General features: G+C 42.3%; 1 protein-coding gene across 3 annotated transcripts; it reads right to left on the bottom strand.

Moving 5' to 3' along the window:
* Positions 1–25,250: 25,250 nt before the first annotated feature.
* Positions 25,251–58,151, bottom strand: LOC102149219 (cytochrome P450 3A12). Of its 3 annotated transcripts, XM_070231645.1 has the most exons (14): positions 57,947–58,151; positions 57,526–57,853; positions 53,339–53,432; positions 51,179–51,231; positions 50,504–50,603; positions 45,103–45,216; positions 44,751–44,839; positions 43,270–43,418; positions 39,850–39,977; positions 38,699–38,765; positions 35,127–35,287; positions 34,290–34,516; positions 27,963–28,125; positions 25,251–25,805 (listed from the first exon to the last, which is right to left on the bottom strand). In XM_070231645.1, the coding sequence occupies exons 1-14, from the start codon at positions 57,960–57,962 to the stop codon at positions 25,710–25,712; spliced, it is 1,785 nt and encodes a 594-aa protein (XP_070087746.1). In that variant the 5' UTR covers positions 57,963–58,151; the 3' UTR covers positions 25,251–25,709. The 3 variants fall into 3 exon arrangements, with proteins under 3 accessions (XP_070087746.1, XP_070087747.1, XP_070087749.1); XM_070231646.1 differs by lacking the exons at positions 51,179–51,231; positions 57,947–58,151; XM_070231648.1 differs by lacking the exons at positions 51,179–51,231; positions 57,526–57,853; positions 57,947–58,151 and adding an exon at positions 54,752–54,959.
* Between the last annotated feature and the right edge of the window lie 13,938 nt (positions 58,152–72,089).

The following is a 72,089-nucleotide window of genomic DNA, read 5'->3' as shown; positions in this document are numbered from 1 at the left end:
AGGCTCAATATCAGTACAGATGGACAGGTTGTCAGGGACTCAGTGATGCAGAGATCACCATCAGTCTGACAATCCCATCCTTTCATATCGTTAGGCCATATGGCTCCTCTTTGGGAAGCCAGTCCTGACTTCCACCGGCCAAGCAAATTGCTCCTGGTATGGGGAGGCATAATTTGGGCGTTTGATTCAAGTTTCACAGGTCACAGTCTGGAGTGTACAAAGAAATGAAAACAAGATTATGTGTCTGTAACTCAGCTCTTGAGCCCCCATTCTTCTCAGTAGGGCTAACCTTGATCTTGCCAACTTGGGGTAACCAGGTGTTAGCTAAGTTTAGGTGGCTAGGCTTCATTGTAGGTGGGAGAATGGTGAGGAACGTGGTAGGTGCTTGGACATTCTCTCTCAGCCCTGGAGGTGGGGGCACCTCTCCCCAGTGACATGGTATGTTGGTTGGGCTCCATGCCTGCTGTGTTCAGACCAGCGACCAAGACTGAATATAAAAGAATCAGGATCCCTGCCCTCAGGAAGGCATGGAGGATAGAGATGCTAAACAAATAACCACACAAAGAAATATTGAGTTATAAATCAGGACACATGCTACAAAGCAGCAGTGTTGGATGCAGTTGACCCTTCTTTCTTTCCTTAAACTCTCCCCTCCTTTTAAAGATAGGAAGACAGTAGAATCAACAGGACTTGACACATCGGAAGTGTGTGAACTTGAGCATGCCTTGGCTTCTGTCCTCATCTGTCTTTGAAGGAAATTGACAAGAATCAACCTAAGAGACATCATCCCAACCACAAGTCCCCTTCACTGTCTGCCTCTCTCAGCCTCTGTATCTCTTGCGGATTTTCTAAACCCTCCTTCCTCCTCCTTTATTATCCTTCCTGTCATTTAGGGTCCCCCAGGGCCTCTCAGACCAGTCCTAGGGGACAAGTAGGAGAGCGAAGATGTAGTAGGATGGACCCAGGAGAAGGCAACCACCCATTTAGGCCCTCAATTATAAATTCTAGAGTGATCTCTCAACTGGTACTGCAGAAAAAGAAGCACACCACACACTGCACACATACACACTCACACAGAACAAGACCTAACCTCAGTCAGTGAGAGATAATATATATTGTTCTGAGTACTTGGTCTGCGTGAACTGGTTCAATCCACCCAACGATCCTATGCGATAGGTCTCATTGTGATCCCTATTTGATAGACAAGCAAACCCTGGCACAGAAAGGTTAAGTGACCATCCAAGGTCTCATCACTAATTGCCAGCATAGCTGGCACTGAAATTTAGATCCTGTAGCTTCAGAGCAAAACGTGTTAACTTTATCCAAGCTCAGCCTTGCCCAAGGCCACGCAGAATTAGAGAGCACTAGCACTAGAGCCCAGGCCTTCTGAGGAGGTAGTGACCAGTGCTCTGCCCCAACAGAGAGACAAGGTGAGGCCCCCTAGAAGCCCCTCAATGAAGGCTGGGGTGAGGTGGGGGGAATGTCCCTTCTGACGGACACACACATTGCACCATGCGGAAAGTCCCCTTGCCCTGCAGAAGAAGCACATCCATAGACTTTACACATAGAGAAGAGGAGGAGGAGACTTCCTCATGGATGCTCACTTTCTACTCCATCCCAGAGTGTCTCTTCCCCATAAACTAACCACTGAGATCTCTACAGTGGTGAAGAATTTCTAAAGTCCTTTCACGTCCCTCTTAATTGATCCTCCAGACAACCCAATCAGATAAACAGTGTTGGGATTATTTTAATTCCCACTTTACAGATGTGGAAACAGAAGCTCAGGGTGGGGAAGAATCTCGCCCAAGCAATTAAATCATGAACCCAGAGCATGGAGCAGATCTGGTGATTCCAAATTACACCAGTAGCATGCTTGCTTGGATCCCAAGGGGCCTCCTGAAATAACTTGGCATGTTGTGTCAGCCTCACAAAGGATAAATATTTCCTTCCATGCCTCCCAACACACTTCCACTGTAGTAGCAAAAATGCTACAGAGATGATTGTAACCACAAAAAAGACAGGCACATCTTTCTACCCATTACTAAATTATGTATTCACTAAGCTCGAGGTGATGGCAGATACAGGATGTTGCAAATAGTTCCCATATGTCACAACAGGAATCATTTGTGTTTCCAGGAAGCAGATAGTAAAAGGAAATGAAACCAATGACTGAAAGAGGAATCAGAGAATGGAAGGTAAACTTCAGAAGACCATGTGTGGGAGAATTAATGCAACAAAAAGTGTCAGATGAAGGCAAAGAAGAGTGTCATGGGGTATGTTCAGAAGAGGGGCAAACCCTTGGAGGTTTCTCCTAATTCTTGCAATAAACTTCTAAAGTGTTTGATCATATCGTTGGCTGGCCTCATCCAGGGAATCTCCTACTCAGTCACAAAGCAAAGCCTGGTAAACGTGGACCTTGTAACGTTCTTCCATTGCTAAACTCCCTCCAACCACTCACTCATCCCCAGGATAAAACCAAAACAACTCAGGATAGGAATGCAGGACCTTTGTTCATCTGGCCACGGCTGGCTTCTTCAGTCCTATCTCAGTCCACTTCCCCGTGTGTACACAGAGTTTTAAGCAAAGGGTAAAATGTCTTACTCCCAAAACTCTCCAAATGAGACATCTCTGTGTTATCTATGTCTGCACAGTCTCTTCTTGCGCCTGGAGTGGGTTTAACTCCTTTTCCATCTGGTGAATTCCTAACCATCCTCCCAGAGTCAGCTAGGGCATCATCGCCACTGCCTCGGTAGTTAGGGGGTGGGATATGCCCCGTTTCTGCACACCCACAGATGCTACAGAGGAACACATTGTGACTCTCAGCCCAGGATGCTCATTACAATCCACGTACATCGGAGATTTAAAAGTACAGATGCTGGGCCCACCAGAATATCTGAAAGTAGGAGGAAAGAATCAGCATTAAAAAATGAAACAGAACAACAAAATTTAAAAATTTCTCCGCTAAGCCTCTCTAACATGCAGATGATAATCGCTGATGGAGATGAGGTACATATCACGTGGATCTTCTCCTTGAGAGCAGGAAGTTTGTCTTACCGATTCTGAATCCCTGGCCCAGCACACTGCCTGGCATATCACAGACACTAGTAAATGTTTGTTTATGAATGAATTAAAGACTGTGAATGAGTAAAATACATGAAGTTTAATGAGAGCCAAGAGAATAGCAAGGAGTAGCCTGGAAATCCCAAATAAGAAACAGTAGCAAGCCAGACACTGAACATCTCCTAAGCTGGTAACTAGCTAGTAACCTAGTAACCAGGGAGATAAATTTGGGAAACAGTCAAGTAATGAGAATAATGACCAAGGATAATCTGACTGACCGTGTGAGGCAGCCAACCATGTTATGGCAAAATACATGCAAATACCACTTGGGGAAGTCTGCTTATTTAAGGCGGTTGTTTGCCTCAGGTGTGGGGAAAACAAAACAGTTTCACACGTAATATAAACTCACCATCACTGTGATTTAAGAGTCTCTGGGGACTGTTGTCACTGCTCCCTGTGGACCAGACTCAAAGCAGGGACTTGTAGAGAAGTTGGAGGGCATGGCTAGGTCCAATCCTGGCCACACACCAGAGAGAAGCCAGCCTTGTTGAAGCCTCTTTAAGAGGTAACTGCTTCTAGAAAACACGAGTCTAGTTTCAAAAAATATTGGTTTTTATTCCATCATTCCAACTGGGAGATATAATACTAAGCAAACAATATACTGTGACATATGACTTGGAATATAAAGTTACGTCTACAAGTACACATCTGAGAGGGAAAAGGCGTAATCTGCCATTTCTCAGCTGATCAATCAATATTCGCTTGCTGCTTCTGCATTTCCTTTGTCAAAAGCAAGCACTTACTACCAGTTAGCTAGCAGCACACACTGGTAGTTTCCTTCAAACTTGTGGGGTAAATACCTAAACTCAAGAAATTCATACCTGTTAATTTAATTGCTGCTAAGAATACTGAAAATTATTAGCTGAAATATTAGAAGCAATAGGCTAGTTCCTAGGAAAATATAATGGACTTAAACCAACCCTAAAAGAAATAGTAAGAGAAATAGTCCAAAAGCTCCTTAAAAAAATTAAGCAGAAATCAACATCGTCCCACAAGGATAACACCACATCCAGAGTGTTTTACACTAACCTTCAAGGAATAAATAGGTCTCAGTCTGGTTTCCCAGAAAAGGAGAGGGGATTGTACAGGGGCATAACTACTAGGAGGCAGCGACCATTGACAGCCATCTTAGAGCCAGGACCCCAGAGGTGAAGCCAAGAGAATCTGAAGTGTCACATAAAATCAAATGCAGCCGTGATGACATACCATGGCCAACTTGGATTCGAGCCTAGAAGTCAAGAGTGGTTAACAGAGAAAAAGTATAAATATCATTTAACATGTTAATTGATTAAAAAGAAAAGTCACATCATAGGAATAATTTCAGGAAAAGCGTTTGATGATATTCAACTCCCATTAGGATATAAACAGAATCTTAAGCTGCTAATAGCTGGGAATTTCCTTAGCTGATCAAAGTTTATACGAACAAACATAAGAAAACAGCAATCTTCATAGTATGAAAGCATTATCCTTTGATATCACTTTAACGTTTTACCACATGCACATATAGCCTTTTCAAAATTACTAAGATTTTCAAAATCAAAGAAAATCCCGTCAATTAACTAAACTGTTTGCTGTAAATGGGGAAAACAGCATTATTTGTTTTTGTCAGGAATCCAGTTTGTCTATATGAGGGTAAACAATTCTAAAATCACTGAAAAAAAAAATCTTTCTCCTTTGTGAGGCTTCTGCAACTGACCAGCAAGAGGCAGTGGCGAAAGGACAGGACCAGTGGTTCATTCAGCCTAGGTACACAGGCTGGCGTTCTTGACCGTTAGTTAGAAAACCAACACCTTTGATAATCAGATGGAACTATTATTGAACCATCTCCCCAGGAAATAGACAAACACTCATCATTTTTGCACCCCATTCCAAGGAGTTCCCAAGGAGACATGTCACCATGGTGCCAACAGGCCCAGTGACTTTTCAAGGGGCCCAGCCCAGCCAAGTCACTCTACTCCTGAACTCCAGCACAAGATGCCCTATTCTGACTGATCACACAGTGATCCCAGGGCCATGGGTCCCTCTCTATAAGTCTGAGTTGGGTCTTCACTGTCCTGGTGCTATGATGCACCATGGGTTGAAAGTGTGAAAAGACCATCACAAAGGCATCTATGCAGAGGACCCAGGTGGGGTGCTCCCCTGTGAGCAGACACCTCGAAAGGCAACAGGAGCTTTGGGAAGGCAGAGATAAGTGGGATCTGGAGCCACGTGGGGGGATGAGCTTCCCAGAGAAGGTGACACTGTGCTTGCACACCATGCACACAGGAGTGTTGGCCAAAAGAAGACAAGGAGAGAGGGCATTTCAGGCTGTGAGAATTGTCCAGCGAACCGTCATTCTCACTGCTGAGTATGTTTGTCACTTCTTGGTTGCAAACACAGTGTCTAAATCAAGTCAACTTTATCACTGCTAAGAGGAAGTAATCAGAACACAGGCCGAGCTAGGGATCCTCTGCTTCTAGGGCCAAGGCTTGGCCCTGTATTGGTCGGCAGGGGTTGGAGACTGGGCAGGGCCTCTGGACGAAGCCACTGGGCTTGGCAGTCACCAAAGTGACCTGTCTTGTACTTGTTAGGGTACATTTCTGGGATTTTAAACAATTTATTGAGGGAAAATTCATGTAATATAAAATTAACCAATTTAAAGTGAACAATCCAGTGTCATTTGATACGTTCACAATGTTGTGCAGCCTCCACCTCTATCTAGTTCCACAGCATTTCCATTCCACCAAAGAAAATCCCTTGCCCATTAGCAGTTTCTCCCCTCCCTCTCCTCTCCCCAGCCTGGTAACCTCCAGTCTACATTCCGTCTTCTTGGATTTACTCACTCTAGATGTTTCATATAAATGGAACCATGTAATATGTGGCCTTTGTACCTGGATTCTTTCTCTTAGGATAATGTTCCCAACATTCATCCCTGTTGGAGCAGAGAGCATGTGTCAGTACTTCATTCCTTTCATGGCTGAATAATGTTCTACTGTATGGCCGTGCCACAATTTCTTTATCCATTCAACCACTCATTTGCATTGTCTCCAACTTTTGGCTATTGCGACTGGTGCTGCTATGAACATGAAGATACATGTATTTGTTTGAGAAACTGTTTTCAGTTCTCTCAGGTGTATACTCAGGAGTGGAATTGCTGGGTCATACAGCAATTCTATGCTTAACCTTTTGAGGAACTGTCAAACTATTCTCCACAGTTTCTGCACCATTTTACATTCCCACCAGCAATGTCGGAGGGTTCCGATTTCTCCATCGTCTCACCAACACTTCTTATTTTCCTTTTATTTTAAAGCCATTCTAGTGGTTGTGAAGTAGTAAAATTTTTGAGATTTTGACTTTGTGCAACCACAATGGGGAAGAATCTGTGAGAACATGCCAGAGCTAGAGGGGGACAAAGAAAGAGTGTGGCTGAGAACCTAGCCCAGGTGGCCTCTGAGCTCTCTATGGACTCCAGGGACATGTGTGCTCTCTGTTGTGTAGACAGCAGGCAGGTAAGGATGCACAGAATGTGACTGATATGCAGGCCCTCTGTGAGTTACATAAACACTCTCAGCCTCAGTTGCCTAATCTATAAATGAGCATTAATAATTATGTTGTTCCTTCCAAAGGAAACCAGACCAGACCACCTCTGGCCCATGACCTGCAGGAATTTGGGGCCTAGATCTGCAAGTCTGGCTCCTGGTGGCTTAGACTGAAGAAAACACGAGATGTTGTACAGCCAGACAACTGACACTCGAAAGGGCCTCAGGAAAAGTTCGCCCGGTATGAACTCATGGACAGTTCAAGCAGCGGCTGAGAGAGGACCAGAGTTATAGAGTAACCACAAATTATGTAATATATTTTCTTTTAGCAAGAAGAGAAGATGTGAGTTCAAGTTTTAGTTGAAAAAATAATTACAAGGTTGGGGGTTTTCTGAGTGTGGATTGCTTAAAATTTCCTTCTTTTCAGTTGTGTTTAAGGAATACTTTTACCACCTTCTGTGTAGCAGGCAATGAGGTCACAAATGTTCAGAAACTTAAATCCAGGATTCTAATAGGGGCTGGCAGTGTCTGTCCAACAATGTGAGCACAGGGCCCAGAGCTGGAGCACGAAGTCCCACCTTTCCCCACCCACGTAGGATCTTAAAGCCCTGCTTGGTTGAAGTTTTTTCCACATTCATCCTCCTAGACTGGACCTAATCTGTGTCTAAACAATTCACAAATGTGAGTGCATTGTAGGCAGAGAAAAGGCTAACCTCAAAGCAACCATGAAAATGGGTAGGGAGAACTCATTCCCTCCCTATAGGCAAAGCATGTTTCTAAAATTCAGTCAGGACTTCCAGGCAAGGCTGGAAATGGGGGAGCGAGAGTGAGGCATTCCACGTGAGAACAAAACTGCCAAAATTTACAGTAATCATGGTGAATTATGCACTAATTAATATTTTTAAAAGTCAATATTAATGCAAAAGAATCTATGAGAGGCAAAATATCAAAATTTTAAAGAAAGATGGGATCAATAGGTTAATTTTACTTCTATATTAGGATTCATCTAGTTAATAACACATGTACTGCAGTGTTGAGAGGCAGAGTGTTATTTTTCAGCATCTCACACCTAAATGAGACAAAAAGTAAAATGGATCAATGGATGGATAGAGGAGTAAAGATAAGTGATAAAGCAAATAAAGCAAAATGCTAATTGTTCAGTCTAGGTGGTGGCTACATGGTTGTTACTAAGACATTATTTTCATCACATTCTTCAAATTTTCTGCATTCAAAAATTGTCATTATAAATTTTGGGAGGTGATAACTATCAATGTTTTTTAAGAGCTTAAATGTCTTTCAAACATTCTCCTCTCCTCACTCCCCAATCATCCTGCCGTGGTCAGACCCTCATCATCTCCCACGTAGACAACAACCACAGCCTCCTGCTGACCTCACTACAGAGGGCCACCTTCGCACATTTAATCAGGGCACTCTCAAATTTGACCCCTCCCTCAGTCCAGCACTGCCTATGCCTCCTACAGGGGAGAGTTGGCCACGCCCAGCTAGGTTCCCAGTGCCCCTTCTCAGACCCCATGCTATGTCACACCGGAGTCTTTGCAGGTCCCTGTACACCCTGCTCTGCACCTTTGCTCAGGCTGCTGTGCCTGCCTTATTCTCTCCCAAATGCCTCTTCATCTATAAGGCTCCTTCGCAAACTTAAACATGGTGGTTTGACACTTACATTTACCTCTGAAGCCATCTGAAGTCCCAGTAAAGTACACTAAAGGGTTTCTTAAAAGGCATAAATCCACAGAGACAGACAACCAGAGAGGAGACAAGAGTTTGAACCTACAAGTAGATGTAGCCAAGAGTCATCATAAGCTCTTCATGCCAGACACCTTTCTAAGCATTCTCCTTAGTCCTCACAATAACCGTACATAGGAGGCACTCATTATCATCCCCTTTTTACAGGCACAGAAAGGCTAAGTTTCCTGGGCAAGGTCACACAGACACAGAGTCAGGTTATAAACCCAGGTGGTCTGGCCCAAGAGTCTATGCCTACGACCACTGTATGTCTGCCATGAAAGGGCACTCACTGGGCAGAGCAGAGAAAGTTGAAGCTGAAGCCTGCAGTGCTGCAGACACCAGAAGCAAACAGAACCAGGCTGCTGGAGCCCAGGAAGATTCAAGAACTGAATGCACCAGGGACCTCTGAAATCAGGAGGTGTAAGTGAGGCTGAAAACAGAATATTGTTTAAAGTCTGTATAAGAAAGAGTTAAACTTCCAGATGCTTGCCTGTACTGGATTGAACAGCATTCCCCCCTAAAAAAGATTCCAGTCCACCAGCAACCCCAGAATGTGACCCTATTTGCAAATAGGGTCTTTGTAGATGTAATTACTTGACATGTGGTCATACTGGAGTGTGTGGGCCCTAATTCAATGACTGGTGTCCTTATATGAAGACACATAGAGACACACACAGAGGGAAGTCAGCTGTGTGAAGATGGAGGCAGAGACTGGAGTGATGCTGCCATAAGCGAAGGGGCACCAAGGAATCCTGGTAACCAACAGAAGCTTAGAAGAGGCATGAAGCAGATTCGCCCTCACAGCCTCCAGTAGGAATCCACCCTGCCAACACTTTGATCTTGAAATTCTGGCCTCCAAACTGAGAGAGAATGAATTCCTGTTATTTTAAGCCACCCAATTAGTGGTACTTATTACGGCTACCTCATGTACCCTACAGAAGACTGGAGGAGACTTCTCTGAACATGTAGAACTGGACAGACTCTGGACCCTGGGACCCCTGGCAGAGAGAAGGACAAGATGCAAATTGCAAGTGGGGAAAATGATGAGATTTCCACCACCCTCTGCCACCTGGCCAGCAGACCAGTCAACCATCTCCTGGGCAGAAAACCACAGAATTCCTCTTTGAGAATCTACACAGCTCAAAGGATCCACAGATCCTGATATTGAGGGGGTGTCCAGCAAGAAGGCTCTATACTGAAGCCCACCATTGACAAATTCCACATACTTTCAAATACAAGCAGAGAGGCAAGGACCACCCAACATTCAAGGAAATGACCAAACAAACAAACAAACAAAGGGACTCAAAGGGACTGAAGCAATGTGAGAGGAGGAAGAAAACTTTGGAAAGTACTTACAGTAGCCTGGAAACTGTGCTCATGTGAAATCAGAACAGGAAGCAAAAATGGAACTCTTGGAAATAAAAAATATAACAGAAAATGTATCATTCTATAGAGGTAGGAAGACGAAATTAAGTCAGTCACCCCCAAAAAAATAAAGAGATGGAAAATGGGAGAGAAAAAATAAGAGAAGTAGAGAATCACTCAGGGAGTTCCATCATATGACCAATATGGGTTTCAGAAAACAGAACAGAAAAAACAAAGAAATGATCCAAGAAAACATTCCAGAAACAAAAGTCAATACTCTGTGTTGTCCAAAAGAGTAGCTCATACATACACGCAATTAGTGAAATTTAAATGTAGATTTATTAAAATTAGATAATGCAGTTCATTGGTCACACTAACCATGATTCTAGTGTTCAATAGCCTCATGTGGTGAAGGCTGCCATATTGGACAACACAGGTACAGAACATTTGCATCATCAAGAAGTTTGATCGGACAACTCTGGTGTTAGTGCAATGGATGTAAGAAGAGCCACCAAAGCACATGGTCATGGAATTTCACAACACCAAGAACAAAACAAAGATCTCAAAAGCTTCCAGAAAGGGTAGGGGGAACAAGAAACAGGTCACATAAAAAGACTCAGAAATCAGAAAGGGATTACGCTTCTCAAAAGCAATACTAGAAGCAAGACGCCATGTCTTCAAATTCAGAGAGAAAATACTAGCCTGCCTAGAATTCTTTACCCAAACTATCAATCAAGTGTGAGGGTAGAACATAGAATTATTCAGACAAGCAATTCTATAAAAACAAACTTGCTCCTCTGCGTCATTCATCAGAAAGCAACAAGAAGATGCTCTCCACAAAATGAGAGCAAAAACCAAGAAAGAGACAGCCGTGGGATCTGGGAACAGGCACTCCAGTGCAGCAAAGAAGCAAGAGGAATGTCCAAGACAGTGACACTGTGGAAGCCACCGGAGCAAGCAGGCTGGACTAAAGCAAGAAGAGAGCATTAGGAGGGCTTCAACATGCAGAGAGCAGGGTTACGCTTCTGGTGAAAAACAGATTATGGGGCATACAAAACTCTTCAAATTACAAAACGTAATTCTTGATTCCAAGGAAAATGAAAAGTTGTCAAGAACAAAAATGAAAGCATAGAAGTGTGTGTGGCTCAATTTTGAATAAGAAGTACCTAAATCATACTGATGCAGACACCAAAGAGGTATCTAATTCCCATCCCTGTCTGGGGAAGGCGGGAAGTGGGTATAGGGCAAGGAGGATGTCAGAAAACTAAACTGTCATCTTCCAGAGCAATCAAGAAACAGTAATATAAGCATGTCATTTAATGGCATGGCAATAATCACAAGATGAAACCATTAGACTGGTCAAAACCCGATTCTGGAGGGAAAAATCAGTAGGGATCAGGTAGGGCAAGGCACTCCCCGTGTTGTTATAAACTGGTAGGACTGTGTGATATTATAAAACGTGTACGTCTATAAATTTCATTTTTTAAATAAATTTTTTAAAGCCTCAGATCAGTTGTCAGCTTCTCTCAATCCTCTTTGGGGACAAGTGCTCCTCCTGCTGCACCCAAAGTGCCAAGGATGACCTCCCACCACATTGAATTGGTGCATCCATGGGTCTGACTTTTCCCCACCAAACTTGGGCATCTCATGCTTGACCAGAGTGGGTCAGGAAATGTCTGTGGGTCCAAACAGAAATGCTGAGAAGAGCCTTCCGGCTGACCTCCCAGGGGTGACTGAGGTTCAGATGACCTCCTCATATCAGGTGTTGGAAATTCCCCAAATACCATACAGACGACTGGTGACAGTGGGAGTCCATGTGGTGTTTCTAATCTGTCTTTCACAAACAACCATGAGATGTTTTTACTGAGGGACTACTATGTGCTCAGCAGCAGCTCCTTTGGACATGAACCACCAAGCACTTCCTGCTTGTCCCTCAGGGAGCCGAGTACATACTAGAGGGCACAGAGCATCCTCAGTCCCTCAAGCCAAGGAGCTCTCAGCATAGACTGTGTGCACGAATGTGTGAGGGCACCAAAGTACCTACTCTGATACACACAAAGCTGACTGTTAGTTTTACTTCCCTTTTTCTCCTTTCTACCTAAAGCAAAAGTTCTCAGGAGAAGAAAAGTAAAACATCACTGGTTGAATATCTTGATAGAAGTAAAATTCCTTTTATTTCTCCACCAGCAAGCACCATGCCTGGCAAGAGAGCTTAGGAAGATTTGCTTATCCAAGGATGACGGTGAGGGTCGTTCTATGCTCAGCCTTCCCTCCTGGCCTGCCAACGGCTGGTGCTGCCCTCGTGTCCTGTCACAGAGCCTTCAAAAAGCTGCTCCCAAAGGCCTGCAGCAATCTCCATGGGTCCAGCATAGTCCTGGAAGACAACGTCCTTGCAGAGAGACAACACACAGAATTCCTGGGTTGAAACAGGGGATAGGTCTAGAGGATGAAAGATGGAGAAGGGAAAAAACAGGGCAGCAGCTTAAGTGAGCACTCCAAGATGAGCCAAAGTGTCCTGTCTGACCTTCTAAATCAGCTCTGTTCAAGCCAAGGCACCACCACAGGTGGAAAACAGATGTCAGCAGATGACAATGCCCAAGTGGACAAGCCCATTGGCTTCACCCAGAAGAGCCTTGTAAATTGAGACTTAGCATACCTTCTAAGACTGTGGCCAAGGGTCACAGTCAGTCTCTGAGTCACAGAGTGACTTATGGAAAGGGGCACTGGAGAAGGCAAGGAGTAGAAAGCAGGAAACAGCCAGATCAGACCAGACATGACATTATGGACGAAATGAAGGGACAAATGGAAGCTTCTTGTTAAGGGATGTCATAATGGGACTCTAGACCCCAGCGTCCCACTCCAATCTGTCATTCACTCACTTGACCCTTCCATCCTCAACTCCCCATCTGTCACATAGGGAGGTTGTACTCCAACTTATCAGTTCCCAGGTACTAGGAGTCCATGATTAAAGTTCAAAGCTTCCAAGACTGCAGAGATAGAGAGAGGATAAGGCAGGGGTGGTGGCTGAGATCAGTAGCCAGATGGAATATGTTGCAACTCAAATCAAATCACCAATGATGACACTTATCTGATGTTTTCCTACAACACTGCCTCCTGGCATAATCCTTATTGAATATTAAACAATTACCGCAACTTGGCACATGAACCTTAGCAACTTCACTTATAATCAGAAAAGTTCAGTCAAGTTGAGAATATGAATTCAACTCACCCCAGGAACACGCTATTATGGGACAACTCTAGTGCCTGCCACTAAACATCAAGATTTCTTTGACAGTTTCACTTCTCCCAGAATGTAGCCAATGAAGTAGAACCTAAAAGGCAGTTTCTTGATGTCCAGACATTATAATCACCAAAGCAAAGGCCCTATGGAAGTTGACTGAAACATAATAGGTTCATACCCACTTAATTATCTGGGGGACTTTCATCAATAAAACCCAAAACTGGGGAACTTATTTTAGCAACGACAGAAGCCAATATTTTTAAAATACCTCTCAGAAAGGAAGAAGGGACTGTGTACCATTCCCTTAGGACTCAGGTAGGCTTGTAGAAATGGATTCTCATTTCTTTTCTTGTTGCTACACAATAAATCATACCATACAAAAATATATAGTGCTCTAGTAAAGGTAAACGTATGGACAAATATAAAAACCTGTGTGATTGTAATTTTGGTTTGTGATTCCACTTTTTATTCTACTATAGGATTTAAAAGACAAAACCACAGGGGCTGGCCACATGGCCTAGTGGTAAAGTTCGGCATGTTCTGCTTCAGCAGCCTGGGTTCAGTTCCCCTGTGCAAATCTGCACCACTCAGCAGCAGCCCTACTGTGGCGGGAAACCACATCCAAAATAGCGGAAGATGGCACAGATGTTAGATCAGGGCGAATCTTCCTCAGAAAAAAAATAACCACAAAAGCATAAAAAATAACTATAAATCCATATTAATGGGTACACACTACATAAAGATCTAATTTATGGCATCAGTAACATAACATGGGAGGGGCAGTGCAGAGCTGTAAAGGAGTAAAGACTTTTATGCAATTGAAGTTAGTTTAAAGCATATTGTTATAACTTTGGGATGTTTTCTGTAATCCTTATGGTAACCACAAAGAGAATCTCTGTAGAACATGCACAATAAGATATGAGAAGGGAATGAAACTATGTCACTACAACACGTCCACCAAACTCAAAGGAAGGTAGTAAGGGAGGAACTGAGGGGCCAACAGTGGTAAGACGTGCAGAAGACATCAAAATGGCAAGAGCAAGTCCTTGCCTAACAGTAATTACTATAAAGGTAAATATAGATGAACTAAATGACCCAAGCAAAAGACATAGATTGTGAGATCAAGTAAAACAAATAGAATGCAACTATGTTGTGTCTGCAAGAGATTCACTTTAGATCTAATGACACACAGATTTTAAAATTGAAAGGCTAGAAAAAAATGTTCCATGTAAAGGAAAACCAAAGGGGAGCAAGGGTGGCTATACTCATATCAGACAAAATACACTTTAGTTGACTCCCCACTCCCCATGCCCCAGTCAGACCCTCATCATCTCTGACCTAGACAATAACCACAGCCTCCTGGCTGATCTCCTTTCAGAGGGGACCTTTGCACATCTACTCAGGTGCTCCCAGGTTAGACCCCTCCCATGGTCAAGTGCTGCTGTGCTTTGTCCGGTGAGAGATCACAGCCCAGCTGGGTTCCTAGAGCCCCTGCTCAGACCCCATAGTGTCTCAAACTGGAGTCTTTGCAGGTCCCTGCATACCCCATGCTCCACACCTTTGCTAAGGGTGCTCTGCCTGCCTATTCACTCCCAAATACCTCCTCATCTTTCAGAGTCCTTCAGAAACTTAAACATAGTGGATAGAACACGTGCATTTACTTCTAAACCCTCCTGCGGTCTCAGTAAAAATGCACTAAGGGACTTTCTTAAAACACATAAGTCAATGGGGACAAAGACAACCAGAGAGGAGATGAGAGCCACCAAACCTTTAAACATGCAAGTAGACATAGCCAAGAGTCATCAGAAGCTCTTCATTCCAGACAAATTTCTAAGTGCTCTCCTTAGTCCTCAGAATAACTGTATGCAGTAAGTTTTATCATCTTATTATCTCCCCCTTTCTACAGGAACAGAGAGGTTAAGTCACTCGGGAAAGGTCACACAACCACAGAGCCACGATGTAAACCCAGGTGGTCTGGACCTAGAGTCTATGCCTGTGACCACTGTATGTCTTCCATGAAATATCTCTCAATTCTCAAAGCAGAGAAGGTTGAAACTGAGGCTCACAGCACTGGGGAGACCAGCAGCAACCAGAACCAGGCTGTTGGAGCCCAGAAACACTCAGAAACTGAATTAACCAGGTATGTTTGAAATTGGAAGGTGAGAGGGAGGCTGAAAACAGAAAACTGTTTAAAGTCTGTATGAGAAAGTGTTAGACTTCCAGATTCCCTCCTGTACTTGGTTGAATATAATTCTCCACCAATTCATGTCCACCGGCAACCTCAGTATGTGGCCCTATTTGGAAACAGGGTCTTTTCAGATGTGACTAGTTAAGATATGGTCAAACTGGAGTTGAGGGAGCCCTAATTCAATGACTGATGTCCTTATAAGAAGACACACAGAGACACCAAGAGGGAAGGCAGCTGTGTGAAGCTCAGTGCAGAGATTGAACTGACACTGCCACAAGTCAAGGAACACCAAGGATTGCTGGCAACCACCAGATGCTTGGAAGAGGCATGGAGCAGATTCTCGCTCAGAGTCTCCAGTAGGAACTCACCCTGCCAACGCTTTACTCTTGGGATCCTAGACTCCAGAACAGTGAGAGAATCAATTTCTGTTGTTTTAAGACAACAGTTAGTGGTACCTTGCTACGACCAACTCATCAATCCTGCAGAAGAGTGAAGGACTATTCTCTGCACTTATTGAACTGAACACTCACTGAACTTGGAGACACTGGCAGAAAGGAGGATGGGATGCTTAATGGAAACTTGAAGGAACCATGAGATTTCCATCACCCTCAGCCACCTGGCCAGGAGGCCAGATGTCCACCTCCTGGGCAGAAAACCAGAGAATTCTTCCTTGGGAAGCTGCACAGCCCAAAGGATCTATAGATCCTGATATTAGGCAGTCTCCAGCCCGATGGTTCTACCTGGAAGCTCACCATCCACAAATCCCATGCACTCTCAAATACAAGCTGCCAGGCAAGGTCCAGCCAACATTCAATGGCATGTCAAAAACACCCAAAAAACAGAGAAACACGTTCAAAGGACATGAATGAATGTGGGAGGAAGAAGGGAGCTTCGAAAACTGTTACAGCAGCCTGAGAGCTGAATTCACGTGAAATCAGAATGGAGAGCAAAAAGGAACTCTTGGGAATAAAAATATATAACAGAAGATGTAACACTCTGTAGAAAGGTACAAAGATATAGTTAAGCATTTGACTCCAAAAGAGAATAGACGAAAATGCGAGAGAAAAATAAGAAAATTGGAGAATCATTCCAGGAGTTCCCTCATCTGACAAATAGGGTTTTCAGAATAGAGAAAAGAAAAAATGAAAGAAATAATTCAAGAAAATTTCCCATAACCGAAGGCCCATACACTGCATTGTCAAACAGAGGAGCCCCCTAGACAAATGTGGCTAAATTTAAGTACAAATTTATTAAAATCAGATAAAATGAGAAACACGATTTCTTGGTCACACCAGCCACAATTCAGGTCCTCAATAGCCTCGTGCGATGGAGGCTACCATATTGGACAACACAGACATAGAGCATTTGCATCACTGGAGAAACCCTGATTGGATAACCCTGGCCTAGAATAATGGATGAAAGCAGATCCACCAAGGCACAAGGCCATGAACTTTCAGAACACCAGGAACAAAATGAAGATCCCAAAAGCTTCCAAAGAGGGTAGGGGAGCAAGAAAGAGGTCACCTACAAAGGATCAGAAATCTGAAGGGCATTCAACTTCTCAACAACAATAGTAAAAGCAAGACTCTATGGCTTCAAATTCAGAGAAAAAATTCTATGCCACCTAGAATTCTACGTCTAAACTATCAATCAAGCCTGAGGGTAGAATACAGAATTATTCAGACATGCAAGTTCTTTCAAAAAAGATTTACTCTTGCACATCTTTCCTAGAAAGTTACAAGAAAGTGCCCTCTACCAAAACAAGGGAGAAAACCAACAAAGAGAAGGCATCGGATGCGGGACCAGGCAATCCAGGGCAGGAGAGAGGGGAGGGAAATGCCCAAAACCACAGCTCTGCAGAAGCTGCCAGGAGCAAGCAGCCTAGACTGACACAATGAGAGAGCATCGCAAGGGCTCAAACTCACAGAGCAGAGCTACACTTCTTGCAGAATATGGATAATAGGGACAGAGAAAACTCATCAAATTACAAAAAGGAACTATTGATTCCAAGGAAAATACAAAGTTGTCAAGAACAGCAATGGAAACATAGAAGAGTGCCTGGCTCAACTGTGAACAATAAGTACTTAGGTCATATTGATTCAAACCCCGAATGGGAGTCCAATTCTTAACCCTGTTTGGGAAGGAAGGAAGTGGGTCTGAGGCTAGGAGGATATAGGAAACCTAACCTCTCCTCTTCCAGAGCAATCAAGAACCAGTAGTAAACACATGTCACTTAATAACATGGTGATAAACACTAGAAAAAAACTACTAAACAGGTTGAAAGTGGACCCCGGAGGGAAAAATCAGAGTAGACATCAGGGAGGGCAAGCCACCACTAGTGTTGTTATGAACATTGTAGGACTGTGTGACTTTATCAAGCATGTATATCCATAAACTTTACTACTAAAAATAAATTTTTTAAAGCACCAGATCAGATGTCACCTGCTCCCAACGCCCTCTGGAGACAAGTGCTCCTTCTCCGTGCACCAAAAGCACCAGAGTTGACTTCCTGCCATAATGAATGGGTGTGTTCACGGGTCTGATGTTTCCCCACGAAACTGGGAACATCTCGTACCTGATCCACAGTGGTGCTCAGAAATATCCGTCGATCAAAACAGAAGACTGGAAAAGAAACTTCCTGCTGACTTGCCAGGGGTGTTTGTAGTTCAGATGAACCTCCTGATGGCAGGTGTTGGGAAATCTACAAAGGCCATAAGGATGAGTGGTGCCAGTGGGAGTCCACTTGGCATTTCCAATACACGTTTCACAAACAGCCATGAGATGTTTTCACTGAACTCCTACTATGTGCTCTCCAGCATTCTAGGCCCTGAGAGGACACCACTGGGGCCAACATTGGCCTCAAAGCCACCCCTGCACTTTGGGGACCTGCTGGGCACCATCCCAGCAGTGAGACTAACGAGCTTATTTGGAAACAGCACAGCATAAGGATTAAAGCGATAGGTGTGGTGGCTCCACCTTTTCCTGCTCTCTCACCTTGGGCAAGTCATTAACCTCTCTGTGCCTCAGGTTCTTCAGTGAACTCTTGGAGGGTTAAGTGAGAAATCTGTCAGATTAAAGCCTTGTACTCAAACACTGAGACTCCTTCCAACTCTCCGCTTCTTTCATTACATCTACGTTCATCAATCAACCTTGTTATGATACCAACTGCAGAAATGAGAGACATAGTGCTTTTGAAACTGCATAGAGAGGCTCAAAGGAAATGGAGCTTTTTAACTTCTCATAACTGAGATGATCATCCCCATGAGACCATGGGTGGGATTAGGGAGGGAGAATTTCTTGTTAACAGAAAACAACTTCTTGGTCTCACTTGGGTTACAAACTTTTCTGAGTTTGGTCTCTCTGATCCACCCCCTTCTTTCCCTGGTCTTCTTAGGATGAGGTCAGGATGTTTGGGGGTATAACTTACGGGAATGGGAAAGTGGGCTGAGACCCTCCCCTGACCTGGGCCTTGCAGGTGAAACCTGCTCCCTGCCCTGGTTCTGCAGAAGGTCCTCGAGTATTCACGCTGTGTTCCTGATTCTATCAGAGCTGAGAGTCACCCCTGCTGACCTGGGCCCTTCTCACTGGCACCCAGGTGCCAGCCCCACCCTCCACCCTGTCTTGCAGAGAGTGCACATGCACTGCTTCCAGTCCCCTTAGCTTTCCTGTGACAGCCACCTGCAGACCCACAGGCTCTCTCTTCAGATCCTATCATAGGCTAAATTGTGGCCCCTCCAGGTTTATACATTGAAGTCCTAACCTCCAGCACCTCAGAATATGACTGTACTTGAAATAGGATCTTTAAAGAGCTAATTAAGATTACATGGGGTCATATGGGTGGGTCCTAGTCCAATTTATTGCAGTTCTTATAAGAAGAGGAGATTAGGACACAGACATGTACAGAAGGAAGACCGTGTGAAGACCAGGAAGAAGACAGCCATATGTAAGCCAATCAGAGAGGCCTCAGAAGGAATGAACCCTAGTGACACCTAGATCTTTGAATCCTAGCCTCTAGAATTGTGAGAGAATATATTTCCGTTCTTTAAGCCACTCAGTCTGTCATACTTTGCTATGGCAGCCCCAGCAAATTAATACAGATCCCTCCTCCTTCCCTTGTGGGCCAAGGCAGAGGGTGTCTAGGACTACACTGATCATACGGTAATTATGTTTCTGTCTCTCTAATTAATTTATGAGATCCTCCTGGGTAGGAACTTTAATTGTCCATTTCTATATCCCTGGGGCCCAAGCGTGCTATAGCTGGATGGTGATTTTGAATGAATACTTCAATGAAGGAATTGTCTCCACTTTATACAAGTACTTTCAAATTTTAGTAAGATGGGGAGTGCAGAGGTCACATCACTCTGGAAGTAGGACAATTAATTAATCATTAGTACCAGTTTTCATGGCATAACATGAGTGTCATGGGTGCAATGACGTTAGCCACTTGCAAGTCACTGGTATAGGGAGTGTCCAGTTTTGGGCAAGTGTGGCTAGGGCCATGGGACCATGGACACTTGCAGCAGCTGGCTGTAAGCCGAATGACTGCTTATGGCTCTTCACCTGAAGTCAATTCAAAATAAGTCAATTCATATAAACCATAAGATATTAAGACCTAGATATTCTGTCACTGCCATTTCTCTGCCGGAGAGAGACATAAGCCCACAAAAATAGACAATATAGTAATGTGGGTTTGAGGGAAAGCCCACCAATGCATCAATGTGCCCATAGAATGGCAGCAGCAGGTGGACCCAAGAAAGGGACAGTGGAGGGGGTGGGGCAGAAGTCAGGGCAGGACATAAGTCCAGAGTGACAATAGTAAAGTGTGTTTATGGGAAAACCCACTTCTTCACCTCACAGTGCAGCATCACAAAGGTCAGGGGTGGGGCAAGAACTGAAACCTCAGAAAGTATCCTCAGAAATCTAGTGACTGAGTCATTTAGCAAACAGACTCTCCAGCAAATTGATCTGTGACAAACAGAGCTGCTTCCATCGTTTCTGCAGCTCAGGGGTATGAATCTGAACAACAATGGCCAGCACTGTTGGGGGTTCACCACGTGCCTGGCATCATTCTCAGAGTCTCAATTGTATTAACTTTCTTAATCCTCCCTACCACCCCATGAAATAGGTGCTGTTATCATCACTCCTTCAAAGAAGAGGAAACTGAGGCTCAGCAATGTTAAATAACTAGTTCTCCCAGCTTGCAAGTGGCAGAACTGGTTAATGAATCCAGGGAGAGCTGTCTTCTCAACTGCTACACTCTATTGGCAGCAGTATCTTCAACCTCCCTTCAGGACAACTGCTGGGACCACACCCTTCACAGTTGTCTTCATACCCCTGTAAACACACACACACACACACACACACACACACACACACACAGACATCACCACTAAAACTAAGTCCCTCACTTGCCCAGAAATTTCAGCTGACAGTCTTGTCCCTGAACAGTCTTCAGAGTTCTCTGCTGCAGCCATCCAAGATGATGTCTCAGCTCCTCTATCTCTGTATTAGTTACAGTTTGCCCTGTCACAAATTACTCTGAAACTTAGCCACTTAACAATTTTTTATCCCCGATTCTCTGGGTAAGGAATTCAGCAGTGACTTCAGTGAGTGGTTCCAGCTCAGAGTCTCTCATGAGATTGCAGCCAAGCTGTTGGCAGGGACTGCCATCATTTGAAAGCTGGACTGGGCTAAATAATCGATTTCAAATGTAGCTCAGTCATGAGCCTGGAAAGTCGGGACTAATTGTGGCAGGAGGTCTCAGTTCCTTGCCATGTGGCTACTTGAGTGTCCTCACATTATGGCAGCTGGCTTCCCTCAGAGTGAATGATCAAGAGGGAACAAGGTGGAGCATCTACATCTCTTATGACTCAGCCTCAGAAGTCAAACATTATCATCTCCACAATATCCTAGTGGCTTCAGAGGATATTCAGAGGTCAGGCCAATTCATGTGGAAGGAGAGCACACAAGGTTGTGAATGGCGGGAGGAAAGAATCATTCGGGGTGCTTTGGACAGCCTACAGCCACAGAGTTCCCTACTGAAAGGTATTGTGGGAACACGAAGGCTTGGTGTTGAGGAGACGCTGCACATGATAAGTACTCAATAAAGTCAGTACCATCCCTTTCCCTTTTCTCCATGTGACTCCTACTGTCACCTCACTTAGACCTTGGCAGACCTTCCTCTGAGCTGACCTGCTACCCCACTGCTGCTTCCAGTGATTCACAGTAACTTAAAGGTTCATTGCTTCATCCAATTTCCCTCAGTTCTCATCTCTCTTCTGGGTCCTATACATCTTACTCTACCTTAAGTGAAGAAAGGATGTTCAAATTATCTATTGTGGCATAATTTACTACCTGAAAGACAGGACAATGATGATCCTTTATTTTGCACATGAATCTGGCGTTGACTGGACTCACATGGCAGCTCTTGCTTGGGGTCTCTCATGTGGCTGCAGGCAGGCTGGATCTGGGTCATCACAAAGGCTCTCCTCACGTGTCTGGGTTGGAAAGACTCAAACAGCTGGGGGCTGGAATGCCTGGGTCTCCAAAGTCACTTCTGCCTTTCTAGCTAGATACAAAGATGATGATGATAGATAGATAGATATGTATAGATAAATAAATGTAGATAGATGATAGATAAGTAGGTAGATAGATATAGATGCAGAAATGGATAAGAGAGAGATAGATCGATATAGATAAATGGTAGGTAAAGAGGAAAATATAGATACATGATTGAGAGTTATGGACAGATATATAGATAAGTAGATGATATAGAATGATATACAGACTCACACTATGACACTTATAAGGACATTTTGCATCTTCAAACCATACTCCGTGAAGAGGACAATTCTTGGCCTAAAGAAGTGAAGGTAGAAGTTCAGACACCCAAATGAGGGCCTACGAGATCAACGGATCATCGCTCACTCTGCAGAAGTTCTCAGCTAGTCCCTCAGAGAAGATGAAGTGAATCCCTGAAGAAACCAGCACTGACTCAACAATTCCCTGGTCCTGCCTGTCTTTGAGCCCTGAAGGGATAAATCTGTCTCATCCTAGCTTTTCATGTATCTGGGACACCACACAGCCTGGACATGACTAGAGAGACTTGTCAGAACTCTGGGACCAGAAAAGCAATTCTAAGGGAGGGGAGGAAAGGGCCCACATGAATGCAGTGAGAGCATTTCCCTTGACCGACTTCAACGCATCCCCCACAAAGTTGCCTACACTTAGTTGCTATGACAAAGGCACTCCTAAAATGGGGATGTTTATGTTGTTCTTAGGGAAATTATTGAACAGCATTAGTTGTGACACCAATGACTGCATACTTAAACCTCCGAGAAAGATGTCAGCAATTATTTTCTAAAACGGAAGACGAAGCTGGAGTGGATCATACTGGAGCCCAAACTTCAACTCCCTGAGGATGGAGGATAATATGTCTATGAAAATAATAGCTGACATGTATTAAGTGCTCACTTCCTGCCCCGTGGTCTGTGTCCTAAATACTCCACACACATCATCTGATTCCATTGTCACTTGAGGTAGGTAGTGTGTTATTCCCCTATTTCACAATGGGGACCCTGAGGCACTAAGTACGAAGGTAGGAAGGTATTAAGCAACGTGTTCCAGGTTGCACTTGTAAATGTATGTAGTGTAGGAAGGTGCCAGGTCCCTTTCCCTGGGCTGCACACCTATCCCCAGGTGCTGGGAGTATGGGCTGTTACTAGCTCATAGCTGCCCCATTCTCTATAGAATCACCCTTGGCCAAACTAAAGCCACTTCAGCTGGGAGTTTAAGCATTTGCCCAAAGCCATTGGTTGGTCCAGACTCAGCCCTGGACTGAGCTGGGATTCACAACTCAGGAGATCCAGCTTCAGAGCCCCCATCTCTCAATCACCACGAGGTGTTGCCTCATCATATTAAAATAATACAAGTAAGACTACGGTGAGAGGGTAGGAAAGCTGGATAAGTGAAAAGGTGCCTCTGTGGTTCTTACCCCACAAACAATCATAAACTTACAGAAGAGACTGTTCAAGGAACTATTTTCCTGAACCATCTCAGAGTAAATTGCCAACCCAATACTTTATAACCCCCTGTATTTCCTATGAAAAGGACATTCTCCTACATTACCCCAATACGACCATCAAAGTCAGGGAGTTAATGCTGCTACGTTACTGCCATCTAACCCTAACTCCCCATTGAATCCCCCCAGTTGTCCCAACAATGTCCTTCATAGCAGAAGGACCCAAACCATGTGCTGTGTTTAAATGTCACCTCCCTTTAGTCTCCTTCAGTCTGGAACCCTGCCTCAGTCTTTGGCTTTCATGACCTTGACTCTTTTGAAGGTTATAAACCAGTCACAGATGAGGAGGACTAGAATATTCCTCAGTTTGGGTTTGCCTGACTATTTCAGGATTTCTTTCAGGCTTCCCTCCTTGGCAGGACTGTCACAGAGGTGACAATAAGTTCTCTCTGCAAACCCATCAGGTGACACTCAATCAACTCCCCCTGTTCCTGATGATGCTGTCTTTCATCATTTGATTAAGGGGGTGTCTCCCAGTCTTCACCGTGAAGCTACACTTTGCCATTATAATTAATGGGTATTTTGAGCAGCAGCACTTTGAAACTGTGTAATTATGTTCATCAAATTGCAATTTATTCATTTATTTATACATATTGTATGTATTAATGTTTTCCCTTTATACAGTGGGTCATAATCTCTGACCATCTTTCTCTATTATGATGCTCAAATTGTCTCTGAATTGGTCAGTGGAAGCCCTTCAGGTTGGCTTCTGGGCCCTGTTGACATGTCACCATCACACTTTAGCATCCTCTTCCCTCCTAGCACCACAAAATCTTTCAGGCTCATCCTGTACTTTCCCAGTCCCAGCCCTGAAATCAGCCATTTCTCTAAGGAGCCTTGGTTCCTTTTAGCAAAAAATAGTATCTATAAGCCAATACCTGGGCACGAGGTGTGTGATTGCTATTAGGGTGTCACTCTTTCTAAGTACTATTAGTGGAGACAAGCAGGAGTGATATGTTTTTATATCGAAACAAACACGTACACACACATACACACACACACACACACATACACCTTCCTGTCTATCAACCATATACTATACAGAAAACATGAATTTACACTGATATATTAAGTTTCCATCTCTGGCTCCTCAGGGTTCCATTTGGAAAGGTTCTCTCCCTTTCCAACTCAGTGATTCCCTTCCCCAACAATGGGAAACCTGGCTTCCATCATCCTTAATATATTTACTTATTTGATCAATCCCCCCTTTACGTGGTCAATCCCCACTCCTCCCCTTTCCACTCATGGATGCCCTCCTCACCATACTTGGGTTCTCTACACCCTATCTAGGCTCAGGCTGCTCTCACCAGCCCACTGCTCTGCGTGGACCCCCGAGTCACCCTGCTTGTCTCCCACACCCATGCCAGCCTGCCCCTCCCTCTACACACCCTTCACCCTACTCTGCTCTGACTTGGAGCCACTGTGACTCCTGTTTCTGCCCCTGGCCCCCACTGTGTGGCTGCCAACCTTGCTGTTCCCTACCTACTGGCTTTAGGACTGAATTATCCAGGAAGAGAAAAGGAAGGAAGGGGAAGGGAGGGGCAAAAAAGGAAAAGGAAGAACCTGTGCAGCTTCTGATACCAACTGAAAGTGATGAAAACTAGTGGCCTTTCTGTCCAATCAATTGACCAACCAATCATTTAGTTTTGGATGGAGTAAAAAGTGTTAGAAGCAAACATGATTCCTGCCATTCAGAGATGTCAGGGGAGATGAGATGCAAAAATTAAATCAAAACAATGTAATAAGTGCCCTAGTTGAGTGTTACAAAAAATGTGTGCCCCCAAAAAGGGAGATTAAACTATGAATATACTTTCTAAGGAACAGGCAAAGTCACAGTGGATTAACTCTCATCTATATTAATGTATCAAAGGAGAGTTCTGGAAAAGGCCCACCCAACTGGTGATTGTGATTGTCAAAAACATTTACTCACTGCCTCTCATTGATTCAGTTCTGTTGATTCCCCCTAATGTGCACAAAGGCAACAGATAACACTTTAGCAAAGAGATGTTTATTGACTTGCTCAGTATATAATACTTCATAGAAGATTCAAAATTAACATGTGATATAAATGTCACTATGACAATCAGCACAATAATTCTTGTTTTCATTAAAGTTTGCTAATAAAATTGTTGAGAAACTTTATTCTTGATCAGTGCTCAGGAAGAGTAGATGGTACTAAGTGGGGGTGGATGGAGACCATCCTGTGAGAACCAGATAAGCTGAGTCCACATTTCTGGTGCTTACTTAGTCCCCTCCTTTTTATTACACAACCTATAATACTCTACACAGACACTAAGAAAGTGCAATGGATGTAAGAATCCCTAGGCATCCATCAAGTGCAGTAGGCTAAGCCCATCTTCATTCTGGGTTTTATTCACAAAAGAAATTGATGTCTCTGGGGTTCTGGAATAAAGTTTCCCTGAATAACAAAATGGAGGTCCTTAGGGAGAGTCAGGCTCCATTGACGGTCCCATCTCTGGACTCAACCTTTAGAACAATGGGTTTTTGCGGTTGAAGAAGTCCTTGATTGCCTAATTTCAGGGGAATCTGCAAAAGTTAAACAACCATGTGTTAACTGACTGACAAACTCTCCCAACAACAGAAGCAAAGTAGATGAGATACATTAAGGACAATAATACTTTTAAAACATATAAACTACTTTTAACATCACATATCTTTGACTCTTTATATTTAGTCTATAAGCTGCATGAGACTGGACAGTAAAGCTTTCATCCATCCATTCATTCAACAAAATATCCATGCAGCACCATTTTGGAGCAGGTCAGAGACAAAATCATGTTGGCTTCTCTTCATTTTTGACATAAATTTTAAGTAAAATGAATGAACTATTAAAATGTAAACCAGATTCTTAGGGATTATGGCAAACTATTGTGAAAAGACATATAGAATTAATTTTCTGTATGTTGGAACTTGCAAAGTACTCCTGAATGAGTATGAGACATTTTAATTGTATGAACCATCCTCAACTTCTAAAGAGTCCAGTCATCACTCCCAGTGGAACTCATCCAGTTTCATGATGGGAAGGGGTCTTTGTGAAGCATTATGCCTGTTTTCTAACATCTCTTGGATCCCACGTGTAGTGCAAATGGTGAACTTCTCACCTACAGTGTTTTGACTGATAGTTTTAGCTTCATTCTCACCCAGTCATTCCTTCAGTGGTGGTTGAGCCAGCAGCAGAGTCATCTTTGGGACTCAGTTGACTGAAGGGCAAGCAAATTGTCATGGAGGGTGAGAAGCACCAGTCTGTGGATGACTGGGAGCTTATAGGGAGTGTCTGCCCACCCCAGGTGTGTCAGAGGCTGACTTTCTCTCAGGACTGAGTCCCCTGTTTGTACACACTTACAGGACTGCCACACAATTTCCCTAAAGTGAAAACTAAGATGGAAACCATCTCTATCCACCTCTCCCCTGAAGAGAACTTATTTAAGGGGAGGACTTAACTATTAAATGCACGAGTCCTAGAAATAATCCTTATTATAGGGACTTGAATCAATGGCAACCATTCTTTATGTTCTCCAGAGGAGAGATTCCAGATCTTTCTATAAATATAAAACCTTGTTATTTTATAATTTAACATGACATACATATATTTCCCTTGCAGACAGACACACACACATACAACATGCACATACACAAATGTCATTTACATTTTTATAGTTAAAATAGTTCAAAATTTGTGTCCAAGAGCTCGAAATCAACTCAAATGACTCCTTAAGCATTTAGTGGATGACTTCAAGGCACCAGCTAGAGTTAAAGACATTCTTACGTACAAAGAAAACATAGAGAACCAAACAGGATGGTTTAATGACAAACTATTAGCTTAGGTGGTCTGACCAATGATACCAGCCTGCAGAAACTCATAACAGAGCAGAGGAGAAAATGGGCTCCTAGACTATATGGGGAAGGCTCCATGGAGGGGTTTGGGGGATGAAATTTGACTTGAAGGATGGGAACAGAATGTGGAGGAAAGCAGGACGAATATTCATCAAGTTATTATGAGGATGTAAAAGGAGCCAAGCTTGACTGGAGCAGGGTTCCTGTAAGGTGAGGTCAAATACCCAGGATGACCCTGGTTGTGGGAGTCCTTCACATCTGGCAGAGAAGCTTTAAATCAACGATTCTCAACTTTGGCTACACATGAGATACAACAGGGGTGCTTTTAAGCCCCACTCTCATGAGCTATTTTAGAATTTCTGAGATGACCTAGGCATCAGCATTTTTTAAAGCTCCCCATTGATTTCATTATATTGAGAGTGGTTGAGAACTGTTCTCGCAAATCTTCTTTAAGGTCTGGTGGAGAAGAGTATCATTCAAAAGTCATGATGTGGTAATTTCTGTATTTCATGGCTATTCACAACACTTCCCCTTCCTTCCAGTGGACTTGAAAGAGAGTTTAAAACTTTGCTCTAGTTCAAAGGCCTGCACATCTTCCTGTCATGCTAATTGAATTGACTCTAGATGACCTTTATAGTTGGGTCTTTTAACACCACAGACTTAGCAGTCCAGAGTTGAAGGGCCCTAAAGTCACAGATGGCTCCAAACAGATTCTCTGGACAGTAGTAAATTATTCTTTGAATAGAACACATTCTTTCCTATAAAGAGAGAAAGACCCGACCCCAAGTAAAAAAAAAAAAAAAAAAATCCCAATAAGACATTATTTATGCAGAATGTTAACTGTCTGACCTGTGTTTCTTTACAAGGTTTGAAGGAGAAGTTCTGCAGCACTCTGACAAGAGCAAGTTTCATATTCACCATAGCAAACCTCATGCCGATGCAATTTCGGGGTCCGTTTCCAAAAGGCATGTATATACAAGGATTTATGTTGTCCTTGTTCTTCTTACTGAATCTGGTTCCACAATAGTAGATATAAACAAGTTATTGAAACATAAAAATCACAAGAGGTAGGAGACTGACATCAGCATCATAGTGGAGAGAGCTGTTCCTCTGTCTCTCTCCTCTAAGTTACAACCGATCAAGCATCCATTCATCAACAGGGGATTCCCTACACAGCAAAACAAGGTGCATAAGACATCCATACATCTGTACATCTGAAGGGAGGTGGACTGCAATCCTCGGAGGCAGTGGAACTAGGGGAACAGACACCTCTCCCTCGCCTGGCAGCAGCAATCCAGGGTGTGGATCCTTATGCCAGCACATGCACCTGCAAACAGTCACTGCAAGTGGAGAAGAAATAGCAGATACCATGGCTAGCATGACTGCGAGTGGAGCATAAACAGCAGGCACCACTGCTCATGCAACTCTGAGAAGAGCAGAAAGAGCTGGCACAGCGGGAGGAGAGGAAGTGTGCATCATGCCTCGCACAACTGCAAGCAGATGTGGTCGGAGCAAAATCAGTGTGTCCCTTCCTGTCTTCCAGGGGATCCAGCATGTATGTCCCCTCCCCCTCTCCTGGCAGTGGCCAGGTCTTCCCAAGGTAGGGATAGTATAAAAAACTCAGATTTTCCTGGCAGGAGTGGCCTAGCTTGACCTGAGTTTTCAAAACACACCAACTAGCACCAGAGACCAGAGGCTGCATGAAGAAGCAGAAAAAACAACCTCTCCTGGCTCAGCCCCTGCTCTCCACCTATGGGTGTACAGCGGACCTGTGACCAGAAGCATCAGGAACCACAGCACAACCAGTGATTCAGCCCCCACTGGTGGCACCACCAACACCAGCTCCATCAGCTGCAGGAAATACCTGAGAACGTCCCAAACCTGGAAAAGGAACTGGACATGCAAGTCCTTGAAGCCAACATAACTCTTAATTGCATCAATCCACAAAGACCTTCTCCAAGGCATGTAATATTAAAACTGTCGAAAGTCAATAACAAAGGAAAAATATTAAAGGCAGCAAGAGAGAAGAACACAACTCACAAAGGAACTCCCATTAGATTTTCAGTGCACTTATCAGCAGAATCCCTACAGGGCAGGAGAGAGTGGAATAATATACTCAACATACTGAAAGACAAAAACTAACAGCCAAGAATACTATATCCAGGGAAATTATCCTTCAGATGTGACGAAGAAATAAAAGTTTTCACAAACAACCAGAAGCTGAGGGAGTATATCGCCACGAGATCTGCCTTACAAGAAATGTTGAAAGGATCCCTCCTACATGAAACAACAAAGCAAAGCTTTACAAAGTTTTGAGCAAGGTGATAAATAGACAGAATCAGAAAATTTAAAATCTCTATCAGAATAGGTTAGTAAACACTTAATTATAACATGAAGGCTAAAGGGAAAGAAAGCATCAAAAATAACTATACATACTTCAATTTGGTCACAAACTCACAACACAAAAAATGGAATAATTAATAACAACAATAAGGTACATGGGAAAGAGAGAAAGGATAGAACAAGCATAGGCTATTGGAGATAAGAGGCTATCAGAAAAAGGACTACCTGATCTCTGAGATCCTTTATACAAACTTCATGATAACTATGAAACAAAAAATCAGAGCACAGTCACAGATCATAAATCAAGACAAAACTGAGGAAAACATCACAGAAAACCACCAAACTGAAATGGAAGACAGAAATACAAGAAAAAGAAACAATGGAAATATAGAACAAGCAGAAAACAAAAGATAAAATGGCAGTATGAAGCCCTCATATATAATAATCACTCTAAATGTAAATGGATTGAATTCACCAATCAAAAGACACAGAGTGGCCGGATGGATTAAAACCTGAGACCCAACAATATGCTTCCTCCAGAAAACACATCTCAGCTCTAAAGATAAACATAAGCTCAGAGTGAAGGGATGAAAGATGATACCCCAAGGAAATGACAACCAAAAACTGTGGGTGTTGCCATACTAATATCAGACAAAATAGACTTCAAGCCAAAAAAGATAACTAGAGACTAAGATGGTCATTATATAATGATAGATGGAAGAAACCATGAAAAAGATACAACATTTATTAATATAGATAAACCTCAGATAGTAACACCAAAGTATATAAAGCAATTATTAACAGACCTAAAGGGAGAAATTGACAGCGACACAATATTAGTAGGGGACTTTAATACCACACTTACATCAACGGACAGTTCCTGTAAAGTCAAGAAGGAAACAGTGGCCTTAAATGAAACACTAGACCAGATGGACTTAATGGATATATAAAGAACATTCCATCAAAAACAGTGGAAGATATGGAAGTGCACATGGAACTTTCTCAAAGGTAGACTATATGTTGGGAAACAAAGCAAGCCTCAGTAAATTTAAGAAGATTGAAATCATATCAAGCATCTTTACCAACCACACCGCTATGAAACTGGAAATCAACTGCCAGAAAAAAGCTGAGAAAGTCACAAACATATGGAGAATAAGCAACACGCTAGTGAACAACTACTGGATCAATGACGAAATCAAAGGAGAAATCAAGAAATTTCTGGAGACAAAGGAAAATTAAAACACAACATACCAAAAATTAAGGGATGCAGTAAAAGTGGTAGAGAGGGAAGTTTACAGCAATACAGGCCTACCTGAGAAACAAGAAAAATCTCAAATAAACAAGCTTACAATACATCTAAAAGAACTAGAAAAAGAACAAGCAAAGCCTAAAGTCAGTAGAAGGAAGGAAATAATAAAAATTAGAGCAGAAATAAATAGAGATCAAAAACAATAGAAAGCTCCAATGAAAGTAAGAGCTCATTCTTTGAAAAGATAAACAAAATTGACAAACCCTTACCAGGACTCACTAAAAAAAAAGATACAAGATACAAATAAATAAAATAAGAAATGAAAGAGGAGAAATTACTACAGACGCCACAGAAATACAAGGGATTATAAGAGAACACTATGAAAAGCTATAGGCCTATAAGTCAGATAACCTGGAAGAAATGAACAAATTCTAAGCATCACACAACATTCCAAAACCGAATCAAGAAGAAACAGAGAATCTGAATAGACCAATTACAAGTGAAGAGATTGAAACAGAAATCAAAAACTTCAAAGTAACAAAAGTCCAGGACCACACAGCTTCTCTGTCTCTGAATGTTCTCTACCAACATTCAAAGAACATTTAATACCTATCCTCTCAGACGCTGTGAAGTGAAGAGGACAGGATGCTTCCTAACTCATTTTACAAGGGCAACATTACCCTGATACTAAAACCACACAAGGACAACACACAAAAAAAGAAAATTACAGGCCAATATCATTGATGAACATAGATGCAAAATTCCCCAACAAAATATTAGCAAATTGAATACAATACATTAAGAGGATCATACACCATGATCAAGTGGGATTTATTCCAGGGATGCAGGGATGGCTTAACATCCACAAATCAATCAATGTCATACATCACATTAACAAAATGAAGAAGAACAGTCACAAGATCATCTCAATATATGCAGAGAAAGCATTTGACAAGGTCCAACATTCATTTATAATTTAAAAAACTGTCAATAAAATGGGTATAGAAGGAAACGACCTCAACATAATAAAGCCCATACATGACAAACGCACAGCCAACAACATAATCAATGATGAAAACTTGAAAGCTGTTCCTCAGAGAGCAGGAACAAGACAAGGATACCCGCTCTCACCACTCTTATTCAACATAGTACTGGAAGTTTTAGCCAGAGCAAAGAAACAAAAGGGATCCAAATTGGAGACAAAGAAGTAAAACTCTCACTATTTGCAGATCACATGATTCTATATATATAAAACCCAAAGAATCCACCCCAAAACTATTAGGAATAATCAATGAATACACCAAAGTTGCAGAGCACAAAATCAACATACAAAAATCAGTTGCATTTCTATACACTAACAACCAACTAGCAGAAAGAGGATCAAGAATACAATTACATTTACAATTGCAGCAAAAAATAAAAGACCAAGGAATAAATTTAACCAAGTAGCTGAAATACCTATACACTGAAAACGATAAGAAATTATTGAAAAAAGCAGGGGAAATGCCTCCTATTATTTAAATTGTTATTTTCCCTTCTCTTCCCTTCTCTCCCTACCCTTCTCTCTCTCTCCTTCTCTCTCTATCTCTCTCTCTCTACTCTCTCTCAGTCTCTCTCTGTCTTCCTGTGCGTGTGTGGGTGTGTGTGGTGTGTGTGGGTGTGTCTCCCATAGAATAGCTTACATCAGATAATGTACATGGGCATGTGATGCTACTCTACTTTGCTATAATCACTGATTTCCTTTTCTATCTGTTCCACTAAGCTATAAATTCCTTGAAGGTTAGACCTATGCTTTATTCAATATGATTGCTCAATATGTGATCACATGAAGAAAAATTGTGGATGTCGGGAGAGTGATGATGGCATTGTGGCTATCTACTTTTAAAGAGTCTTTATATTTTGGAGGACATCCTGGAATAGCTATACATGATATGCCTTAAAATAGTACGGGAATCAGGAGAAGGGTAGTAATGGTATGAGGATGACACAGCTGACATAGGCTGATGGTTGTTGGGCAGGAGGTAGACACATATAGGTACATTAAAAGTAGTCCATAGACTTGTGTCCATAGAATATACTTACGTATACGTCAAAACACATATACTCGCGTATATATCAAAATCCTTCATGATAGGTTTTTTTTAACATTTGGATTTCTCATTGTCTGGCCCAGTCCCTGACACACAGAAATCACTTACTCTCTGTTTGATGAATGAATTAATCAAAGAGAAGTACAGCGAGCACTCTCTAGTTTGATGCTGGTGAAACCACAGGAGAACTGCTAAGCTTGGAGGCATCTCAGAGGCTCTCTGGCCCAGGAAACAGAGTTGGTCAACTCTGACTTCTTCTTTCAACTAGTACTATGTGGAAATGCTATGCCAGCACTAGGGACACCATGGCCAACAAGACAAGGTCCCTGCCATCAGGGAGGTTAAAGTCAGGGGCTAAGAAAAGTCTAGATCCCTGCTAGTGTCCTAAACAGTTCATTCCAAATTTTGCTCACCAATGCAATAAATGTGAAAGAATCAGCTCTTCCCAGAGTTCAAGCTGTGCCCAAAGTCAGACCTTGGCTCTGAATTCCCAGAAGAGCATGCCCAAGACCCCACCAAGGAGGATGTCTCAGATGTCTAGACAGCAGGTGAATACCCTTTGGAAAGGTTACCGAATACTGAGAGTAGAAGGGACCTGGGACAAGACTGCAGCCACAGACAGTACCGGAGGACATGGGTTCACATTCATCCTGAATGAGGCTGCTTAAACCATCAGGGATGAGGACCTTGCACATCATCATGAGCACTCTTACAATAGTGCTAGAGGAAACAGTAGAAAATCTTAAAAAAGTGGAATGTGGGAATGCTGACGGTAAATTAGGAGAGCTGAAGAGAACATCATAGAAAAACATAAAGGAAAAATGAGCCAATATTCCCAAAATCAGATAGTAGTTCAGTAAATTATGGCAAATGCATGCAATCACGCAAAAATACATATAATATATATGGATACAGTAACATAGAATGTTGTTTATAATTTATTGGTAAATAAAGCAGTTCAAAACCAAATAAAATGTAATACCAATCTAATTTTTTTTTTTTTTTGCTGAGGAAGATTAGCCCTGATCTAACATCTGTGCCAATCTACCTCCACTTTATAGGTGGGTTGCCACCACGGCATGGCTGGTGAGTGGTGTAGGTTCGCACCCAGATGTAAACCTGTAAACCTGGGTCACCGAAGTAGAGCACGCCGAACATAACCACTACACCACAGGGCCAGCTCCCCATTCTAATTTTTTAAATGTAAATATGTATAGAAATATGTGTATAAGGATATATATCACATTGTTAATGAGGCCTATCTTGAGGTATCAGCAATGTGGACAGTTACAATTTTCCTTTTTCTGGTCTTCAGTTCATAAAATTTTGACAACAATGACCCCTATTGTAATAAGAAAAAAAGAAGCCAAAAATAATAAGAGGTACAAATAAATGATTGTGCAATCACACATTTCTCATCTATACTAAGAGATGTCAGAATATGCTCAAAGCTGCCATAATCAGGGTGGGTTCCCTTTCCCAGGGGCCCTGTACCTTTCAGGACGGAACTCCTCGGGCTCAGGCCAAAACTCTGAGGCTCGGTGAAGACTAAAGGTTGGCACCATCACCACTGTCCCTTTGGGAATGAACACTCCATTGATTTCCGCATCTTTCTTACAGACTCTCTCAAGTCTAACAGCAACTGGGAATAATCTGAGAGATTCATTCAACACCATGTCAAGATAGTCCATCTGTACCAGGGCATCATAGGTGGGAGGTGCCTTGGAAGAGAGAAACAGGTTTTGATAAAATGAGATTTGGGATCCACTTTTCCCTCAGTCTCTGACTCTGGGGTTGGCCTTGTGGCTTCCTTTGAACCAACGGAATGTTGGCTAAGTGTGATGCAAGCACAGTTTTGAAAGGCACCCATGTGACTGGGCTTCTTGCTGTTGCCTTCTGCCATTGCCCTAAGAAGTGGACATCCAGGCTGGTTTTCTGGAGCATGAGAGACGGGAGGAGCTGAGTCATCCCACCCAGCTTAGCCAAGGCAAGCCTAGACCAGCTCACAACCAGCCCAGAGTAACTCCAGCCAACATCAACAGAGATAACGTATTGTCAGATGCCACTGAGGTTTTGTGAATTTCACTTGGCAACAATGTGGTGAAAGACAACAGATATGCCTGGATCAGCACTTTTTCAAAGATCTTATATTTATGTGAGTAGCATACACTGCCTAGGTCTCTCCCTTTTTTGTCTCTTTAGATCCATCTTAAATAGAATAGGTGAAAGAATTGATACTTATGCTTTTTGCAAAACTCCTAGGAAGAGGTGAGGAGACATTCTTCCTAAGACTTCACCTTCTCCCTCCCTCTCCAGGTATCATCCACTCACCTTATTCGGGAAAATTGCATCAATCTCCTCCTGCAGCTTCTGCTGGACATCAGGGTGAGTGGCCAAAAGATACAAAAGGAAGGAAAGAGAAGTGCTTGTGGTCTCATAGCCAGCAAAAATAAAGACAATAGATTGGGCCACGAGCTCCAGATCAGACAGACCTAAAAGGAGAGGAAAGACATTTTAGGTAAAGCAGGTCAGTATAACACAGCACAGTTTAGATGTTTATAAATCCAAAGGAAACTCTCAATACCATAGGGGAAAAAAGAGAAAAGCAGGTCAGAGTCTAACTGAAAGTGGTTTGCACTCTGCTGTCTATCTGAGAGAACAGAAAAAGGAAAAGATTGTCTTAATTCAGTTTCTCCTGAGGTCTACACTGTTCTTGGCCATCGCCTCCTGGTTATGCTGCCCATCTCCAGCAACACAGCTGGGTAACTTAAGAGATAGCATTTCTGTCTAACATAAACAGTGTTCAGTATGTCCCTTGGAGAGTCTGAAAAGAACTTTAGCTACAAGTAGTATGGAATAGCATTACCCACAGGAAAAACTTAATAACTCACTAAAATATAGCTGGAAATTTTTTAAGAGAGTGTACAAGAATAAGGCTTAATCATAGAGAAAATTAAAGGATCGTTTCCCTAACATATATGAGGGAATTTAAGAGAATAATATTGGACTACACATAAACTCTTGCTACTCAAAGTATGGTCCGTGGACCAGCAGCATCAACAACAGCTGGGAGCTCATTAGAAGTGCAGGATCTCAACTCCCACCCTAGAGCTATCGAATCAAAATCTGATTTCACGAGATGTGCTTTGTGTGCACAACCTAACCTCAGAAGCATTGATTGCACATTGAGAGGCATCAGGTAATGGAAAACCTGAGGCACAAGTCTTCAAATGGAAGATCCCAGATATGAACAGAAACTACAGAGACACACAAAATGACAGAAGAGTGGTGATTGACCCTAGTCTAATCAGAGGCATCTAAACAGCAGAAAAAAGAATATGTCAGTAGAGGGCACTGGCCAGCATGAAATGTAGAAAAATAGGTTCCAGTGAGTGGAACAGCAATGCTTGTTTGATCATCGCCTGAATATCATCTTCCTCAGCACATGCAGCCTTTCTTTGCCCTCCTGCAGGGTCAGCAAAGAACCCTTGTGTTTATAAGTTAGCCTCCATTTTGAATTTCTCCTAGAAGAAACTAAGCATGGTCATACTCTAATCTATTTGCTTGGGAGTAGATTAGAACATATAGATACTTAGAGTGCTGAAATAAACATGGTTACTACCTGCTCCAACCATAAGATTCACAACTAAAACACTAGAAAACAAGTTTAAGAAAGATCTACAGAGTTCTGACTTCCCAATGATGATTTCTCTGATGCTGCTGTAGGTAAATTCAACTGCCAAGTGCTCCCCCCTGGTTAGCATGAACCTCATGATACTCAAAGTTTAGAGCTGTGATGAACAATATGGTAGCCACATGTGGCTATTTAAATTTAAATTTTAATCACTTAAATTTAAATACAATATACGATTCAGTGGCCACATCCCAAGTATTCAATAGCCACATGTGTCTAGTGCTTACTGCATTGAACAGGGCAGATACCGAATATTACCTTCATCACAGAAAGTTGTATTGGACCATGCAGTTAGATAGATAGATAGATAGACATAGACATAGACATAGACATAGACATGGATACATTAATAGTGGTGTGCTAGACTCAGATTAGCCCTGCTCTTCAGAAACAATTTTTTTGGGGGGGTTTTTTTGGGTGAGGAAGTTTGGCCCTGAGCTAACATCTGTTGATGATATTCCTCTTTTTGCTTATGAGGATTGTCCCTGAGCTAACATCTGTGCCAATCTACCTCTACTTTGTATATGGGTCGCTGCCACAGCACGGCTTGATGAATGGTGCATAGGTCCACATCCAGGATCTGAACCTGTAAACCCCAGGCCACTGAAGCAGAGCACGTGGTATTAACCACTAATGCCACCAGGCCAGCCCCAAGAAGCAACATTAAATATTCAGGAATTCTGTGAGATGGTTGTCGAATGATTGGTACTTGAAATAAACTACATGGGAGTATTCGTGTCAAGGAAGTAAATTATAAATCAGAGCCCTTTTAGAGAAAGAGAGATACAGAGCATGTTTAGACCACTGGTTAGGTGTCGATATAGAAATATTTAAGTTTATCAATTCTGTGCAAATATATTTGGTGTTCTTAGCTTTGTCCACTGAGAGGATCTAGAAGGAAAGAAACCCTAGTAGCAATGGGCACTCCTAGATCCCAGATTTCAGTTTTTAAATACCATTTCTCATTACAAAGAACCAGAGCTCCTTGGGGAATTGGTTGATTCCAGGGCTGGTTGGGGGAATAGAAGAGAAACGCAGAATATCTTCCAAAGCAAGGAAGTGTTCGGAAAATAATATGTGAAATGATACAGAATACTCTGTATATTATAATGGTGGATGCACAACATTATACATTTGTTCAAACCCATACAAAGTACAACAGCAAGAGTGAACCCTAAAGAAAACTATGGACTTTGGGTGATAATCTGTCAATGCAGGTTCATTGATTGTGACAAATGTACCAGTCTGGTAGGGATTTCGACAGTGAGGGAGACTGTGCATAGTTGGGGGAAGGGAGTATATTGGAAATCTCTGTATCTTCCACTCAATATTGCTGGGAATCTAAAACTGCTCTAAATAAGTCTATTGAAAAAATAAAATTAAAAAAAAGAAGAAGAAAATAAGGACACAGGAATCCACTTGAAAGGGCTTCCCGTTGACAAACCTGAGAGAATTTGAGCATCAAAATAAGGAATGCTATAAGAGAGTAAATTAGTAATATATGAGATCTGATTGATACAAATATATAAACAAATAAATAAATGAAAGAGAATGGAAAGCTCTCCTTACAATGGAACATCAACTCATGAAGGTAGAAGAAATGATGAAATTGGAAAGTCATCATTTGGCAACTGTCATAGTAATAATGACTTCAATCTAGAACCATCAATGGATGATAAAAGTAGTAGGAGACATTTGAAGAGGGACAGAATGTTTACACGGTCTCAGAGGCCTCCTTCACAAGTTGCTTGCTAATACAAAGGGAAAAATAAAACTTTACAATAGATTAAACTAGTGAACACAACTTTAAACAATCCTCTAAGTTAAAGTCACCAACACTGGGGTAATTGTCTTCTGTAATGAAACCTTGATGCAAATTGCCAGGTGGAGGTTCTGATTCAGTGGGCCTGGATAAGGCCTGAGAATTGACGTGGAAACAAGATCCCCAGAGGCTCTGATGTAGGGGATCAACAGACTACTGATTGTCTTTGGGACGTGGAATACTTGTTATGGTTCTCTCAAGCTTTGAAAACAATTGTGCCTGCATGTTTCTAGAAAGTGCCTCTGGCTACCATTTATATCTGAAAGTGCGTCTTTCTTCCATTTGGCTTAAATTCTCATTTGTCTGGAAAAGCTTCCTGCACATTTTCAGAAGCATCTGCTCCCTCTGAGCTTTCCCATGTTGGCCCTCTGAAGACTCTTTGGTTACCTTTATGGGTGTCCAGTTCTTTGGAATTCTGAGAGTTAATCATCAGCTGAAGAAAATCAACTCGGTGCTGGAAGGAGGGAGAGACATTTCAATGACAGACAGTCATATCTGAAGTCAGAAATAAATCAGGAGTGCTTATCCGCTTTCCTGAAAATATGACCCCTTTAAGTCCAGAAGTCTAACTAGTGTTGCCTGAGTCACCAGTGAACAGAACCACCAGCTACAAATCTGGGACAGCAAGACGTCTCCCTAAGAGATATCCAGCCTTCATGCCCAACAGTTTTTTGTCTCTCCCTCTCTCTGATCTTCAGTATTTCTGGCTTTTGAACACGCTTTCTCAGCCAAAGAGTTGCCTGCTCCCTCTCCTGTCATGCCTACTTGCTCAGAAGGAAGTTCCTGACTTCAATTCCATTTTTTTGTCTCCAGCCTTAATTTTTAATGAATGGCCACATATATTAATCCCCTGACATTTGCAGAGTTCATCAGCAGCTTTCCTCTGAACGTCTTCAAATGTCCCAAACTCCCAGAACTCTACACAATCTTCAGTAAGTTACTGGGAGTACCCAGCCCTGTCTACCTGACCTGCAGACATTCTAGTGCTGCTCTCCAGGCCTCATGAAGGCAAAGCTGGGTGAGCCAACTTGCAGCCTCAATGTCAAAGAATACTCCTGCACACTCCAGACCAGGAGAGGTCACCAATTTAACACAGACTCTACACTACAAGTAACCTGATGGGGGCTTCCATCGGGGAATGTGTAAAATAAGAGGCTTAGAATAGAAATGATTCTTTGCCAATCTGAGATCTGGGGGAATTATAATACCAAGTAAAGTAATTTTTAAATAGAAATTTTTATCCTTTGACAATTTATTGAAGGGAAGCGGTAAAGTTTTGTCTCAACAATATTCACGCAGTGACAGAATAATAGTCATCCCTATTATTAAGGTTTAAACATTGTCCTCTGACTCACTTTCTTATCTCCCTCCCCAATTTTCTCCTGCTTCATTTCCCCGAAATGTTAGAAGTCTCCTGCTCTAAACCCTAGAGATCTCTGCCACCTGAAAAAACTTACAATGAACTACACAAATCACATGCGTACAGCTCAATAAATTATGAAAACTGAACACCCTCATGTAACCACCCCACATTTTACCTTGTCTTTATCTTTGAGGCGACTCTCTTTCATCCTTTTTACAGATTTTGTGAAAAAATCAATAGCACTTTTTGGAAACAGAGAGATATTTAATACTTCAAAAATTGGCTGAAGAAACGGAAAGAGTACTGTAGGGGAAAAGAAAAAAGAAAGCACATAAAAATGTAAATTTTACCTGGAGACAATTATAATTTCCTCTAACAATCAGAAGAGTAAAAGACACCAGAAGTCTCAACGAGGAGCCATTCCCTCTATCACCTTTGCTCAGAGTTCCAAGCAAATGGCTGAACAAGAGCAACACCACACTTAGGGGCCATCACTATAGCAGTGAGGTCCGTGGCTCTTTGCATGTTTGGAGTGACTCAAGGAACAGGATTAAATTGCTGGAGTTCTCAGCCTTTTATCATTGCACTACAGTCTCCTTGGGTGATCCAGACCATAGTCTGCTGCTTTAATTACCCATGCAGTTCAAGAAATATGACTTAGGATAGCAATAAGACAAGCTGCCTTCTAACCCCAATGAAATGAAATCAGAAATCAATAACAGAAAGAAAATTGGGAAACTCACAAATATGTGGCAATGGAACATTGCACTCCTAAATAACCAATGGGTCAAAGAAGAAATTAAAAGGGTAATAGAAATTACTTGGAGATAAATAAAAATAAAGACACAATATACCAAAACTTACGGGATGTAGCAAAAGCAGTGCTCAGAGGGAAAACTTTATGGCTACAAATTTCTACATTTAAAGAGAACAAATACCTCAAACCAATAACTTAACTTTCCACCTTAACACACTGAAAAAAGAAAAGCAAACAAAAACTATGGCAAGCAGAAGAAAGGAAACAATAAAGGTAAGAGTAAAAACTAAGGAAATAGAGAATAAAACACAGTAGAAAAAAATCAATGAAACCAAAAGCTGATTCTTTGAAAAGACCTTTAGCTAGATTGACCAAGAAAAAAGGAGTGAAGATTCAACTTATGAGCATCACGAATGAAAGAGGGGCCATTACTACTGACATTAAAAAAATAAAAAGAGGGGGGCCAGCCCCATGGCAGTGGGCTTAAGTGGGGCTTGCTCCACTTCAGCGACATGGGTTCACAGGTTCGGATCCCCAGTGTGGATCTACACCACTCCTCAGCCATGCTGTGGCAGCCAACCACATATAAAGTGGAGGAAGATTAGCACAGATTAGCTCAGGGCTAATCTTCCTCAAGCAAAAAGAAAGAAGGAGACTGGCAACAGGTATTAGCTGAGAGCTAATCTTCCTCAGCAAAAAATAAATAAAATAAAAAGAACTACAAAGGAATACTATGAACAATTGTACACCAATAAATTAAATAACTTAGGTGAAATAGAAAATTTCCTAGAAAGACGCAAACTACAGGAACTGACTCAAAAAGAAATACACTCTGTAGTGTTACCAGAATGGGGTGAGGGGAAGGTAAAAGAGGTAAAGGGGGTGCTTGTGTATGGTCACGGATGGCATCTAGACTTTTGGTGGTGAACACAAAGCACTCTATACAGAAGTCAAAATATAAGGATGCACACCTGAAATTTATCTAAAGTTATAAACCAATGTGATCTCAATTAAAAAAAGACAATCTTCATAGACAAATAACAAGTCAAAAGATTGAGTTAGTAATCAAGAAGCCAATCACAAAGAAGAGCTCAGATCCAAATGGTTTAATGGGGAATTATACCAAATATTTAAAAATGAATTAACACCAATTTTTCACAACCTCTTCCAAAAAATAGAACAGCAGGGAATACACCCAAACTCATTCTGCAAGGTCACTGTGACACTTGTACTACAACCAGACAAACGTATCATAAGAAAAGTAAACTACACACCAATATATCTTATGAACAACATTTCATAAGCACAAATCCTCAAAAAAATTCTAGAAAACTGAATTCAACAAAATATAAAAAGAAGTACACACCAAAACCAAGTGGAGTTTATTGCAGGAGTGCAAAGTTGTGCAATTCACCATATAAACAGAATAAAAAACAAAAACCACATGATCATCTCAATAGATGCAGAAAAAGCATTTCACAAAATCCAACACCCTTCTGTGTTAAAAAACTTCAGCCACCTAAGAGTAGAAGGGAATTTCCTCAACGTGATAAAGGGCATCCACAAAACAACATAGCTAACACCGTACTTTAGAGGGGAAGACTGCATGCTCTACCCTAAGATTAAGAGCGACGCAAGGATGCCTCCCTCACCACTTCTATTCAACATTGAACTAGAGGTTCTACCCTGGGCAATTAGGCAAGAAAAAGAAGTAAAAGGTATCCACATAGGAAATGAAGAAGTAAAACTCTATTGCCAGATAACATGATCTTCTTCATGGAAACCCTAGGGAACTATATGACCATAAAAAGAAATGAAGTACTGAAATATGTTTCAGCATGGGAACCTTGAAAACACTATGCTAAATGAAGAAAGCCAGCCACAAAAGACCACATATTGTATGGTTCCATCTATATGAACTGTCCAAGCTAGGTAAATCTAGACAGACCGAAAGTATATTGGCGGTTGCTTAGGTCTAAGGGAGGTGGGAGGTGGTAGTTAAAATGCACAGGGTCTCTCTTGACAAAAATGTTCTAACAATTGGCTGTAGTGATGATTGAATATATATGTGAATGTAATAAAAATCTTTTTTTCAGTTGCATTCAATATAATTGACATACAGTATCATATAAGTTAATGAATACAGCACAATAACTTGATATACATATATTGTGAAAAGACTAGTACAGTAAGTTTCATTAACATCCATCACCTCCTATATCCACAAAAAAGAAATTTCCCTTGTGATGAGAACTATTAGGATCTATTCTTAGCAACTTAAAACTATACCATGCGGCAGTGTTAGCTATAGACATTATGCCATACATTACATCCTCAGTACTTATTTATCTTATAATTGAAAGTTTGTACCTTTTGACCACCTTCCTCCATTTCCCCCACCCCAACCCCTGCCTGTGGTAAAGACAGGTAGGATATCTTATCTCTAGTTGTTTGGTTTTTTCCTTCAGATTCCACATATAAGTGAAATCATACAGTATTTGCCTTTCTCTGTCTGACTTATTTCACTTAGCTTATCGCCCTCAGGGTTCATCCACTTTGTTGCAATGGCAGGATTTCCATCCTTTTTATGGCTGAATAGTATTTCATTGCATATTTATAACACATTTACTTTATCCATTCATCTGTGCATGGATGCCTAGGTTGTAAAAGCAACTGAACTGTACGTTTTAAATGGGTGAAATATATGGTATTTGAATCATATCTCAGTAAAGCTGTTACAGAAAGAAGGAAAACAGGAAGGAAGGGGAAAAAGGAGGGAGGGTGGGAAGAAGGAAGGAAACAAGGTAGGAAGGAAAAGAAAAATACTGGTCCACATACCCATTAAAAGAATGAGTGGATTGAGGAAATCAAATCTTAAGAGCTTGTTGCTATTTTCCACAAAGGGATCCTGCGGGTTGTTGAGGGAATCGATGTTTACTCCAAATGATGTGCTAGTAATCACATCCATGCTGTAGGCCCCAAAGATGCTGAGTGAAAAAGAAAGACATGAAAAATTAAAATCAGCACCTCTTTACTCTCCTTATCCAACACAAGCAGCAAGAAGTGCATGTAAATTCATATGCCCAGACAAGACAGGTAAAGAGCCACACACCTTCAGAACCTTCTGTTGGATCATCTGAAGAGCCTATGTTACCTCACACTCACCCATGAGGTGTTTATCAGGTTCCAATGATGCAGCTGGCCCTGTGCTAGGGATGATGGGGACACTAAGGCGAGTTAGACCCACCTCTGAGCTCAAAGAGCTGAGTCATACAGGAATAGAAACCCATAATAGGCAAGTTACAGGAGTATGTTTTCAGTATGGGCAATAGTGCCTTTATAAGCACTGTGTTGGAGCAGGACAAAGGGTGGAATAATTAACTCTTCCCAGGAGAGTCAAGAAAGATGACATTGATCTGGAACTTGCCTCACCACAGTATCTATGCTCAAAGCTGATTCCTCTTTAGCGTATTACAGAACAGCATCACCCTGTTCTGAGTTGCCAGGAATGTCATCCCTCCTTTTCTACACCCCTGCAAAGGCCCCTGAATGACCCACTCTTCCTCAACTCCAGTAATCTCACATTGTCCTGAGTGCTCATCATGGTAAATCTAAGAACTAAGAATGTTGCTAGTTAAAAACATAATAATAATAAATCATTCCAACATTGATTTAGGTGATCCCACAGCTAAGTGATCATAAGTCCCCAGTTTTCCAAGGACAATCCAAGTTTACAACTGTAGTTCCTGAATAATTAAAAATATCCCACTTTAGACAATACATGATATGATCACCCCACTCGAAGCCTGTACAGGGCCTTCTTTCCTCTGAGACTGAAGGAAAGAGAAGTGGTGGTAAGACTTTGTATTTAGTATTTTGCTGGTATGCCCAGCAAAATCGTGAAGGGGTTTAAGCGTTCCAAGTTTCACATTGGAACTGTCCTGCCCCACCCATGACCACCAATACGTACCAAATGCCTTTCTCTCTCACCATTCTATACCCTTTACTCTCAAATCTTTGATATGATCTTGTGTCTTCTCTCTAAACTATGTATTTTTGTCTTCCAGAATATCCAAGGTGACAATTAAGCAGATCAATTAATCCTGGCTCATGCACACAGAAGAAGATTTCTCTCCTAGTTGTGCTGCTTTTTTGGGTGAGCCACATCTTCTTGGGTGACTCGTTGGAGTTGTAAAAACACACACCTACTTCTGTTTGGTCACTAGAGTGACTCGACTGTGGGAATTTCAGCTCCGTGTCAGGCAGCTGGAGGATCTCGTGACCAAGGTCAGTATCCCAGCAGGTGCACTCCTACTTACTCTTTCAAGGTGACGGGTTTGCCTTTCTCTGCTTCCTTCCTCAGGTTCCTCACCAACACATCTCCATACTGGCCAATGATTGGGAACATCTAAATACAAAATACAACACCACCTGAAGTTAAATGCAGAGACTCCAGTCTTAGAAGGGCCTTGCTTTCACAAGCATGGAGTAGTAAGTGACATTTTATAATGAATCTTATAATGTCTCCTCTAGAACATAAAGATAAAACAGCATTTTTAGGAGGCTCAAATTCAGCAAAATACTCCTTAAAAAGGGACTATGACCTTATTTTCTACCTGATGCCAGATGCATTCTTTACGTTTCTATTTAAAAGTCCTCTTAATTTCTCACCTCCTTGAGCTTTCCACTGGTGAAGGTTGGAGACAGCAACGTTCGTATTCTCTTCCATTCCTCATCCTCAGACAGAGAGATGGCGCTTTTCATAAATCCCACTGGACGAAAAGGCTAGACTCAAAAGCAAAAGACATTTTGCCCTACATGAGTTTTGGATGTCTCAACAACTGTGGAAAATTTGTAAAATTGGCATAAATTTTCAACAAATATTTAGTGACTGTCTACTTAGTAGCAGACCCTATGATTGATGCTTAATATATATTTATCCCAAATGTCTAGGTTCCTGTAAGTGTGGAGGAGGCATTCAGCCACTGATGTGGTTTCCACACTTTATATTCCAATCTCCTTTTGAATGCAAATGACCCATGTGGTAGGGAAACTGTTCTTCCAGGAGAATGAGAAGAACAAGACATAATACATCCTCCAAGCTGCTCGGAATACAAAGGGATTGGTGACAGATAGCCAGGTAGCCTTGCCAATATCTGTGTTGCCTCAGACCAGTTTTGCCTTTAGATATAACTAAAGCAAAAGTAACCTGGAAAAGGGATGTCCAAAAATGGTGATTTTTTTAAAAAAATAGTTAATACTTAAAAGACTAATAATCTATTTGCTATTCCGAAGAAATGATACGATCACATGGAAATCCCTTTCCGTTACATTTTTCTGCTAGGGATAGAAAGGAAAAGAAAGAGATCATTCTATTTCTCAGCTTGAGACTGCCAACCAAGCCAACCTGCTGAAGACTTCCTTTCATCTTCCAAAACTATATTTTGTTTTTAAATGGATACCTCCAAGACCCATTCACCATAAAAACTCGAAAACTAGGAAGAGAGGGAAATTTCTTCAACTTCATAGGGAGCATCTACAAAAAATCCTACAGCTAACATCACCCTTAATGATGAAAGACTGGAGTGACCTCACCAAGATGGCCAAGTAGAAGACCCCAGCCTCCATCAACCCTCCAAGAACAACAACTAGACAGCTACCCACAAATGAAAATAGATCTAGGAGAGTTCATTAGTCCAATCAAGATGCTTCAGCAACGCAGCGGAGCAAAAAAACCCTGAGAATAACTGTGCAAAATGGGTAAGGAGAATAGTTTCATTTTCCCGGAGTCATCTGATCCCCCAGGCCAGCACTGCTAGGGCCAAGAGGGCACTCCGCAGCCTGAGAAAGTTCTACTTGCTGGGAATAGGACAGCAGGTAAGTGATCAGTTTCCCCAGCCTTTCAGGGCACTGCGCAAATGATCTGCTTTGGTTTCACCACACCTAGAGAGTGGCATAGCTGACACGTCTTAAGACAGCTAGGAACAAAGAAGGGCAGAGATTGCCAGTGACAGCAATGTGGTGGGAGTGACTATGGTTCTCTCTGGCCTATTCTGCAGAAGACTCCAGAAGCCTTTGCTGCTGAGGAAACCAACAGCCAGCATAGATGCTGCAGACACCCTGCAGATTTGGGCGCCGACAGCCTCACAGGTTTTCACATTCGCAGACTCCAGCTGCCTGAGTCCTGTCCTGTCCCACTCCTCTCCTACCAAAGATGCTTTAGCCAGTGCCACCAGTGACTCCCAGAGCCCTGGGATCCGCACCAGCAGCCAGCCCCACTCTCCATGCCAAGGCGTGTGCATGACAATAGCCCAGGCCTCCATAGCTGTTCAGGTGCCTGGAGCCCGTCTTGACTCCTGTCAGTGGACTGCACTGCCATGTGTGCCCACAGCTAACCCCTGCAGCCACACACCTGCACACTGCCAGCCTCATCTCCAGTCACTAGTCCCCAAGGCAGTACATGTGCCTGCAGTCAGCTCCCCCAGACGAGTGTGCACATACCACCAACTCTGGCAACCACTGCTGCCTCTCAGTCCCTTGCTGCTGGAGCAAGAGGTGCTGCTGAAGACCTCAACAGCCTTTGAAGCCACTCTGGAAACTTCATAGCTCTTGCTGCCAAGGATAATGCAGTTGAGGATATTGTGAACCCCCGCTGCCTGAGCCAGCCATGGCTGCCTGAACATGGAGCCACCACACACCCCCATACTTGGCACCAAGCACCAACAGAGTGACAACCACAACACACTACAGTGTACCCCAAACCACAAGTGAAGGTCTTTGCTTACTAAAGTTAGTTCATAAAGTCTAGAAGAGGTAACTGCTTCTTCAAATGCACAGACACCATTGCAAGTCTGCAGGGATCACAAAGATTCAGGGAAAAGTAACACCACAAAGAACACAATCAACTTCCGGTAACTGACCCCAAAGAAATGGAGACCCAAAATTGCATGACAAAGAATTTGAAATAATTGTTCTAAAGAAGCTCAGAGAGCTACAAGACAACATATATAAACCAGCTTAACAAAATCAGAAAAAAATTACCCAAAAAAATGACAAGTTCAACAAAGAGATATAAAACATAAAAAAGAACCAAAAAAAGAAGAAATTTTATAGCTGAAGAATACAAAGACTAAACTAAGAAATGCAATAAGAGCTACAAAAGAACCCCAACAAGGGTATCAGTGGATTGCTCAGCAGAAACCGTGAAAGTCAGGAGAGAATAAAATGATGTATTCAGAGCGCTGAAAGAAAAAATCTGGCAACCAACAATACTCTACCTGGAAAAGTGACCCTTCAAAAATGTGGGAGCAATAAAGGCATTTCCAGACAAACAAAAGCAGAAAGAGTTCATCACCACCAGACCTGTCTCAGAAGAAACGCTAAAGGGAGTTCTTCAAGCTAAAAAGAAAGGACCTTAACTAGTAACGTGAAAGCATAAAGCTCACTGGTAGATACAAATATATGGTCAAATTCAGAACACAGTAATATCGTAATGGTGGTGTGCAAATCACTTAGAACTCTAGGGCAAATGTTAACAGAGAAGAATTAAAGATGACTATAGCTAAAGTAATTTGTTAATGGATGCACAATATAAAAAGACGTAAATGGTGACATCAAAAACATAAAATGTCAGGGGGAGTAAAAGCACTGAATTTCTGAGTAAGAACAAAGTTAGATTGTTATCAGCCTAAATTAGACTGTTAAATCTTTAAGGCGTTTTATGGAAGCCTCATGGTAAACACGAAGTAAAAACCTATCGTAGCGATGGCATGGGTAAAGAGAAAGGAACCAAAGCACACCATTATAGAAAAGCGTCAACTCAGAAAGGAAAAAGGGAAGAAGAGAGAAAGAAGGAACAGAGGATCTGCAAAGCACCCAGATTAACAAAATGTCGATAATGAGTCCTTTCAATCAATGACTACTTTAAATGTAAATGGACAGATGAATGGATAAAGAAAATATGTGTGTATATATATATATGTGTGCGTGTGTGCATATCTGTATATATAAATATGTGTGTATATATATGTCTATATACAGTGGAATATACGGTGAATATACAGTGGAATATTATTCAGGCTTAAAAAAAAAAACACCCTTCCATTTGTGACAACATGGATAAACCTAGAGGACAACGTACTAAGAAAATTAAGTCAGACACAGAAGGACCAATATCACACGGTCTCACTCATAGGTGGAGTCTAAAAACGAAAAGTCAAACTGATGGTAACAGAGAGTACAATGATGGTTCAGAGGCTGGGGGTCGGCGGGAAGGGGAAGTATTGTTCAAAGGGTAAAAACATTTGGTTATCAGATAAGTCAGTTCTGGAGATCCAATGTACAGCATGGTGACTATAGTTAACAATACTGTACTGTATACTTTAAATTTGCTGAGAGAGTAGATCTTAAGTGTTCTTACCACACACACGAGAAAAGGTAACTATGAGAGGTGATGGATATGGTAATTCATTTGTGGTAATCGTTTCACAATGTATTCATATATCAAAACATCATACTGTACATCTTAAACGTATACATTTTTTATTTGTCCAAAATAAGTAAGTAAAAATTTTTAAATGGTGAATGAATAAATTCTTCCTCCCAATATAATGAGAAAGGGAAAATATCCACTCTCACTATTCTTATTCAACATTATACTGGAAGTCCTAGCTGGTGAAGTAAGGCAAGAAAAAGACAGAAAAGGCATATAGATTCAAAAGAAAAAATAGAAGTGTCCCAATTTTTGGATGGCATAATTTCAATGTAGAAAATCTCAAGGAACATAAAAAGAAAACCTTCTATAACTAATAAATCAGCTTAGCAAGGATGTAGGATGCAAGATCAACACACAAAAATCAACCACATTTCTATATAATAACAACGGATTTGTGAAAATACTTTAAAAACATAATACCATTAACAATCACTCCAAAGAAAATGAAATACTTTACATCTAAATTTAACAAATCATGTATGGAATCTCTACGTTGAGAACTACAAAATGTTGATGAAAGGAATCAAAGGAAATCTAAATAAATGGAGAGGTATACTGTGTTCATGGATTGAAAGTCTTAACCTAGTAAAGATACGGATTTTCCCCAAATTGATCTTTAGATATTATGAAAACCTCAGCAATTTTTTTTTGTAAACATAGATAAGCTTATTCTAAATTTGTATGGAAAAGCAAATGACCTAGGATAGCTAACACAATTCTGAAAAAAAAATAAATGACAAGAAGCATTCTACACAATGTTAAGATTTACTCCATAGGTACAGTAATCAATACTGTGTGGTACTGGTGGAGGGATAAACCTATAGATCATTGAACAGAACAGAGAATGGGAAATAGATACACACAAATAGGTCCAACCGATTCTTGACAGTGGTGCAAAAGCTATTCAATGGAGGAAAGATAGACTTTCCACAAATGGTGCTGGAGCAATTAGACATCCATAGGCAAAAAAATGAACCTTGACCTAAACTTCACACCTTACACAAAAATTGACACAAAATGGATTAAGGACTTAAAGGTAAAACATAAAATTATATAATGTTTGGGGAAAAAATAGGAGAAAATCTTTGGGACCTAGGGCTAGGTGAAGTTTCCAGACTTGACGCCAAAGTCACAACACATAAAAGGAAAAATTAATAAATTGGCCTCATCAGAAAAAACTGTTAGCCCTGCAAAAGACCTGAGAATAGGAAAATACAAGCTACACACTGTGACAATAAAAGAGAAGTAAGAGGGAGCCTTGTGGTGATGGAACAGTTCTGTACCTTGATTGTGGTGTTGTTACAAAAATCTACATACATGATAAATTTTCATAGAGCAACACATACACACACAAATGAGCGCACAGAAAACTGATGAAACCTGAATAAGCTCAGTGGATAGTACCAATGTCAATTTCCTGCTTTGATACTGTGCTATAGCTACGCAAGTTATTACCAATGGGGAAAGCAGGATGAAGGGCACATGACATGGCACCTCCCCTTTTCCTGTGAACCTATAATTATTTCTTAATAAAAATGTAATAAATAAAATTTTAAATTAAAAGAAATTAATGCCTACCCGCCGGTTTGTGAAGACAGAATAACATTCTTTCACTAGTACTGTTTTGATCATGTCTGGATCTGTGACAGCCAACACAGGCCGTCTACCATCATAAACCCTGTTGGGAAAACAGAGCTGAATAAATTTAATAAGCCAGATTCTAGAGCTGGAGCCACATCTGGGAGTCCAGACTTTCATCTTTATGTCACATAATCCATAACCCTAGAGGTCACGGTTGGAAATAATATTAGAATATTTGCTAAGTCTAGGTGGTGTGTACGTGGGTATTTCCTGTACAATTCCCCATAATTTTTTCCACATTTAAAATATTTCATTATAAAAATAAAGGCAGGTTAGTAAATAATTGAAGGCAATTTAAATTTTCTAGAACAAAACAATGATTAATTAAGCAAAGTCCACCCACTCAGTCATGAAAAATTACAATTTTGAAGATGTATCAAAAACATGACAAATGCATATGACATATAATTAGATGAAAATTGTAGAGATTTTGATCACAAATACGTAAAACGGTGTCTACAAATGGAAAAAGATTTGGAATGCTCAAAAAGCGATAGTAAGATTATCAATAATTTCATTTCCCTATTTCTAGAATTTCTTGAAAGAGGCTCTGGACGTGAGGCCATCATCATAACAACAAGTCTATCCAATGGAAGTTTCCAGAATACTCACCCCCACATTTTCCCATACTTTTTAAAACATTTCCTGTCAAAATTCCAAATACCCTGCAGGGAGAAACAAAATTAGATTGTTAATCTAAATGTATTGAACCACACCTATAATTGGAACAAAAATGATTCAAATCCCATGAAATCAGTCTTACTGTCTTTCATTGACAGGGAAGCTCTTATTGGAAAGGCGTCTTAGGGGAAAGGAGGGAAAACAGAGGAGCTATTTGACAAGGAGAATTTAATTTTGAATTTTCTCCAAGTATCATAGACACTAAATGACTTATCCATGTCTATGAATATTAAGTAAGTCCTCTTAAGTGTTTCCACTGGTGCGTGTGTTGTCTCCGAAATCAAATAACCCTCTGACTTATTACCTCAATGGACATGTGAGAAAACTGAAGCTGAGGGAAAGCGAGAATGGCCTGCACACACTTTGACCTCCTATTAAGCAACCTTTTCATTTATCTCATGAGCCCTCGCTAGAATTCTAGCAGAATTAGGAAGTTTAAGACACCAGAGGCCTCTTTTAGATGAGCAGATTTAAATAAGTCTAAGGCGTGTTTGTTGAGTCAAACAGTGAGTGAGTGAATGAATCAATGACAAAGTGGACTCGCCTCCCAGTTTTCCAGTGCAACGTGGAAAGGATGGGAGAAGCCATCACTCCACAAAGGACAGAGGAAATTAAAACACTTGCTCTGAGATTTCAACTCTGTAACTTAAACAAAAATTCCCCCCCTCACTAAGTTTCAGTTATGATGCTTTCACAATGCAAAGAAAGGTCCCAGAAATGTGGGTCTTGGGATGCATCTGCTAAGGAGTTAATCTGCAAAATGTAGAAAGGAAATTATTGCTTTTCTAGAGAAAAATATGTGACAGTTCTTAGGCAGGACTTAGACACTGAAGGCCCCTGTTGGGAGAATTGGGATCTGAGAAGCAAGCCTCAGGTCTGCAGGAAAGGAAATCTGAGGCAGAGGGCAGCCTGCATGCATGGTTCTGCCTGCTAGCCTTCTGGACCTGAGCTTGGAACCTTCCATCCAGTGGCCAGGCCCTGGGAGAGGCATCAGAGCTGGATGAACCACAAAGGCTCCACCAAAGCTCAGAGTCCAGGAGTCACCTACTATAATCCGTTCACTTATATTAAATTTTTAATAATGCTGTCAAATCATCTCCCTTCTAGTGGTTTTATATAAGTGAGTCTGCATTTGTTTAAAAAAAAAAAAACCATACAACCCAATAAGTAGTTAAAAATTTAATGTCAATACACAAGCACCACCTTGTCTCAGGTATGTCCACTCCCTATTCAGACTTATCCATAGGGAGCCTCCTTTGAAGGAAGAGCTGTGAAGCTGGAAGCTCTTGTTCCATCTCCCAAATCCCAAAAGCTACCAAGGGTAGCAAAGGTGGAATAGGGCACTGGGTATAACTGCAGGGTTTAGCAGTTCTTGAGAGAATTCAAGTTTGTGCAAAACACCTGATGGTGAATACTGGCACTGACTAGTAAACTGAAGCTTTAAAACTACCCGGGAGGGCACCAACACCAGTGGATTAATGGTTAAGTTCAGTGCACTCCACTGTGATCGCCTGGGTTTGGTTCCCGGGGGCAGAACTACACCACTCATGTGTCGGTGGCCATGCTGCAGTGGTGGCTCACATACAAAAAGAGGAAGATTGACAACAGATGTTAGCTCAGGTCTAATCTTCCTCAGCAAAAATAAACCACCCAGGAGGAAGGAGAAGAAAAAAAGCTGCCCAGAGCTTATGCTCAAACAGGGGAGTCTGACTCTAGTGTACACAGCTGAATGAGCTACTGGGAACTCCCTTCATTCTTTTCTCCTAATACTCAGTACAATTGTTCCTTCCTAGGAATCTGCATCTGGAAGAAAGAACACCCTCTTCACAATGCTCACAAGTTGGAACATCAAGTCCTGTGCTGAATAAGCCAGAGAACTGGGCTGTCGTACTGAGGCAAAACATGAGACTCCTGACAGCTGACAATAGATCCCTGGGGTAAACCTGGCCATGTGCCGGGTGGGGCCTATGATGCCATTAGTGGGATGTGTGAGGCCTCAGAACTTCCTGCTGAAGAGGAGCAGTTTTACTAGGAATCTAAGCTGGAATTTGCAGCCATAAAAAGCAAAGAGGGACTTCAAACAACACTCACCTTACGGTAGGACAGAACATTTCCAAAAAAAGGCAGAGGTGTTGGCCCAGGAATTCCCAGCTTCTTAAAAAGTCCATGCGTATAGGTCCCATATCTATAAGGTGAAAGAGAAAGCCAGGTCACAGGGATTGTGGAGTAGGTGCTGCGGCTGGCCCGTCCCTGACTCAGAACTGGAACGGTCAAGAAAGGGAGTTAACATGTAGGAGATAAATAATAACAGCAACTCCAATGGCAGTGATTACATTCACTCCTCCTCTCCTTTCCCTCCTCCACTGTGAGATCCGCAAAATGGAATGATGAGTAGCTAAAAGCAGCTGAAGTCTCCATGGTCCCATCCTACAATGAATACTTGAAAAATGTTTCCAAATTAGAGTGCTCCTGAGAGGTCCAGGCTGGAATCCTTCCAGGGAATTCATTCATGTCCATTTAGTAAATTGACTTTCCCATGACTTGGAGAATCTCATTCTAGGTAGAAAGGGGAAAAAATTTTTCTGCTCTGATGAGATTTTGCATAACTGCATCTACTGAATAACATAAGAGTTACCGAGACCCCACTGTGACATTGTTCTTACAGTTTATTCGAAGACTTTTATGCTTTTCCTTCCCCTATGCACTGGCCCCAGTTTAGGGTTTGGTCCTTCTTAAATCTATCTTCAGACGGGCCTTGGAGCAGCCAGGGTTCTTGTTTCAATAGAATGAAGACTGTGTTCAACGCTTTCATCGGCCTCACAGAAATGTGAGCATCTTTCAGTCTCTCCCAAGTCTCTGTTGTCAGGCAATGTGGTTGATTTGAGCTAAAGACAAGGGTGACTGACCCATATCTTTCCTGAATGATACTGTATAAAGGGACCAAGACTAAAGAATCCACTCCCGGACCATTCTTCCTCTCGTGGCATCTGATTCCCCACCTGTGGCACTCACCTGCCAGGTACACAATTTTTTTTTCCAAATGGTCAGTCATGAAGCAGTTAGTTTACTGTCTCTGTGCATCAAACATCTCAGAAACCCATTAAGGTCGGTGCTCCCTATGGCAGGGCTGCTTGCAACTCATCTTCCATGTGTCATGTACGGGATCTCACAACTAGGGCTTCTGGATCCTTGCAAGTCTTCCCACCCCAGGGTTACTGAGAGGTGGCAGAGGGGAGGAACAAAAGAGGCTGAGGGAAGAAGCAGCTGAAAACCATTTTAACCACGAAGCTGCTAGGCTTACAAGGCTAACCCTATAGAGGCAAATTAGGAAAGTATGGCTCAAAAGTATGGTATCTAGAATCAGTTCAACATGCCCTACAACAGATTTCAGCTAAAAGATTGATGGCCTTCCCAACTTCACGTACCTTCCTGTTGATACCAAAACGTGCCTTATGCAACATACAATGGGTAACCATAAAATGTCCCAGAGAGTTGAATTAATACCTTGTCTCCTCTTCTTTGGAAGTTAGCCTTTAAGGCAGTACAAGTTCCAAATATTCTGTATAAATCCAGAAAATCTTATGTGATAAAATAAACCCCCAAAATTGCAGGAAAGGACCTTTGTTTGAAGGACCCTGCAGAGGCACGTCAACTAGGCCCAGCTGAGCATTTGGATCCTTCGTCCAGAACAGTTGGTAGAAGCATGTGCACCAACTGCCAAAACAGGGGTGGCCTGAGTCAGGCCCACCCCAGGTCCTTCCTTTGTCATCACAACCATGGCAAATCAATTAAACCAATTTCTGCTTCTGAACTTTCAGTGTGTTACATGAGAAAGCGAGGACAACCAATTGAGTGAGTGTGTCAGCAGTATTGGTCCCAAGAAAAGATCTCGGCTGGCGTCTAAACTCTCATGGTTCCAAATCACGGCAGAGGGTGGGCTGGTGAATTCTTAGGTTTCTTTCCAGCTTCCCTCTCTGTGGTAGAGTAATTAGGCTTGTGGTACAAATGAAGGGCTCACAATAAAGCCAATCATTTTTATTACATTCACACTGCGTTGGCATAAGGAGGGCGGTGTCTACAGCAACTGATTCTTGGCTGCACCATTGTCTCTAAGGTACACTGTTGTTTGTCCAGTGGTGACACTATCTAGTGACAGTCCTACTGCCAGGCAGACCACACACAGAGTGACTTAGATGGTGTCCTTATCTCCATGCTTCAAGCAGATGAGATGCTAACTCTGCTCCTGTGAGGGCCCACCTGTGGGACCAGAACTGAGGAGAATCTCTGTTCTGAGGGGTGAGGAATATTCTCCCACTTCCTCCTGACTCCTACCTGGATGACTCTCATATCTTCACTGGCTCATAGTCCCACTTACTCACCTGCACTGAGAGATTAAAAGAACCTGCTCAACAGGGGTGTTTAAAAATATGTATACATGGGACCGGCCCACTGGTGTAGTGGTTAAGTTCATGCGCTCCACTTCTGTGCCCCAGAGCTTGCTGGTTCTGATCTCAGGGATGGAGCTATGCACCGCTTATCAAGCCAGGCTGTGGCAGGTGTCCCACATATAAAATAGAGGAAGACAGGCACAGATGTTAGCTCAGGGCCAATCTTCCTCAGAAAAAAAAGGAGGATTGGCAGCAGGGCAAATCTTCCGACCCGAAAAAATATATATATTGTCTGTATCATAGAAGTATATATTTGTACCCTAGATTCATACTCTTGACTTTATGCTACAAAGATGAGGTTATTTATGCACTTTTCTAGTCACAAATACTGAATCAATAGGCTTCTTTTGTCTCTCAGAAAGTATATGCTGGAAATAGTCTCATCCAAATAAAACATCTAGAATTGGAGCTGGCCTAGTGGCATGTTCCGCTTCGGCAGCCCAAGGTTTGCTGGTTTGGATCCTGGGTGCAGAGCTATGCACCACTTGTCAAGCCATGCTGTGGCAGGTGTCCCACATATAAAGTGGAGGAAGATGGGCACAGATGTTAGCTCAGAGCCAGTCTTCCTCAGCAAAAAGAGGAGGATTGATGGAAGATGTTAGCTCAGGGCTGATCTGCCTCAAAAAAAAAATCTACTATTAAATAGAATTAAATTAAACCACATCAATTAACTTTAAAATGTCATCAGTCAGCAAATATGTTGCCAAAATACCCATAATTCCTAACATTTCTTTCAATGAATTAAACCCAGATTCTATTTCCTATGCTCACATCTGTGTCCATGGTTTCCTACTCTCAGAAAGTGAGATTGAGACAGAGGTCAAATGAGACAAGGAGGGCCCTTCCCTACTCACACGTCGAGAATAACTCCTCTCCCAACCTGCTCCATGATACCAGAAATCCCACCACTGAAAGGAATTCTCTGCCGGATGGTTTTGATTCATCCTCCTGTACTGTAACTTAAAGGGGAAAAATATTTAAAATCCAAATTGGCTTTTCAGGCTCATGCCTTTGCAGGCTGCCTGCACATATCATACCAGAGGGAAAAGAAATCTGTATACTGATGCTAACCCTCCCAGAGAATGGAAGGAAAAAGTGAAAAAAAGAATACAAATTGAAGATTTCTGCCAGATCTCCTCTGCTCTAAAGATTCTCATTTAGGGATAAACAGTTCTGCATATTACACGATAGGGAAGTCGATTCTTAAAAGGGGATTCCCAGGGAAGGGCCACAGAAAAGAGGGAAGAACTGAGTCTGAGGAGAAGGGCAGAGCAATCTCCAGCCCACCTGCAAAGTCTGAGTGCCCCAGGTGCCTTGTGTAAATGATCCCTAGTGGTGGGGGGGAAGAAAGCAGGAGCCACCTGAGTGACACAGGGGCCAGTCCTACATGTCTCCTGCAGCTGATACAGAACCTGGAAGTCGAAGATAATGAGACAAAAACCCAAGCCACTTCCTCCTGCCTCTGGGATCCTCAGACCTTGGGAAGGGGGTGAGGACCCCAATGCCCAGGGGTCTGTTGTTTTTAATCTGTCTCTGATGAATTATGCTTGGTTAGTCCACATTCACACTGGTGGTCAATCAGAAGGTCATTCCAAGAAGCAAGTAGTGTCACTAAAATCCGCTAAGCACAGAAATTGGGAGTGGGAGGGTTACTCCTTCGGCAGATCTGGATGAGATCAATAAGAACCTCTCGTGTGTTTGTGGCACCCAACATTAAGCAACTTCCCCTTCGTTAACTCTTTTAAGCTTCAAAACAGGTAAGGGAAAGGGGGGCTGATTAGCATTTCAAGTCCACGGTTACAAAGGACACAAGCCTGGACAGTTACTCACAGATAAATGAGCACTAGGCTGGTAGCCAGGAGAACCCAGGTTTCCGTGGAAAAGCTTGGGATCAGGTCCATGGCCACTTTCCTGTTGAGATTCTCTCCTCTGATTTTCCTTTCAGCAGTCAGTGCTGCTGTTCCCAGGCCTGTGGGTACAGAGCTTCCCTTCCAGCCAAGCAGTGAGTCACTGAGGCTGGAAGATTTATATGTTGGGAAGGGGGCGGGGCTGGATTGCAGCCAGTAGAAGGGCCAGCTGGGCTCCACCTGCAGGTGCCATCTCCACCCTGGCACAGCCTCATGGGAACTCCCAGTTTGACATCCTTTGAGTTCCTGTTCTGTAAGAAATCAATAAACAACTCAATCAGTGTTATCAGTAAGCCCAAAGGTTATAGAAACTCAAGTAAAGCCAGTGGCCTTCAGTCTCTGACCTGCACTTGGCTCCATGGCTGCATGCACTCCAAAGTGTTTGAACTCCTTCAAACAAGCTAGATCTACAGATCTTACCCATGCAGTTTCTGCTGCCCAGAAATGCACCTGGACTCCCCAGAAGCCTCCTACTCATCCTTTAAAACCCAGCAGAGGCAGAACCCCCTCAGTTAGAGTCTTTCCTCACCAACCTCCTTGAACAGATATAACCACTTCCTCCTCTGGGCATCTTCTTTCCCCCGCAATTCTATTATTGTCCTCTCTGCCCTCCAGCATCATTGTTGATTTTCACACTTAGTTCCCCTATTATATTGAGAGATTCTCAAGGGCACAGTCTGAGTATTAGTCGCTGTTATATTCTAACAGAGTGCCTTGTGCAGAGGGGACATCCAGAAAGATTATTGGAGTTGAGTTGGTAGAGATGGAAATGCTGGGCCCCCTGCGTGTCCTTTCTCTGTGGCTCATTGGTGGCCACACTATCTTCCGGGATAGTTAATACAACAGGAGGGCCTGGCTATGCCTCGACCACCATCATTGCATGTTTAGGCTGATCCATCATATTCTATTGTCAAGAGGGCACCTGACGGAGAGGCAGGAAATGGACAAGGTGGTGATGGCTGTAGCACGTGGTATCAATTCATGCTGCTTCCTGTCCAGCCCCTCAGAGGGTCCTGCAGTAGACAGCCAGTTAGACAGATCCTTCACCACAGAATGGCCCTCTCTCTCTCTGGAAAGATCAATGTCCAAGAACAATGGATGTGAAGGGAGTGAAGAGGAGAAAGCAGCTTGGATGGCCAAATGGACCCCAACCACTTTAGCCACCAACGATGTCACCACGGGTAGCACACGTAGCACCCAGGACCACAAAAAGATGACATGAGCTTTTTCTCTGTGGCAAAGCGGTCAGAGCATATGGCTTCCTGCTTTTTGACCAGTGGGGAAATTTCTAATTGGTGATGAGGAGCTATAAGGAAAAAGCCTGTAACAGTGGTCATTGACACCTGTAAGCCCCCCACCACACACCTGATGGGAAAGATCCAAGGGCTGAGCATCTGGAAATTGCACCAGCTCATCATTACCACTCTGACCCAGGCTCTGTGTCTGCTCAGCTTGAGAAACTGTGGGTTATATGGAAAATGAAACTCTAAACTTGACAGAAACAGAGACATTTAACCAGTGCTTGTGTACTTCCTTCTCTCTTTCTGAATTTCAACCCTTCTGCTGAAAGTAACACTCTCCCCTCACCAACTCTTTCCAATTATCTGACCTGAAAGTCCCCAGGGCTGCGTGTCACCGGCCTGAGAAGGTGGACGCCTCATTTTATTTACTTGGGACTTTCTTGTGCAACCTTAAATTTATACCATGACACTTGGTCACCTTTGAGTTGCGGTTTACTCAAGGAAGCACCTGGCAAAATCCATAGCTGCCACTGGAAAGTGTAATGCACGAATACATCTGCTCATTTGTGCATTGATCCCAGGACAAGCGAGTGAATGTTATATGTAGGTATCCTGCTGGCTGTGGGCTAGAATCCATACAGTCCACTTCTTCAGGAGCAGCATCCCAGTGGATGGAGACAGACACATAACTGTGCTCAGAACATGGATTACCTCTGGAATCTCTGGGATAATGGAGCGTTACAGAGAGGGAATTAAGGAGAGAAGTGGCTGCAAGCTGGAATACTAACAAAGGACAGACATGGGAAGCTGGAAAGAGAGCTCCAAGAAAAGGAAGGTAGAAAGTCCCAGGAATTCCAATTTGTTTCTAGCCTCTTTTTTTGCCTTCCCTGGGCAGTGGTAAATAGGGTCATGCTACTATCCCCCGTTTACAGATGTAGAAACTGAGGTTCAGTGACAGCAAGTGGCTTCCCAACAACAGTTGATCACAACAGAGTATAAATAAGCTGATAGGAGGGGAGACTGAAAAGGCTGCTGCTGCTCTGAGACACCAACATTCAATGTTTGCCATTTCCTGGTAAGGGCCACTATGGGGACTAATGAGACCCAAGGCTGAAAGAGCAAAGTGGTGAAAATTATGGTTCTTGTCTCAGTGGAGAACCCCACAGCAGCTATCCCATGGGTCTTCCAGAACAAGAGTTCCACCTTGTCTCAGCAGGAACAAAGACAGATGCAAGTCAGGAAGATCTATGGGTGTTGTTGGGTAGGATCTCCCCTCAATGCTCACAACCAGACAAGTACACAGAATACATCCAAATAAGGAAAGACTAGAGTGTCACCCAATAACTATTGACAACTTAATTCCCTCATCTAAACACAAAGCCTTTCTTATTTTTCTTGGAAACAAAGCTTCGGTAGAAACTAATATGCATTCATCTTCCTCCAAAATGCATGCTCAGCTACAGTGATTTTGCAACTAACCCTAATATGACCCTCTGCCTGCCCTAGTTACCTCAGGGCCTGGTCCAGCTGGTGGGGGTCTATCCCAAGGGGGAGAGGCTAATCATTCCTTAGGACTAAAATGTAGCCAGCACCATGTGCTACCCAATGCAAACGGCCTTGCTCTGCAAGGGGAAATAATGGAAAACATTATCTTTTTGCCCCTTCATTTCATAGAATGGAACACCTAACGTGAAGAGACTCACATACTAACAGTTGAGGTGAATGTGTGAAGGAAGACACTGTGTGTCAGAAGAAAACCCCTCACACCCTGTGTCTCATCTATTCATTTATATACTAATGGATTCCACATGTACTTTCAAAGGTCAGTTCTAAAAGCTTAGGGTAAAAAAAATGACTAAGACCCAGACATTATTCAGGTTGAAGATAGAGACAAATTAATGGATAATTATAGTGTGGTTAAATTAAAGTAATTATACAGGTCTGAGAAACACAGTGCCCTCATCAACAGAGAGTGGCTTATCTGCTTTCTCCGTCTCCTTAGCAATCGGTCAAAGTTGAATTTCAGATAACATTCAGGGAAGCATTAAGCTCAGATCTCAGCACAGTTGGGAGTTGTCAGCACTCTATGATACAAGGAGCACCATCAGTCTCATATTCCTGAGCTTTTATATTCTTAGCCCCAGTGGCTCCTCTTGTGGGAAGCCTGTCTTGACTTCCACTGGTTGAGCGAATGAGGAGGCAGTGTTGCTCTAGAATGATTTCTACATTACATTCAAATTTCATAGGTCACGATCTGGAGTGTGCAAAAAAATGAAAACAAGATTGAGTATCTGTAACTCAGTTCTCAAGCCACCACTCTTCTCAGTAGGACAAACCTTGATCTTGTTGACTCGGGGTAACGAGGTGCCATCTATGTTCTGATGGCTGGGCCTCGTAGTTGGTGGAGGAGTGGTGAGGAAAGTGGCAGGTCCATGGACATTCTCTCTCGGCATTGGAGGAGGGGGCACCTCTCCCCAGTGTCATTGCATGCTGCTTAGGCTCCATGGCTGCTGTGCTCAGGCCATAAACCAAGCCTGAATATAAAAGAGTCAGGATCCTTGACCTCATGAAGACGCAAGGGAGAGGGATACTAAACAAACCACCACACAGATAAATACTGAGTTATAAATCACACACATACTGTGAAGTAGCAGTAAATTGACACAGTTTGCCCTTCTTTCTTTAGACTCTTTCCTCCTTTGAAAGATAAGAATACACAGAATCATCAGGACTTGATGCATTGGAAGTGTGTGACCTTGGGCATGCCTGGGCTTGTTTCCTCATCTGTCTGTGAAGGAAATTGACAAATATGTCTTATCCTGGTTTCCAAAAAGAGAGTCTAAGGACAGGCATTTGTGCTACTATTTTATTTGTAAATATGATCCCAAGTGGGCAAGAGTGAAGGAAAATTGGAATAAAGCATGAGAAAGAAGGAGAACCTATACAAGGGTTCCTTATCAACCTGGCCAACATTTGATATCAAAAGCAAGCAATTCTTTCTAGGACAGTCCATCCAAGGAAAGGAAGGGGAAAGAAGGTATCCACTCGTTTGATTTCCCATTGGTCAAATGTTTTTCCCCTGGAGGACTAACTTTCCAAAACTTTTGTATTACAGGATTTACTAAGTTGGAAGTCACTGTCAGGCTACACCTACACGAATTAAGGTGGCATCCACACCAAGGTTGTCCCTGCTATAGTGGCTGAAACTGAACAAGTGGCCAAAGAGCAGGTTAGGTAAATTAGTTTTTAATACTATATAACAAAGTATCCCAAAATGTAACAACTTAAAATAACAAACATTTATTATGTCACAGTTTCTTGGGCTAGGAATCCATGTGTGGCTTAGCTGGGTACCTCTGGCTCAAGCTCTCTCATGAGGTTACAAGTTCTGCTGTCCAGCTGGGCTGCAGTCACAGCAAAAGTGTTGACTGGGGAAGGATCCACTTTCAGGTCCACTTAGTTGGTCACTGGCAGGACTCCGTTATAGAATGAGCTGGGCATGATGTGTTCTTCAATTCTCTGGATTGATTTTATGTGACATAGCAGATTATCTTGGCTTCACTTCTGTGGTCACAGCCTCTAAGACTGCTGTAAATGGTCTCTGCCTCCTGGTAGCTATGTCCTGTGTAATCCCCTCTCCTTGCTGTGGTCTGGATCAAGTGCTTTGAATGACTAGAATATAGCAGAAGAGATGGGATGCCATGTCTGAGATTAGGTTTAAAAAGACTGTGGCTTCTTTCCTGGCCATCCTCTCTCACTCTCTCTGAGGGAAGCCAGCTTCCATATTGTGAGCTGCCTTATGGAAAGGCCCAGGTGGAAGGAGAACCAAAGGAGGCATCTGGCCAACAGTTTGGATCCTGGGTGTCAATCCATGCTGTGGTAGGCGTCCCACATATAAAGCAGAGGAAGATGGGCACAGATGTTAGCTCAGGGACAGTCTTCCTCAGCAAAAAAGAGGAGGATTGGTGGCAGATGTTAGCTCAGGGCTAATCTTCCTCAAAAAAAAAAAACTAAAGAAATTAGCAGCAAACCAAATGCAACAGTGATGACACACCACAGCCACAGTGAATTTGATCTTGGGACCCAAGGGCAGTTAACAGAGGAAAAATATAAATATCAGTTATCAAGTTAACCAATTTAAAAAAGTAGTCATATTGTCTCAATAGTTTTAGAAAAGCATTTGATAATATTTAACTCCCAATTATGATATTAAAAAAACCTTAAACTACTAATAGCAGGTAATTTCCTTAATCTGATTGAACTATCTACCAGAAAACCTAAGAAAACCTAAATCTCCGTAGTATAAAAGCACTTGCCTCTTCTACCTCCATTTTAATCTTTAACCATGTGCACATATAATGCATTGGCATCTCAGAATAATGTCTTTTAAATAAAGAAAATCCCATCAGTTAACTTTTGCTGTAAATGGAAAGAATGTTACTACCTGTTTTGTCAGGAATCCACCTGTGGCTTCCAGGGTGAACAGTTCGAAAACCATTGAAAAAATTAAATATTTTTCTCCCTTATGAGGCAGCAAGAGGCAGTATGGAAAGGACAGGACCAATGGTTCATTCAACAGAGATCACCTAGGTTCAGAAGCTGGAGTTCTTGATCACTGGTTAGTACACAGGCTGCTCTGACAAGCAGATGGAAGTAAAGAACCATCTCTCCAAAAAATAAACAAACACTCGTCATTTTCACATATCACTTCCAAGGGGTTCCCAAGGAGACATGTCACCATGGTGCCTGCCAAGCCCAGTGACTTTTTCAGGGGTCCTGCCCAGCCAAGTTCAGCTCACTCCTGAACTCCAGCACAAGACGTCCTGTTATGACCAGTCACACTGTGGTGCACAAGGCCATGGGCCCTCTCTATCCATCTGAATTGGGTCTTCACTGTCCTGGTGCTATCAAGTACCATGGGAGCAAAGTGTAAACAAGACCATCACGAAAGGTGCTTACGCAGAGGACCCAGGTGTGGTGCTCCACAGGGAGCAGACACCTCCAAAGGCATCAAGAGCTTTGGGAAGGCAGAGACAAGTGAGAGGTAGAGCTGCCTGGGCTGGAGGGGCGGGGATTTGGGGGTGAGGGTTGAGCTGCCCAGAGAAGGTGACACTCTGCTTGCACTACCATGGTTACAGGAGTGTTTGGCCAGAAGAAGACAAGTGAGAATGGCCTAGCTTACTGTCTTTATCACTGTTAAGTATGTCAGTCATTTCTTGGTTGCAAAGACACTGTCTAAATCGAGCCAACCGTTTTTAGTGCTAATAGAAAGTAATCAGATCATAGGCCAAGCTAGGGATCCTCTGCTCCTAAGGCCAAGGCTCGGCCCTGGACGGGTCAGCAGGAGGATGGAGACTCGAAAGGGCCTCTGGAACAAGTCACTGGGCTTGGCAGGTACCAGATTGTCCTGTCTTGTACTTGTTAGGGTACATTTCCAGGATTTAAACAATTTATTGAGGTGACATTCACATAACATAAAATCAACCATTTTAAAGTGAACAATTCAGTGTCATTTAGTACATTCACAATGTTGTTCAATCTCCATTTCTATCTAGTTCTAAAGCATTTGCATTCCACCAAAGAAAATCCCTTGCCCATTAAACAGTTTCTCCCCTCTCTCTCCTCTCCCAGCCCCTGGCCTCCATGAATCTACATTCAGTCTTCTTAGATTTACCCATTCTAGATGCTTCATATAAATTGAACCATGTAATATGTAGCCTTTGTGTCTGGATTCCCTCATTTAGGATAATTTTTTTAAGGTTCATCTCTGTTGGAACATGTGTCAGTCCTTCACTCCTTGCATGGCTGAATAATATTCTATTGTATGTATGTACCACAATTTCTTTATCTATTCATCCACTGATTTGCCCTGTTTCCACCTTTTTGATATCGAACCTGAAGTGAGTTCACTCGCCCATTGCACAGAAAGCCAATCTCTGACACTGGGGGTAGTGGAAGAAAGTAGGAATTTTTATTATTGCACAGTGCTGGACAAGGAGAGAGGGCAGCTAATGGTGAAATCCCAAACTACCTGAAAAGCTAAAAGGAAGGGTTTTTATTTGGGGTTTTAGGTAGGGGAGGGGCCTACCTCCCCTACATATGGCCTTGCTTGTCGGAGCTTTCCCACCAGCCTGTCTTTGGCCTTGGGATGACTTGCAGAGAGGAGGGAACCCATGACCTTGCTGGTCAGCAGCTTTCCCACCAGCCCGTATCTCTTTGTGGGGAGGAGTTAATGCATCCAGGTGCTTGTCCTTGGTGGTGTCTGTCTCCATGGAGAACAGTGGATTCTGGAGCCAGAAATCCAGAGAGTAAGCAGGGAATGAGTGTTTTGATTTTAACCCCATATGTGCTGGCTTTAATGTAGGGAAACTGATATCAAGGTCGGTATCAACTCCCCCCTATCTTATGTTCATCCCTCAATCTTGAGGGATTTGGGGTGGCGACCGATCTAGCTACTTCCTGCTGAAATGGGGTGTAGGTTGCATCATCTCATTGAACCAGTCTTTTAATAAGGTGGTGATGCAAGTGGGCTCCCAAAGTTAGGCCTGTATCAGGTAAGTAAGTAACCAGCTATTTAATAAGAAGTTTCTCTAGAGAAACAAAAAGAGAAAAACAAGGTTAATGGTTGGAACAAATTATAAACTGGTTTTGAGGCCAGGAGGCAGCCAATCAAGATTCCTAGAAGTCAAGGTCAAAGCATCTTTGACAGTTTGAAATGCCTCTGATGGTGTCATTGGGCACTCAGGTAGTTTTTGGAGTGGTTTATGCAGCAGTAGACATGAATCTCTCTTAAGTTTATATTAGGTTCTCCAGCTTCACTTTGCAAGGCTGTAGGAAAAATGGCAGATTTAGTTTTCAATGACTCCAAATGAAAATGATGGGGAAAAAAAAACCCATCATTATGTTAGTTTGTTAGTTTGGAGGTTTGTAGCCGGATATTTCAGGAGGCCAAAAGAATTCAGGATATAGTTCAGTTAACAGATGTAACAAAAATTTTAAAGACAATTGACAAAACCAAATCTAATATCCACAAATGCGTATTATAGGTTCTATTGAACCATAATCTTTTTCTCTAAAATTATCCTTAATTTTACTAGACATAGCCAAGTTAAGACTAACTGGTTTGCAAAATAAGCCTAGTTTTAGTAAATTTGGCATAACTATTTACATAAGTACAGCAAGAATAGTAATTGATCATACAGGCTCTTTTAAATCTGCTTTGCTGGAACCTTATAAGGAATCCCAGGTTAAACTTTAAAGGCCTCTCCAGGCCAGGAAAGCCCAGCAAAGGACCTGTCATCAGATTCCATCTGCAGTACCTACATATTTGGGCGAATCCCTCTGTTTGTGAGGTTCCCCCAAATATTGAGGTTCCTTGTGCATGCCAGAGGGAGCAACATTCTTTGCTCAACCTTACCAGGTCACTGAACCCATAAGCAAGTTACCAGGCCAATATTTCCAAGTGGTTTTATTCTAGAATGTCGACCTTTGTTCCTCAAAAGCTGTCTTGTTATATCCCAGCTCGTATGTTTTTTTTCAAATATGATGTTCCATTCAAAACCTTGGTAATACAACCAGTGTTTCAAACTGTGTCCTGTTCTAAGAAGAACAGATTCTTATTGGACTTATGCAAACAACCATATTGCCATGAGAATAAGAATACTTACTCATCAGGAGTTTTTACGTTTTGGAGGGCTCAGACAAGGAGAAAAAGATGAATGTCTCAATTTTTTTTACATTTGCTATAAATCATAGTTCCTTAAGAGAATAGAGAAAAAAGTGGTTTTTGCTAACTGGAAAAAAAATTAAAAATCAGGAATGTCTCAATCTAAGATGACACATATGCTGCAATGTTTAGGGGCAAAGTGTTATTCTGTAACTTACACCAAAATGAGTCAAAAGGTAAAATGGGTCCATGGATGGATAGAGGTGTGGAGACAGATGATAAAGCAAGTAAAGCAAAATGCTAATTTTTCAGTCTAGGTGGTGGGTACATGGTTGTTACTAAACAATTTTTTCCATCTTGTTCACAATTTCTGTACTTAAGAATTGTCGTTATAAAATTTTGGAAGTGATAACTAGCAATATTTTTTAAGAGCTTAAATATCTTTCAAACTTTCCACCTCTCCTCACTCCCTATTCTCCCTGCCCTAGTCAGACCCTCATCATCTCTGACCTAGGCAACAACCACAGCCTCCCACAGACCTCACTACAGAGGGCCACCTTTGCCCATTTAATCAGGGCGCCCTCAAATTTGACCACTCCCTCAGTCCAGTACTGCCTGTGTCTTCTACAGGTGACAGGTGACCACGCCCAGCTAGGCTCCCAGTGTGCCTCCTCAGACCCCATGCTGTGTCAGACTGGAGTCTTTGCAGGTCCCTGCACACCCCGAGCTCCACCCTGAGCTCCACACCTTTGCTCAGGCTGCTCTGCCTGCCTAATTCTCTCCCAAATGCCTCCTCATCTATAAGATTCCTTCAGAAACTTAAACATGGTAGATTGAACACGGGCATTTACCTCCGAAGCCACCTGAAGCCCCAGTAAAGTACACTAAAGGGCTTTCTTAAAAGGCATAAATCCACAGAGACAAAGACAACCAGAGAGGAGATAAAAGCCACCAAACGTTTGAATGCAACAAGTAGTTGTAGCCAAGAGTCATCAAAGCTCTTCATGCCAGACACTTTCTAAGCACTCTCCTCAGTCCTCAGAACAACCATATGCAGTGGGTACTCATTATTACCCTTCTTTTACAGGCAGAGAGAGGTAAGTCACTTGGGCAAAGTCACACAGCCACAGAGTAAGGATTTAAATCCAGACTCTGGCCTCAAAGTCTAGGCCCATGATCACCGTATGTCTTCCATGACAACACGGCAGAGCAGAGAAAGCTCAAGCTGAAGGCTGCAGCACTGGGGAGACCAGAAGCAAGCAGAGACAGGCTTCTGGGGCCCAGAAAGATTCAGGAACTGAATGTATCAAGTCTGTCTGAAATCAGAAGGTGTAAGTGAGGCTGACAACAGAGGGTTGTTAAAGTCTGTATAAGAAAGAGTTAGACTTCCAGATTCCCTCCTGTACTCTGTTGAATAGTGTTCCCTCCAAAATTCAAGTCCACCAGCAACCTCAGAACGTGGCCCTATTTGGAAACAGGGTCTTTGCAGATGTAATTAGTTAACATGAGGTCATATTGGAGTCTTTGGACCTTAACTGAATGACTGGTGTCCTTTTTTTTTTTTCATTTTATTTTTCTTATTGAGGTAACATTGCTTTATAACTTTACATAAATTTCAGGAGTACATCATTATATTTCAATTTCTGTGTAGATTAATCGTGTCCACCACTCAAAGACTAATTACCATCCGTCACCATACACATGTGCCCCTTTACCCCTTTTGCCCTCCTCCCTCCCCACTTTCCTTCCGGTAACCACCAATCTGTTTTCCTCATGTATGTGTTTCTTTGTCTATCTTCCACATATGAGTGAAATCATACAGTGTTTGTCTTTCTCTTTCTGACTTATTTCACTTAGCATAATACCCTCAAGGTTCATCCATGTTGTTGCAAATGGCAAGATTTTCACTTTTTATATGGATGAATAGTATTCCCTTGTATATATATGCCACATCTTCTTTACCCATTCATCCATTGATGAGCACTTAGGTTGTTTCTCAGTCTTGGCTATTGTGAATGACTACAATGAAACAGGAATGCAAATATTTTTTCACATACACATTTTTGTGTTCTTTGGATAAATACCCCAAAGTGGAATCACTGGATCACATGATAGTTCTATTCTCAATTTTTTTAAGAATCTCCATACTGTTTTCCATAGTGGCTGCATCAGTTTGCACTCCCACCAGCAGTGTATGACAGTTCCCTTTTCTCCACATCCTCTCCAACACTTGTTATTTCTTGTCTTGTTAATTATACCCATTCTGACGGGCATGAGGTGATATCTTACTGTAGTTATGATTCGCACTTCTCTAATAATTAGTGATGTTGAATATCTTTTCATGTGCCTGTTGGCCACTTGCATATCTTCTTTAGAAAAACGTCTGTTTAGATCCATTGTCCATTTTTTAACGGGGTTGTTTGTGGTTGAGATGTATGAGTTCTTTATATATTTTGGATATTAACCCCTTATCAGATACATGATTGCAAATATCTTCTCCTATTTGTTGGTTGTCTTTTCGTTTTGTTGATGGTTTCCTTTGCTGTGCAGAAACTTTGTAGTTTGACATGGTTGCATTTATTTTTTCTTTTGTTTCCCTTGCCTGGTGAGACATGGTATTCAAAAAGCTACTACTAAGACTGATGTCAAAGAGTGTACTGTCTATGTTTTCCTCTAGGAGTTTTATGGTTTCAGGTCTTATATTCAAGTCTTTAATCCATTTTGAGTTAACTTTTCAATATGGTGGAAGATAATGGTCTATTTTCATTCTTTTGCATGTGGCTGTCCAGTTTTCCCAACACCATTTATTGAAGAGACTTTCTTTTCTCCATTGTATGTTCTTGGCTCCCTTGTCAAAACTAGCTGTCCATAGATGTTCGGTTTTATTTCTGAGCTCTTGATTCTGTTCCATTGATCTGTGTGTCAGTTTTTGTGCCAGTATCATGCCGTTTTGAACACTATAGCTATGTAGTATACTTTTGAATCAGGGAGTGTGATACCTCCATATTTGTTCCTTTTTCTCAAGATTGCTTTGGTTATTTGGGGTCTTTTGTTGTTCCATATAAATTTTAGGATTCTTTGTTCTATTTCCGTGAAAAATGTCATTGGGACATTCACCTCTTTGGTTAAATTTACTCCTGCAGACATCACTAAAGTAAGGAGCCTGGACTGAAGCAAGGAGACAGTCTTGGGAGGGCTTAAACTCACAAACAGCAGAATTACAATTTGGTAGAAAACAGATGACGGGAAATAGAAAACTCATTGAATTACAAAAAAGAATTAGTGATTCCAAAAAAAGTGAAAAGTTGTCAAGACAAAAGCAGAAGCATAGAAGTGTACATGGCTCAACAGTGACTACCCAGAACTTAAGTCATTTTGATGCACACATTGATTAGGAATCCAATCCCTATCCCTGGTTTGGGAAGGTGGGAAGTGGGTATGAGGCAAGGAGGATATCAGAAACCTAAATTCTCATCTTCCAGAGCAATCAAGAAACAGGAGTATAAGCATGTCATTTAATGACACAGCAACAAACACCAGAAGAAACTACTAAACAGATGGAAAGTAAATTCTAGAGGGAAAAATCAGAGTGGAGATCAGGTAGGGCAAGGTGCCTCTAGATTTGTTATAAACCTTCTAGGACTCTTCAATGTTATAAAGCATGTACATCTATAATGTGATTTTTTACATAAATTTTTAAAAGACTCAATCAAGTGTCATCTCCTCCCAACTCCCTTTGGGGACAAGTGCTCCTTATCTGCGATCCCAAAGCACCAGGGCTGAACTCCTGCCATATTGAATTGGTCTGTTCATGGGTCTCATGTTTCCCCACCAAACTGTGGACATCTCGTGTGTGACCCAGAGTGGTGCTCAAGAAAAGTCTGTGGGTCTAAACAGAAGCCTGCACAAGAACTTTCCTGCTGACCTCCCAGGGGTAAGATTCAGGTGAACCTCCTGACAGCAGGTATTGGAGAACGCCCAAATGACATAAGGATGAGTGGTGCTGGTGGGAGTCCACGTGGTTTTCCAACACGTGTTCCAAAAACAGTCATGAGATGTTTTTACTGAAGGCCTACTATGTGCTCAGCAGTATGTTCTTTTGGGCATTAACCACTTAGCACTTCCTGCCTGTCCCTTAGGGAGCTAAGCATGTGTCAGTGGCACAGAGCATCCCGAGTCCCTGAAGCACAGGAAGCCCTCGGCATGGAAACTCTCTGCTGGGATATGTGAAGGCACCAAAAGCATCTACTTCAATACACACAAAACTGAATGTTAGTTTTCCTTCCCCTTTCTCCTTTTTACCTGGAGCATATAACCCCAAAATTCTCAGGAAAATGAAAGTAATAGATAATTGGTTGAAAATCTTGATAGACATAAAACTGTTTTTATTTCTCCACTAGCAAGCAGCATGCTTGGCAAGACAGCATAGGAAGACTTGCTTATCCCACTGGATGACAGTGAGGGTCTTTTCATGCTCAGGCTTTCCTCCTTGTCTGCCAACTGCTGATGTTGCCCTCGCCTCCTTTTCCAGAGCCTTCAAGCTACTCCCAAGGACCTGTACCTCTCTCCATGAAGTCCAGCACAATCCTCAAAGACAAAGTCCATGCAGGGAGACAACATACAGCAATCTTGGGTTGGAACAGAACATGACTAGGGTGCTGAAAGATGGAGGAGGAAGGAACAGGGCAGAGCTTGAGTGAGCACTCCAAGGTCAGCCAGAGTCAAGTCTGAACTTCTAGGTCAGCTCTTTTCAAGCAGGGGCCACCTCCAGAAGTGGAAAACACATGTCAGGAGATGACAATATCAAGTGTATTAGGCCCAGGCTTCCCGTTGGCTTCACCCAGAACAGCTTTGTAAACTGAGGCTAAACATTGCTTCTAAGAATATGGTCAAGGGCCACAGAAGATCTCTGAGTCAGAGTGACCTACAGAATGGGGCATTGGAGAAGGCAGGGAGTAGATAGCAGAAAACAGCCACATCAGACAAGACATGAGATTACGGATAAAATGAAGGGACAACTGCAACAGTCTTGTTGGGCGGAAGTCATCCCGGGAGTTGTGACCCCAGAGTCCCACTCCAATCTGTCATTCACTCATTTGACTGTCGGCCAGACCCTTCCACTCTCAACTTCCTGTCTGTCACATAAGGAGGCTGCACTCTATGTTCTCAGTGCCCAGGTACTAGGAGTCCACGAGCTAAATTCAAAACTTCCAACACTGCAGAGATAGAGAGATGAGAAAGCAGATGTGGTGGCAAAGGTCAGCAGGCAGATGGAATATGTTGCAACTCAAATCAAGTGACGAGCGATAACAGATATCTGATGTCTTCCTATAGCAGTGCCTCAATGGCATAATCCTTGTTGAATGTTAAACAATGGCCTCAACTTGGCACAAGAACCTTAGGAAGTTCTCTTATAATCAGAATAGTTCAGGCAGGTTGAGAATATGAATTCAGCTCACCCCAGGAACACACTGTTGTAGGAAAACTCTAGTGCCTGCCACCCAAAGTCAAGATTTCTTTGACAGTTTCAATTCTCCCGGAATGTAGCCACTGAAGTAGAGCATAAAAGGCGGTTACTTG

This window comes from Equus caballus, chromosome 13 (assembly GCF_041296265.1).
Source record: "Equus caballus isolate H_3958 breed thoroughbred chromosome 13, TB-T2T, whole genome shotgun sequence".
NCBI classification, from domain to species: Eukaryota; Metazoa; Chordata; class Mammalia; order Perissodactyla; family Equidae; genus Equus; species Equus caballus.
The sequence above is the reverse complement of the archived record's forward strand: the minus strand, read 5'-3'. Positions and strand labels throughout refer to the sequence as shown.

Bases quoted from the DNA above. Each gene is read 5' to 3' on its own strand.
- LOC102149219 (XM_070231645.1), bottom strand. The intron at 50,604-51,178 runs GTGAGTATTCTG...TTTTCCCAACAG, and splicing joins AAGTATGGGAAAATGTGGGG to GGTTTATGATGGTAGACGGC. The intron at 25,806-27,962 runs GTCAGACAGTTA...TAACTTTTGCAG, and splicing joins AACCTTGTAAAGAAACACAG to ATTCCCCTGAAATTAGGCAA.